We start from the raw sequence: 72,089 nt of genomic DNA on the forward strand, positions 1-72,089 counted from the left end.
GAATGACTGAAGGCAAACACACACATGTCCAGTTGCACCTCATCCAGATGTTTAATCCATGTCTCTTTATAAAACATCAGTGTGAATCCCTTATAGCGGCATTCACCTCGTAGATATCAGTTGATCCCTTTATTCAAATTCATTCAGATGTAATACAATTCTGCTTTTCAAGTTCATCTGTGAAACATCCCTCATAGATGTTCCATTAGCTTTGTGGTCACAAAGGGTAAAACAATGCAACGGAATCATTACAATAGAAATATGATCTTATCGTAACGAGTTGCTCCGTGATTCCAACTCAAACTGTAAACATGTTGAGTGTCCTGAGTGTGAAGTGAGACTTCTCTGGTGCTCAGGTGGCTTCCTGTTTAGAGTGGTCTGTACCTGCTGACAGTCTGTCAGTATAGTGCTCTATCAATGTGTCCTCCCTAGTGTATGAACCTTTACTGAAGCCGTAGCCCTTAGAGTCTTGGAATGTAGTCGCATCAAAAGAAAGTCACTAGCGTTGCAAAGAACTGTGTTCCAATGATCCCTGCTTATTGTGCAGTGTCTGTGAACGCAGCACACTCTGGATCTGGGTCCCTTTAGCGGCCTCGTCTTTAGCTCTGATGACCTTTTAGTGAAGCAGTGGTTCCTTGTTCCCTTGCTAAAGCATCCCAGCATGCCAGGCGTTCCTCTCAGGCTCCGTGTGTCCAACGCAACGAACGATATCTGAACTAAAAACCAGAGCCTGTTTTCTCATCCTTTGCCACATCCTGTTTAAAGCGTGTCCATGTGCTCACAGCCCCACAGTTCAAAAGTAATGCAACTGTTATGTGTTAGTTTGCTTCTGTGGAAATAAAGTCAGCTTTATACGGTTAGATGTGAGGGAAAAACAATGTGCACTAACGCAGTGGAAGAGTGAGGCAGCAGCTGCTTCCTGCTGGTTAGTGGCTCCGTCTGGGACTTCTATTACTCTGACTTTGCTGTATGCTGATTATATATAAACCTTTGATTTCACTTAGATTAGAAGATCATGTTTATGAATGTGGGTTGAGTGAGAAATCAGTTCCTTTGGTTTCCCTGCTCTCCTCTGACTTCATCAGGAAGAGCTGAATGTTCTGCAAGCTACAGAAGAGTCTCTCAAGTGAAGCGCCCCCTGCTGACTGCAGCGGTCCTGGTGTCTGGCAGGGTGAACGCTGTCCGTCAGAGAGGTGGGGGGGCTGCTGGTTTACAATGGCTGCATCCTCTGGCAGACTACACACACACACACACACACACACACACACACACACACACACACACACACACACACACACACACACACACACACACACACACACACACACACACACACACACACACACACACACACACACACACACACACACACACACACACACACACACACACACACACACACACACACACACACACACACACACACACACCACTTCAGGGGACATTACATTGACTTACATGCATTTCCTAGAGACTTATCCTAACCTTAACCAACACATGCCTAACCCTTACCCTTAACCTTACCCTAACCCTAATCATGACCAAGTCTTCACCCTAAAATTAATGATCCCCCTTATGGGGACCTCCAATTTGTCCCCATAAGGGAGACGAGTCCCCACACGTGACGATGTAAACAGATGTAGGTCCCCACAAGTATAGTAATACTAGTCCACACACACACACACACACACACACACACACACAGAGGGAAGGAGTAGTTAGGGCACAGCCTTATTGCACTCCATCAGTGAGGTGGAGAGACTCGCGGGGTCGGATCCTGATTGGCCAGATGAGGATGGAGCAGAGCGCCAGAGCGGCGACGACGGCCACGCCCCCCGTCACTATCACCATGACGTTATGATAGAACCACACACAGTCCGGGCAGCATATCACCGTCCTGAGAGAGAGAGAGAGAGAGAGAGAGAGAGAGAGAGAGAGAGAGAGAGAGAGAGAGAGAGAGAGAGAGAGAGAGAGAGAGAGAGATACACTAACTTTGTAAATGGCATTACTGCAGTGAGGTATTTAATATTGCACTTCCATACATGTGGGGGATTGAGAGAGGCTGATTAAAAAAATGTCTGATGTTGCTGATGACATCATTGTGACATCAGTGTGATTTCAATCAGTTTAATCCACACCGAAATATCTCTACAGCACGTTAAAACTCATGGTCAGAGGATGATCCCTGTGTGTGTGTGTGTGTGTGTGTGTGTGTGTGTGTGTGTGTGTGTGTGTGTGTGTGTGTGTGTGTGTGTGTGTGTGTGTGTGTGTGTGTGTGTGTGTGTGTGTGTGTGTGTGTGTGTGTGTGTGTGTGTGTGTGTGTGTGTGTGTGTGTGTGTGTGTGTGTGTGTGTGTGTACTTACTGGCAGGGATGCAGAGCCTGAATGATCATCACAGCGATCCCATTGGCCACCTTATCAGTGAAGCTCATGGCTCCGTACACAAACGCTCCACTTTGCTGCGGGTAGAAGAAGATAGTGGATCATGTAGAAGCTCTCTCTGGCATGAAAGTTAAATTAAACGATGTTGCCAAAGCATCACAATACAAAATAATTAACAACATTAACATACATTTCAAATGTTTACATATTATTGATGATATATATGCAGTGATATAATTACATTTCAACACGTGTGTGTGTGTATCTCTCTCTCTCTCTCTCTCTTTTCAAACCGTTGTTAACTATTCATTTTTCTCTGGGTGATAGTTTATGTCTCTGTGCATCACTTCACCGACTTTGGTGTTTTTTGGTGGTGTTGTTTGGTTGCACTGGTGAACTGTTTGTCTAATTGTTTGTCGAGCGGCTGCAGCTGCAGTCACGCCGCCCGGCATGGCGCTGCGTGCCAGCTGCGCTGTGTTAGAGAAGCTGACTCGCCAACACGCCATCAAGCTCTCTCCACCTGTCGGTGTGTCGGTGGAGGAGTGTGGTCTGGCTGTGGGGGCTGTGGTGGGATATGGCAGAGTTAAATCTGCCTCCCGCATGAACAGTGCAGTGGTTATTTTTTTAGACTGCACGGAGAAAGCTAACCAGCTGGTGGAGAGCGGGCTAGTGATTAAAGGGACGCTGTTACCCGTGCTACCCCTTGTAGCTGTTACCCGTGCTACCCCTTGTAGCTGTTACCCGTGCTACCCCTTGTAGCTGTTACCCGTGCTACCCCTTGTAGCTGTTACCCGTGCTACCCCTTGTAGCTGTTACCCGTGCTACCCCTTGGCACTCCAGCTAAAAAGGTCATCATCTCAAATGTACCCCCGTTTCTGAGAAACGATTTGTTGGAGAGAGAGCTGGCTCGACACGGGCAGCTTGTGTCTCCCATTAAGTTGATCCCCCTGGGCTGCAAATCCCCACACCTGAAGCACGTTGTGTCTTTTAGGAGACAGGTGCTTATGGTCCTGAAGAAGGATGAAGGGGAATTAAATCTGACTCTTAAGTTTAAAATTGATGATTTTGTGTATACTGTCCATGTTACGTCTGACAGTTTGAGATGCTATGGTTGTGGAGCGGCAGGACACCTGCGTGCCCGGAGAGTGCGGGTGACGCGCCCGTGGTGTCCGCGCTCGCAGCCGGCCCCACGGTGCCCGCGGCAGAGCCGCTACCGGTTGCCTTGTCCACGGCCCGGGCCGCCGGTGCTGGGGTCCGCGCCCGCGGCAGAGCCGCTGCAGGTCCCTTTGTCCATGGCCGGGCCGCCAGTGCTGGGGCCCGCGGCGGAGCCGCCGGTGGTGGAACCGCAGGTCAGTCGGTCAGGGGCAAAGCCAACGGTTTCACGCGTAGAAAGCACACAGGCAGCCGGTACACACAGTATCACACATAAGGACACTCAGGTCACACAGGAAGCAGATAGTGAGCACACTGCAGCCAGAGTGGCTGAGTCTGTTCTGGAGGATGTGGTAATGGATGAGGATTTATTAAGGTTACCTGTTAAAAGGAAAAACGAACAAGTGAGCAAAGGAAGTGTGACTCAAAAAGGGAAGCTGTCAAAGAAGGAGTTGCTGTGTTCCAGAGGAGTCCCAGAGGACGCAGAGGACAGTGACAGCGAGTCATTCTTTGACATCGTTGAGGTAGCAAAGGGAGAGGAGTACTCTTTCCAGAGGATCAGATCCTTTCTGAAGGACACTAAGGGGTGGAATTAGATGACTTTTTTGCAGATGTGCAGATCTTTCACAATGCTGCCAGGGTTCTCATGCGACGCAAAGAAGCCTGAGGGGAACCTTTCTTCAGCGGCCCAGAGAAGGTTAAAGAAGATACTTCAGAGGATTAGAGAGGAAACTGCAAAGAATGATGAATAAGTACATCTTGGTTTTATTTTTTATTTATCTTCAGCCAGGTTTTTGATTTTGTTAGGATGCAACTATAATTTCATTATGAGTGACATAAAGCTGGGCTCTTTAAACATTAACGGTGCTCGAGGGGATGCTAAGAGAGCGTCTTTATTTACTTTATTAGGAAACAAGAGTTTAAATGTGACGTTTCTCCAGGAAACTCACAGCACTGCTGAGAACGAGAGTGACTGGAGGAGGGGATGGGGGGGGGGCTTCTTCAGCCATAAGCGCAGCGATAGTGGAGGGGTTGCCATTCTCTTTGCGAGGGGCTTTACACCCTTCTCCTGTGCGGTCGATGAGGTCATCAGGACACTTGCTCAAAATAAATGCTGAATTTGAAAAAGTTAAAATATGTTTTATAAATATTTATGCTCCCAGTGTGGGCGCAGAGAGGCTTTTGTTCTTTGAGAAACTGAAACACACTCTTAGCACCTGTGATAGTGAGGAGTATCTGGTCCTGGGGGGTGACTTCAACTGCACAGAGAACCCTGTGCTGGATAGGAACCACCAGGAGCCGCATGCTGCCTCGAAGAGTGCCTTAATAAGGCTAACAGAAAGCTTTGAGCGGTGTGATGTCTGGAGGCACTCCCCCCCGGGCAGCGGCAGTACACGTGGTGCCCTCTAGGGATAACCTGTTGTCTCTAGCTGGATCGTGTCTATGTTTTTAACCATCACATGAATGTGAGCAGAAGCTGCTCCATCAGTCCAGTGGGAATCTTTGACCATTCCCTCGTACAAGTCTCACTTTTTATTAATCATGTTCAGTGTAATAGTGCGTATTGGCACTTTAATGCTTCTCTGTTGGCCGACAACCATTTTAAAAATGTTTTACATTTCTTTGGGAAGACTACCGTTTATCTAAGAGAGAGTACAGTTCTCTTCAGCGGTGGTGGGATGTAGGGAAAGTGAAGATCAAGCAGCTTTGCCTGCAGTACACTTTCAATGTCACAAAGGACATGGCTAGATCTCTGAGAGCTCTGGAGAGAGAAGTGGTGGAGCTGCAGGGAGGGCAGACTCCACAGGAGAGCGAGAACATGTTGAAGGTTTCAAAAGTAAAAGCTCAGCTCTGTCTGACCTGCTGGGGTTTCTGCTCAGGGTGCTCTGCTCAGGGTGCTCTGCTCAGGGTGCTCTGCTCAGATCCCGGTTTCAGAACATCGTGAAAATGGATGCTCCCTCTCACTTGTTCTTTGGTCTCGAGCGTAAGAACGGTCAGAGGAGGCTGATGCACTCGATCCAATGCTGGGCAGCTGCTTCAGGAGTCAGTGTGCTGTGGAGTTCTACAAAGAGCTCTACAGAACAGAGTTCCAGGCCGAGCCAGAGGTGGCCAGTCGTTCTACGAGGGCCTTCCTAACGTCCCTGAGGAGGACCATGCTGAGCTGGAGGCGGAGCTCTCTGCCCAGGAGCTGCAGGAAGCCCTGCAGAGCATGCAGAGTGGGAAGGCTCCTGGCATAGACGGCCTGCCTGCAGACTTCTATAAGGCTCTCTGGCCAGTTATAGGTGACGACCTGCTGAGTGTGCTCAGAGACAGTCTAAGTAACGGGAGGTTGCCTCTGAGTTGCAGGAGAGCTGTGCTCACTCTCCTCCCTAAGAAAGGAGACCTGCAGGAGATTAAGAACTGGCGTCCTGTGTCTCTACTCTGTACCGACTACAAGCTGCTTTCCAGAGTGTTAGCGACGAGGCTGAGGAAGTGATGGAGCATGTCGTTCACGTAGACCAGACATACTGTGTACCCAGCAGGTTGATCACTGACAACGTGACTGACTCCAGATGTTCTGGACCTCTCCGGTTCTTTGGGCTGTGAGCTTGGTCTGATTTCTCTAGACCAAGAAAAGGCTTTTGACCGAGTTGAACACCAGGACTTGTGGTAGACGCTGGAAGCTTCTGGGTTCAGCTCTGGTCTCATAGGATCCAGGTCTTGTACAGGGACCTTGAGAGTGTACTGAAGATAAACGGTCCTTTTGAAGCTCAGAGAGGAGTCCAGCAAGGCTGCTCTTTGTCCGGATGCTCTACTCCCTGGCCATAGAGCCTTTTCACACCGGGTCAAAGTTACAGGGTTTCTCTCTTCCTGGCTGGCGGGATGTTTTTAAATTGTCTGCGTATGCGGATGACATAATGGTCTTTGTTAAAAAACAAGATGACATCAATGTTTTAACTGAAACTGTGAGCAACTTTTGCAAAATCTCATCTGCTCGAGTCAACTGGGGGAAAAGTGAGGCCTTAGCAGGAGGAGAGGGTAGTATTGATCAACTGGGGGAAAGTGAGGCCTTAGCAGGAGGCGAGGGTAGCATTGATCAACTGGGGGAAAGTGAGGCCTTAGCAGGAGGCGAGGGCAGCATTGATCAACTGGGGGAAAAGTGAGGCCTTAGCAGGAGGCGAGGGCAGTATTGATCAACTGGGGGAAAAGTGAGGCCTTAGCAGGAGGCGAGGGCAGCATTGATCAACTGGGGGAAAGTGAGGCCTTAGCAGGAGGTGAGGGCAGCATTGATCAACTGGGGGAAAAGTGAGGCCTTAGCAGGAGGCGAGGGCAGTATTGATCAACTGGGGGAAAGTGAGGCCTTAGCAGTAGGAGAGGGCAGCATTGATCAACTGGGGGAAAAGTGAGGCCTTAGCAGGAGGCGAGGGCAGCATTGATCAACTGGGGGAAAGTGAGGCCTTAGCAGGAGGCGAGGGCAGTATTGATCAACTGGGGGAAAGTGAGGCCTTAGCAGGAGGCGAGGGCAGTATTGATCAACTGGGGGAAAGTGAGGCCTTAGCAGGAGGCGAGGGCAGTATTGATCAACTGGGGGAAAGTGAGGCCTTAGCAGGAGGCGAGGGCAGCATTGATCAACTGGGGGAAAAGTGAGGCCTTAGCAGGAGGCGAGGGCAGTATTGATCAACTGGGGGAAAAGTGAGGCCTTAGCAGGAGGCGAGGGCAGTATTGATCAACTGGGGGAAAAGTGAGGCCTTAGCAGGAGGAGAGGGCAGCATTGATCAACTGGGGGAAAAGTGAGGCCTTAGCAGGAGGCGAGGGCAGTATTGATCAACTGGGGGAAAGTGAGGCCTTAGCAGGAGGCGAGGGCAGTATTGATCAACTGGGGGAAAGTGAGGCCTTAGCAGGAGGCGAGGGCAGTATTGATCAACTGGGGGAAAGTGAGGCCTTAGCAGGAGGCGAGGGCAGCATTGACCAACTGGGGGAAAGTGAGGCTTTAGCAGGAGGAGAGGGCAGTATTGATCAACTGGGGGAAAGTGAGGCCTTAGCAGGAGGCGAGGGCAGTATTGATCAACTGGGGGAAAGTGAGGCCTTAGCAGGAGGCGAGGGCAGTATTGATCAACTGGGGGAAAGTGAGGCCTTAGCAGGAGGCGAGGGCAGCATTGATCAACTGGGGGAAAAGTGAGGCCTTAGCAGGAGGCGAGGGCAGCATTGATCAACTGGGGGAAAGTGAGGCCTTAGCAGGAGGCGAGGGCAGCATTGATCAACTGGGGGAAAGTGAGGCCTTAGCAGGAGGCGAGGGCAGTATTGATCAACTGGGGAAAAGTGAGGCCTTAGCAGGAGGCGAGGGCAGTATTGATCAACTGGGGGAAAGTGAGGCCTTAGCAGGAGGCGAGGGCAGTATTGATCAACTGGGGGAAAGTGAGGCCTTAGCAGGAGGCGAGGGCAGCATTGATCAACTGGGGGGAAAGTGAGGCCTTAGCAGGAGGCGAGGGCAGCATTGATCAACTGGGGGAAAGTGAGGCCTTAGCAGGAGGCGAGGGCAGCATTGATCAACTGGGGGAAAGTGAGGCCTTAGCAGGAGGCGAGGGCAGTATTGATCAACTGGGGAAAAGTGAGGCCTTAGCAGGAGGCGAGGGCAGCATTGATCAACTGGGGGGGAAAGTGAGGCCTTAGCAGGAGGCGAGGGCAGTATTGACAGCTTGTTGTTACCTGGGGGCCTTGGTTGGAAAAGGGCAGGGTTAAAGTACCTGGGTATTTATCTTGGTGAGGACACGTTTTGTTTGAAGAACTGGGACGGGATTATAGAGAAAGTGGAAGGCCGGTTAAAGAAGTGGAAGTGGATCCTTCCCAAACTTTCTTTTAAAGGGCGTATCCTTATTTTAAACAACCTTGTTTCCTCCATGCTGGCTCACTGGCTGGCATGCACCGACCCACCCGTAAACCTGCTGTCCAGGGTGCAGGCTCTCATGGTGGACTTCTTCTGGGACCGCATGCACTGGGTCCCTCAGAGCGTCCTGTTCCTGCCAAAGGAGGAGGGGGGACATGGCCTGGTTCACCTGGCAAGCAGAGGGGCGGCCTTCAGGCTCCGGTTCGTCCAGAGGTTCCTGACTGGACCTGCGGACCTGGTCTGGAGACCCATAGCTCGGGCCTTATTGGAGCGCTGCGGTGGGCTGGGTCTGGCTGAGTCGCTGTTCCTAATGGATCTGAAAGGATTACGCCTGAACAATCTCTCGGGGTTCTATGGAGGTCTCTTCAAGGTGTGGGGACTACTCAGAAGAGAGAGACCAGAGTGCTGTGGCTCACTGTTCTGGCTCCTCAGAGAGCCGGTGGTCCGTGGATCTCGGTTTGTGTGTGGAGTAGGGCCTTCTCTACAACAGAGACTCTGTGAGGAGAGGATCCTCACGCTGGGCCAGGTGGTGGAGGTGTGTGGGCCCCGTCTGGACAACGCTGCAGGCCTGGCCTCACGTCTGAGCCTCAGGTCAGTCCGGGTGGTCAGCCTCCTGCTGCAGAGCTGGAAGCAGCAGCTCAGCCAGTCAGAGCTGGAAGCAGCAGCTCAGCGAATCAGAGCTGGCGCTGATCGCTGCTCACTGTAATGGACTGAAGTCTCCAAATGACTCTTTTCCAGAGATGCGATGTTTTCCTGATCTCAGTTGTGAGGGTTTTTTGTTAAAGTTGGACAATGTTACTGATTTTAAGTTTAGCACCATGTCCAACAAAACATTTTATTATTTGGTGAAAAGGTGCTGAATCAGAGCAGACTCCAAGAGCGAGTGGACACGCGGTGGAGAGCCCATCTGGGCCTGACGGAGGCTCAGAGGCCTGAGTGGAGAGCGCTCTACAAGCCTCCGCTGACTAAGAGGGGTGGGGACCTCCAGTGGAGGATCCTCCACGCTGCGGTAGCTGTTAATGCTGTTAATGCTTTTGTTTCAGTGATCAACCCTACAGTGTCTGACGTATCTTTCATTGCTTTACAGAATGTGGTCGACTCCTTTGTCTTTTTCAGTTACTCACTCAGATGTTGATTTTGTTTAATGTGGTTTTTTCTAAGACAATGTTCATTTTGGGTTGTCGGTACAGCCAGAAGCAAAAGTGCAAAAGTCAGCTTTTGAATGTTTTGTTGGGGCAGGCTGAAACGGCCATCTACCTCAGCAGGAGGAATACAGTTGCGGAATCTTTGGATACCGATGCAGTTTCGATTTTCAAGCGGATGGTTAAAGCAAGACTGAAAGCTACGGTTACTTTTGCTTAACCAAAGATGTGGGAGAATTTGAGGCCATGTGGTGCTTTAACAATGCTTTGTGTTCTGTGGAGAATGAGGATCTTATTTTCAGTAGTTGTCTGAACTGACAATGTGTCTGTTTGGTTCTTTGCTTTGTGAATAAAAGTGGTTTAAAAACTCAATATCTCTCTCTCTCTCTCTCTCTCTCTCTCTCTCGCTCTCGCTCTCGCTCTCGCTCTCGCTCTCTCTCTCTCTCTCTCTCTCACTCACCGTCTGCCCTCCAATGAGCTCCGCGGTCATAGACAGTGATATGACCAGGATGGTGGCGGACCCCGCCCCCAGCAGCACCGCGGCCCCGTACACCTGCTGACCCATCTGGCCCTCCAGTAGCACCCAGTAGGAGAAGGCCATGATCAGCAGCAGGCCTAGGAAGTAGGTGAGCTGGACCAATCAGGAGAGAGATGAGATGGATCAGTGTACACAATCAGATGCTCTTTGTCTGGCTCTGTTTATCTGAAGCTGTGAACGCAGCGCATTGTCTGTACAGATATTTAGTGAGTGTTGTACACTATTCAATACTGAAGGAAGTCAATGGAGTGGACAACATATTTCTTTATAGTCCTGATTGTTGCAGTCATTCAGAAATTCTAGATTAAAGGTGAAAGTATATAATCATCAGTATAAAAAACATGTCTGTGTGAAAAAAGTAAATGATATTAAAAAAAAAGTATGTAGCCAGTCTTACTTACAGATTTTCCAATGAGTTTACTGACAGGCTTCATGATGAAGGAGGACAGGAAGCCACTCAGGAACATCACTAACGGGATGGTGGCGATGAACTTCTGTTGGTGGGAGGAGGAACAGTGAGGGGCTGCTCCACGGTAGCATCACAATGAACTGGAATATATTGATATACATTTATAAAAAGGATGATTGGGTGACTTTGTGTTTACCTTGGGCAGCCCCAGAGTGTTGATGAGATACATGGAGATGTATGTCTGAGACAGATTGACTATTAACCTGGTAGACATGTAGAGCAAGGCCACCTGCAGAGAGACGGGGACAGCTGTCACAGCCTGGGACTAAACAAAGCAACATGCTGCTGAACATCTTTCTGTCAGGCCAAACACAGAACAGCTGCTCCAGGGCCAGATGTTCCCACCTGGTAAAAAGAAGGCTGCTGCAGCCAACACTTCCACTGCAGCAGGAACGAGGGGGGAGCAGGGAGCAGGGGTCTGCGCTCCCCCTCCTCCTCTTCTTCCTCCTCTTCTTCCTCCTCCTCCTCTACCCTCTTCCTCCCTTCCTCTCCTTCCGCCTTGCCTGCTGCTCCAGAGCTCTTCTCTTTGATTCCCAGGTGGAAGAAGAGGGAGAAGAGCGCCCCGATGCCCAGCACTATCAGCGCCAGGTTCTGAAATCACACAGGACAGGAAGGTTTGTGATGACATCTGTCTGTTTCACTTCCTCTGTGGGAGAGGGATTCAAAACATGCTACCACTCTATTGCAAAGACCAGTGGGAGGACAACGACTGGCAGAGGGTGAATATAGCACCAGAGTTATAGCGGGGCTTTGGTTTCCAAAACCGTCTCATATTGTTTCTCATAATGGTGAGGGGAAGTAGAGATCCAACCAGAGGCCTGTACTACGAAGCCGGTTCAACAGACCCTGGATATGTTTGAGTTACGTATAAGTATAGTTCTTGAATAAATGAACTATCGCTCTGCAGCGAGAGAAACTGGGCCTTTTGTGTGTGTCATGGTATTTTAATGACTAGTGGGGATTTTCAGAACCCCCACCACACTCTGTAACTGTAAAGTCAGTATAATTAGAAGTGGTCCTCACCCTGAAGACGGGAATATCTACGGGTCCCAGAGCATCTTCATCCTCCCCCGCCTGCACGTGGAACAGCAGGTACGCCACTGCATACACTGTGATGTTGGCTATCACTGTGAACGCATACCTACACACACACACACACACACACACACACACACGCACACAAACCATGTATACATCACTTCAGGGGACATTACATTGACTTACATGCATTTCCTGGAGACTTATCCTAACCTTAACCATAACCAAGTCTTCACCCTAAAATGAATGATTCCCCTCATGGGGACCTCCATTTTGTCCCCATAAGCAGTGGCGGCGCCAGGGTATGGCTGGGGTAGGCTACAGCCATACCAAGAAATGGCTTAGCCCCAGCATGACAAATTATGTTAAAGTAAGCATGTTGAGAACACGGATTGCGAAAATCTACCGGTCGTGTCCACAACACACAAACTTTTCCTGCTGTAACAACAAGTGCACGTTACTGACGCAATATGGCTGAGACCATTCGGGCTTATGCTAGAGGGGTGCAAGGAATAGTCTAAGTAGTGGGGGAGTTTTATACACTAAAGGTGTGGACATTCTCTCGCGTTATAATATCAGCGCGGCCGCGGTCAGATCAAAATGCCTCCGAATGCAATTTGAACAGACCTTCAGCCAATCAGAGCAACGAAACGTTGGGACTGATTCGTCACGTTCACAGTGAAAAGTCCCCAAACTCGCGCCGAGTAAATTGCAGACAGACAGCAGAACTTCTAGGATTAATTGTATATTTCGGATGGATAGATTTGTTCTTAAACGCCCTAGCATTGAGGTACAAGTCGAACAGGTGCCAGAGTCACACGACCCACCTGAAGAGTGAATAGTGAGTTTTGAATATATTTTGTAATAATGGGTCATTTGAAAAAGTGTTTTGGATGACAATAGAGATACAGGCTACCTGTTGTGTGCTGTGTCTGTCTCTCTCTGTTTACCTGTGTCTCTGTCTCTCTCCCTCACTCTCCCTCTCTCTCTCTCTCCCCCTCTCTCTCCGTGTCAATTCTATATGCCAACTTTTCTTGTTTCTGCCGCTGCGTAGCATGTTGTAACAACGTGGAATTAGCAGAATAGGCTATTGTATTGTTTAACTCACACCTGTTGCTCTCGATGTAATTTAGCTGATAAAAGGAGACTAATAAAAGCCTCACGCGTGCGTTTCACTGTCAAGGGGTGCGATATAGCGTGTATGTAATTACATTACAAATACTGACTTGAGCCCCACCACTGTATGGGTTAGCCCTACCAGAGATTACCCAACAAAAATACTCTGGCGCCGCCACTGCCCATAAGGGAGGCAAGTCCCCACATGTGACTGTGTAAACAGATGTAGGTCATAGGTCCCCACAAGTATAGTAATGCTAGCACGCACACACACACACACACACACACACACACACACACACACACACACACACACACACACACACACACACACACACACACACACACACACACACACACACACACACACACACACACACACACACACACACACACACACACACACACACACACACACACACTTGATCTCAAGTGGGCCCAAACAGTAAAATCATAGCACAATAACCTACACTGAAAAAAAATACGCAACACTTTTGTTTTTGCTCCCATTTTTCATGAGATGAACTCAAAGATCTAAAACATTTTCTATATTACACAAAATAACCATTTCTCTCAAATATTGTTCAGAAATCTGAAAAAATCTGTGATAGTGAGCACTTCTCCTTTGCCGAGATAATCCATCCCACCTCACAGGTGTGGCATATCAAGATGCTGATTAGACAGCATGATTATTGCACAGGTGTGCCTTAGGCTGGCCACAATAAAAGGCCACTCTGAAACGTGCAGTTTTGCTTTATTGGGGGGGTCTGGGGGGGTCCGAAAACCAGGCAGTATCTGGTGTGAGGGATAGGGGTAGGGGTAGGGTTAGTGGTAGGGTTAGGGTAATGTTGTGAATTGAGTGGCCCATGGTGGTGGTGGTGGGGTTATGGTATGGGCAGGCGTATGTTATGGACGACGAACACAGGCCACTCGATTCACAACATTACCCTAACCCTAACCCTAACCCTCACACCAGATACTGACTGGTTTTCGGACCCCCCCAGACCCCCCCCAATAAAGCAAAACTGCACGTTTCAGAGTGGCCTTTTATTGTGGCCAGCCTAAGGCATACCTGTGCAATAATAATAATAATAATCATTATATTTATTATAGCGCTTTATCAAAGAGCTTTACAAATACACATTACACATACAGATCATACATGTAATGGTCATCTACTGTGGACAATACCCACAGGAGCAAATTCGGGTGAAGTGTCTTGCCCAAGGACACGACGGCCTGACGCAGTGGGGCGGGAGCGGGTTTCGAACTGGAGATCCCCAACGCCCCCTTGATCTGATGATCAAACGCACAGACCACTGCGCCACCCGTCCCAGCAATAATCATGCTGTCTAATCAGCATCTTGATATGCCACACATGTGAGGTGGGATGGATTATCTCGGCAAAGGAGAAGTGCTCACTATTACAGATTTTTTCAGATTTGTGAACAATATTTGAGAGAAATGGTTATTTTGTGTATATAGAAAATGTTTTAGATCTTTGAGTTCATCTCATGAAAAATTGGAGCAAAAACAAAAGTGTTGCGTTTATATTTTTGTTCAGTGTATAAATAACAACAACTCCTTCCCTTTGTTTTAGTGCAGAAAGTATATGGTATTAAATACATGTCGTGGAGTAAAAATACACAATTGACCTCTGAATTGTAGTGGGGTAGAAGAAATAAGTAGCAACAAATTGAAATAATAAATTGTACTTCAGTAAATGTATATACACCTCTGTGTGTGTGCGTGCGTGCGTGCCCACCTGTATGCCGTGAGCTCCACTTTAGCGTGCTCACAGCTGACCAGCTCTGGGATGAGTGACAGGTGAGAGATCTGGGTAGCGGCCCAGCCGAACTGAAAGACGATGATGAAGGGGAGGAAGAAGGTCAGACTGGCCCACTGGGGGGTCTGGGGGCCACAGCCCAGACACTGGTTGAAGATGAAGGCAAAGGACACCAACACACTCAGAGTACCTGACACACACACACACACACACACACACACACACACACACACACACACACACACACACACACACACACACACACACACACACACACACACACACACACACACACACACACACACACACACACACACACACACACACACACACACACACACACACACACACACACACAAAACAAGGACTTCACTAAAGAGTTCGGAAACATTGTGGTAAACGTAGAAATACTAGTGTAAAACAACTCTGTTAAAAGTAAAACTCCGGCATACTAAATCTTACTTAAGTAACAGCATTAAAATAAAGTACCAAAAGAATAAATTGTGCATAACGACCCATTTCAGAATCATATGAAATGGATTATTATTGCATTCATGTGTTCATCACAGCTGGTACAGGTGGAGCTCATTTTAATAACTTAATATAATATATGTTGGATATCTTAACCTATTATTATATATCTATATATTTTATGTATTTGTTAATGTATATTTCATATTAGGTTATAGTCTGAATCTGTAGTGTTACTGCTTTTGTTGAATACATGTATTTGAGTACAAAGTGCTTCTAGAATGTAGTGGAGTAAAAGTATGTAACATGGAAATACTCAAGTAAAGCACAAGTACCTCAAAATCAGTACTTGAGTAAATGTACTTTAATACATTACACCACTGGTCAAAATGTCCATTTCTTATTCACTCCAGTGAACCAGCAGCAGATGACCTCATCACATGCACACATGAGTGATTCATGAAGTCTCCAGAGCAAAAGTCACAAGTTTGTATGTTTTCCATATGATGCATGTGTGTGTCAGCTATCAGGAGATCCCCATGCCCCTCCGCTGACAGCTGTCTTCAGAAGCATCATGTGACCTGAGCTGGATGACTAAAACATGTGCTCAGTGTGCCGTGTGAGTGCAGAGTCCACACAGGAGTTTTATTCAAAGTGACATGAATGTTCTTTATGGATGGGAGCACGTTCAAACAGGGCAGTGTTTCTTCTCCAGATGTACCTTTTACCACCCAGGGCTGGGCTTTACAACACTTTGTTCAACACTCACTGTGAACTACTACTTAAAAAGGCACACAAATATGGCGGAAGAGAATACGAAGAATAAGAAAATAAATGTTTTCTCCTATTCTGGACTTAAATGTTTAGATCAGTGTGAGAGACAGTAAAAAGTATATTTACTGGAGGTACTACAAAATAGAAATAAAATGAATAAACATTAACATAGCTATAGGTTGGGATATTCTGCAGCAGTCATTTTATATAAATCCTTCTGAAATACAAAATAAATACTTTTACTTTTGGCACTTTAGGTATATTCTGATGTTTTTTTCATTTGATTTAAGATTAAACATTTTAAATTCGAAACTTCTACTTCTACAGTGCATCCGGAAAGTATTCATATCCCTTCACTTTTTCCACATTTTGTTATGTTACAGTCATATTTCAAAATGGATTAAATTAATTATTTTTCTCAACATTCTAGACACAATACCCCATAATGACAAAGTGAAAAAAGTGTTCAAATAATTTTTGCAAATGAATAAAAAAATAAAACACTCAAATATCACATGCACCATGCTGTGAATGGATCTGGCCCTTCCTACATCCAGGACATGGTTAAACTGTACACCCCAGCACGTGCACTCCGCTCTGCATCAGCCAAACAGCTCGCTGCACCCGCACTGCGAGAGGGACTCAAGTTCCCATCAGCAAAAACACGTGGGTTTGCTATCCTGGCTCCAAAATGGTGGAATGAGCTCCCCATTGACATCAGGACAGCAGAAAGCTTACACACCTTCCGGCGCAGACTGAAAACTCATCTCTTTCGACTCCACTTCGCGCGATAGAATTACTAACAAAGCACTCATATACTAACCAAGCACAGTTTTTTGGATTTTTAAGATGGAGGATGTACTAAGAGAGTTGGTGCGCATTTCTACTGAGCAGCAGACTCTGCAACGGGAGATGATACAGGAGCAGCGGAAACAGAATGCGCTTCTCCATGTGGAGGTCCAAAAATGCCTAACAGCAGCCTCTTCTATCCAGAGGGGAGCAACCGTGCAGCCTAACCCAGGTCGATTCATCCCCAAAATGACAGAGAGTGATGAGATGGAGGCCTACTTAACAGCCTTTGAGCGCACAGCTGAAAGAGAGGGCTGGCCAAGGGACTCCTGGGCTGATCTGGTTGGACCGTTCCTCCTGGGCCCGGCACAGCAAGCTTACTTCGACCTCCCTCCTGACCAGGCAAAGGATTACGTCATCTTGAAGAGGGAAATCCTGGCGAGGTATTACAGCTTAGCAACAAGAGCCCAGCGGTTCCATGACTGGAAATACAAGCCAGAGTTGCCTAGCTCGGGTAACCAGAGCCTGGCTGACATGCAACCCTGAAAAGTTAAGTGTTTTAGAGAGGATAATGATGGACAAATACATTCGGTCTCTGCCCTATGAGATCAAGAAAATGACAAGCCAGCAGAAGCCAGCAGAATCCAGCCAGTCTGGATGAGTTGGTTAACCTAGTGGAGAGCCACGTGGCCACAGCGGACCTGCTTAAGTCCACACGACCAGACACCGACTGGGGCTGGAAAGTCAGTGGGGAAACATCAAGGACTAGACGTGCACAAGAACCGCCACGGGAACCAGAAGAGGTAAGGCGACGACAGTCCTACCTGCCAGAGGGCCAACCGGGTTGCTACCAGTGTGGGGAGACAGGCCACATTTCCTGGGACTGCCCAGGGAAGGATGAGCTAATGCCGACCGCCCACTCATCTGGTGCAAGGCCCTGCCACCTTCTTGACTCTTGCTGGGTACAGGAAAGCTCCCTGGCTCAAATGATACCAGTCCAAGTAAATGTAAAAGATGCAGAGGCGCTAGTGGACTCAGGAAGTGTGGTGTCCCTCATTCAACCCCACCTCCTCGACCATTTGCCACCCGAAGAGACTGTGCCCGTCTCCTGTGTCCATGGGGACACTAAATTATACCCCACATGCTTCATCCACCTTACCATGGTTAAAGGCAGCTGTAAGCTGAAAGTGGGGGTGGTTCCTTCCCTACCAGTCCCAGTCTTGGTGGGGCGAGACTGCCCAATATACAAGCGCCTGTGGCACCAGAAGGAGGTGAGTCCCAAAAAGCCCAAGCGTGTCAAAGGAAAACGAGGGAAAGGACAAATTGCCACCCAGGGTACGTCTCCTCAGCAGTCCCCCAAAGTTGTGTGTGCTGTTCCGGAGGAGGAGAGAGGCAACCAATCTTCCAGTGCAGATGAGGCAAATGATAACCCTTTTGTTGCTTTCCCTGGAGACCTAAGCACAGGTGATGAGGAGGGTGAAGTCTCATTGTTTCCAAGTTTGAAGGGCCAGTTCGGGACCGCCCAGATGGAAGACCCCAATCTGTTGCATGCACGCAGCAATGTTACGGAAATAGAGGGAAAACCAGTTCCAGGAGTAGACAATGAGGTGGCCGAAGTTGAATACGGTCCAGGGCTGTCCAAAGCTCAGTTACAGCAAACCAAGGAACTGGTTCAGCAGAGTTTGGATGTGTTCTCACTACGACCTGGACGCACAACGATGGTGGAACATCAAATCCACACAGAGCCGGGCCAAACGGTAAAGATGTGGCCCTACCGGGTGCCGGAGGCAAGACGGGCGGCCATTGAGCAAGAAGTGCAGAAAATGCTGGCTATGGGGGTGATTGAAGAATCTCACAGTGAGTGGACCAGCCCTGTCGTTCTGGTTCCTAAGCCAGACAAAACCAACAGGTTCTGTAATGATTTCAGAAAATTGAATGAAATCTCCAAGTTTGATGCGTATCCTATGCCCAGGATAGATGAGCTGATTGATCGGCTTGGGGAAGCCAGGTATATCAGCACTCTGGACTTGACGAAAGGGTATTGGCAGGTCCCACTTGAAGCAGCCTCAAGAGAGAAGAAGGCCTTCGCCACCCCCACGGGGCTGTACCAGTATACTGTGCTTCCCTTCGGGCTTCATGGAGCACCATCCACGTCCAGACTGATGGGCAAGGTTCTGAGGCCACATCGTGAGTATGCAGCTGCCTATTTAGATGACGTTGTTATCCACAGTGACTCATGGGATAGCCATCTCATAAGGCTTGCAGCAGTGCTGGAATCTCTCCGCAGGGCGGGCTTGACAGCCAATCCAAGAAAATGCAAGCTTGGACTGGAGGAAGCAGAGTATCTGGGCTTCACCATTGGGCGGGGCAACGTTAGACCACAAAAAAGGAAGGTTCAGGCGATCCAGGACTGGCCACGGCCATCAACAAAGAAACAGGTGAAAACCTTCTTGGGTCTGACGTCCTACTATTGCCGTTTCATCCCAAACTTCTCCACAGTAGCCTCTCCCCTTACAGACCTGACCAGAGACTCACAGCCGCTAATGGTCAAGTGGACAGGAGAGGCTGAACACGCCTTTGAGGGCTCTCTGCGCACGGCCGGTGTTGGTGACCCCAGACTTCAGCCGGGGGATGATTGTGCAGACGGATGCGTCAGAGGTGGGCATAGGAGGAGTACTATCCCAAGAGGTTCACGGTGAGGAACATCCCGTCATATACATCAGCCGGAAGCTGAACACAAGGGAACAAGGGTAGATGTGGAGAAAGAAGGCCTAGCAATAAAATGGGCGCTTGAGCGCCTCCGGTATTACCTCTTGGGACGTCACTTCACTCTGGTAACTGATCATGCCCCACTGATCTGGATGGCAAATAAAAAATACACAAACGCTAAAGTAGGAAGGTGGTTTGTCTCACTACAGGAGTTTAACTTTTCTATCGTACACAGAGCCCGGAGCTAAGCATGGGAATGCAGATGCCCTGTCTCGTAGAGATGCCCTGTGGACCAAGTTCGCCTCTCCTCGGCCAGAACTGAAGGGGGGGGGTGTAATGGGCTGAGAGGCAGGGTAGTGGGAGGCACCTACATTCCCAATGTACGTTAACTAAAGGGAACAATCTATTTGACACAGCTGAAGCTCTGGCCTTCCTTAAAAACAAACTAATTTAATAAAATTAACAGTTGCATTACACACAATGCACGTTGTAGAAATGCGTGTGTGCACCACGACAAAGGAGCCTCATTCACTTTACATTGGGGTTGTTTGCGTGGTGCCGACACGCAAATGTAACAAAGTTCGTGACTCCACCACGCATTGTGGTGTTAAGGAGTCGTGGTGGAGTCACGCATTCTGGTGAGATCAGGTTGACCCCGGGCCAGCATAACGTACTTTCCACTTGCCCGCTTGGGCCACTAAAAATATTGCTTTAAAAAAAATTGTCCTGTGGTATTTTTTTGATTTTTTTTTTTGATTTTTGATTTTGATATACTTTATTAATCCCCGTGGGGAAATTGTTTCTCTGCATTTGACCCATCCTAGTGTTAGGAGCAGTGGGCAGCCATTTTTGAACAGCGCCCGGGGAGCAGTGTAGGGAACGGTGCCTTGCTCAGGGACACCTCGGTAGCACTTGGTCTTGCCGGGACTTGAACTGGTGACCTTCCAATTGCCAAGCCAAGTCCCTATCGACTACGCCACCACCGCCTTGGTATTTTGACTAGCAATTTAGTTAAATAGTTTTGTTTATCAACGCTACAACATAGCGTTCCGTGAGTCGGTTGTCGTTGTTGTTGGGTGAAAAGCAAACAGCTGTTTGCTGCTGTTTGCTGCTGTTTGCTGCGGAGCGCAGCGGGAGCGCAGCGGGAGCGCGCTCCTTCACTACAGACTATCGCGCCACCTAACCATTCGCCAAATGTTTTTAATACCAGCGGTAACCGGCCAAGCGCCAGGCAAAAAACAATCTTCAAATAAAAGAAAGTCACCGGAGGAGTTAAAGGAGAGTGACAGGGAGTATGAGAAGAAGAGGGAGAGGAAGTTTCAGCCAGCTTGATCGATGGAGTTGGCTGCAGTGACGCGTCCTAAAACCCTTTTATAATCTATCGATTAGATTTATGATTCGAAAATTATAAAAGTAGGGTAGACATGTGGAGATTATCCGGCTGAACAAAACGTGCATATCAAAACAGGTTTGTTTTCCACAAACGGCTAAAGCTACAACGGAGCCTCCCTCCCCCCACCACCCCACCGCTCCAAACACCACGGCAGGCCGCAAACCGGTTGCTGTAACGGACAAAGACAAATATCTGCAAGCTGACGACATTGTGCATTTAAGCAACACAAATGGACTACATATTTTTCATCTGAACACTAACAGCCTGAGACACAAACTGGCTGAATTCAGGCAGCTATTCATGAACGGTAAGGCAAGCATATTATACTTTTCTGAGACCAAATTGGACAATTCCATTACAGATTCAGAGATTGAAATTGAAGATTATCTTGTAGTGAGAAGGGACAGGAACGTGAATGGAGGTGGTGTCTGCATGTACATACATAAAGACACCAATTTCAAAAACCGTACTGACCTGCATCATGAAAATATTGAATCTGTGTGGGTTGAAATTCTTTTTGACAATGCTAAATCTGTAATAGTCGGGACAATCTATAGACCACCGGAACAGAGTGACTTTTATGATACATTAGATGGGTGTTTGGCTGACGTGGGGGATGTAGAGACAATTATTATTGGAGATTGGAACACGGATATGCAACGTAAAGACACGTCCGTCTTCAAGTCCTTCAGTAGGATTTGTGATCTGCACGGCTTCAGCCAGCTAATCACCCAACCCACCCGGGTATATAAAAAAAATCACGCTGAGCCGTGGATGCACTCCGGCATACTGACCGCCATGAAAACCAGAGACAAAAAATGCTCTGAGTTTCATAAAAGTCCGTCAATGCTTTCCAAAAGCACGCGCAGTGAACTCCAGGCCCACGTGACCGAACTAAACATGGAAAGAAACAGACTAAGAAATGACGTAAGCTCCATGATCAAAACTGCCAAAAAGAATTTCATCAATGTCAAAACTGAGGAAAACAAAAATAAACCCTGTGAACTTTGGAAATTACTCCATAACCAGCTTAGCTGCAGTAAAAAACTCAAAACGAGATGTTCGAACTTAAACATAAACACAGATAACAGGCTCATCACAGACAAACTGGATGTGGCCAAGTACTTGAATTTTTTTTTCACAAACATAGCAACAACTCTTGTAAATAAATTACCCTCCCACTCAGGGCTTTTTGGGGTAGATCACATCATGGCCTACTACAAAAATCTAGGGGTATGCAACGATTATTTCAGTCTAGCAAGGGTAACAACAGCAGAGGTACTCATTAAACTGAGCGCCCTCCAACCTAACAAGGCCACTGGCCACGCCAATATCCCCTCCAAATTCCTCAGAGACACAGCAACCGCCATCTCACCAGTCATAGCTCACATAATTAACCTCTCCATAAAACAGGGAAAAGTACCCAAAGACTTCAAAATTGCAAGAGTAACCCCCCTGCACAAAAAGGGCAGCAAATTGGACCCAGGCAACTACCGCCCTGTTTCTATACTACTTACCTCCATCTCGAAAGTCATGGAAAAAATAGTATATGAACAGGTCGAAAAGTACCTCGCGGAAAAGAAACTAATATATGAATTTCAATCTGGCTTTAGAACATCCCACTCCACTGACACATGCCTTCTTTATTTGAGCGACTACATCAAACAAGAGGTGGACGAGGGCAAGTACTGCGGCATGGTGATGCTGGACCTACAAAAGGCTTTCGACACTGTCAATCACCCCAATCTGATTGACAAACTAAAAGCAATCGGTTTTGATAAACTATCGGTGAGCTGGATGCGGTCCTACCTGGAGGGGAGAGAACAGATGGTGGAGGTAAACGGTACTCTGTCCCCCCCCCTCCCAGTGAGCTGTGGTGTTCCACAAGGAAGCATATTAGGTCCGTTACTGTTCCTAATTTATGCAAATGACATGTCATCAGCATGTGACTGCAACTTGTTCCTGTTTCGGTTCGAAACATAATCTCAGCAAATCCGACGACTTCTCAGTTGCAGTGGGTGACATTATTGTCACAAGTAAGAAGGAAATTACATACCTAGGATCTATTCTTGAGGCAAACCTCTCCTGTGACAAAATGGCATCCAATGTAATAAAAAAAGTCAATCAAAGAACTAGATTCCTATCCCGGATCTCCTCTCTGGTAAACAAAAACACCCTGAAAACTCTGGCAGGAGCACTCATTCAAGGGTACTATGACTATGCTTGCACGTCATGGTACCAAAGCACCTCCAAGGCGCTACAAATAAAACTTCAAACATCGCAAAATAAACTGGTCAGACTACTGCTTGACCTTTCATCTAGAACCCACCTCACCTCTGCCCACTTTGACAGCCTAGGATGGCTTAGAGTAGACGACAGAGTACAGCTACTTGCAATGGGCCTGGTCTACAAGATCCACTACACCTCTCTGGTATCCATGTACATGTCAAAGTTCTTCCCAAAGGTCAAGGAATACCATGATCATAACACCAGAGGGAGCTCTACAAATCATGTGAAACCCAGATTTGGCACAAAAAAGGGGGAATACACGTTTCGCAATTATGCCACATCAAGGTGGAACGCTCTTCCCACAGCTGTAAAGGAAAGTAAAACTTTACTTACCTTCAAAACCTCTCTTAAAGAGCGCCTTCGGGGAGAGCATTGCAAAACTGGCCCCGGTAATGGTACAAATCTCAACCTGTCGTACAATGGACAGCTTCCCCCCCCCCATCTATGTATATACTCGCATTTTAGACTCCGTTACTAACTGTATATCTGTAGACTTGGTATGTCTTAAATGTCCGGTTAGGATGTATTAGAACGAAATCTAAAATGAAAATTGTAAATAAGCAATCGGTATGTAAAAAACCACCTGTATGTAAATTGTAAATAAGCCATCTGTATGTCAAATATGTCTTATATGTCTTAAATGATATGATGAATTGGAAATGGGGGAACCTGATGTAAACTAGACGAAAGTCTTTCTCTGGTCTGCATCCCCTTAACAATTGTATGTTTTGAGCTGTACTGTACTGTACCCAATATACAAGCTGTTAATAAACTTTTCAATCAATCAAAGACCTTATTTCCAGCTATTTTCCAAAACCCTTGTCGAGGGAACCAGCAGCTTACTTCCTGGTTTCAGGACGCGTCACTGCACCTCTCAATATGATGCCAATATAAACAAGGTCTTCTGTCGGCTCTGGACATCAATGCCGACCTATGCTGACAAGTAAGTGAAGAGTAGACAATATAAAGGTATTGGCGAAATGTCCCAGCGGTTTAGGATAATGAAGGTTCAAATCAAATCAATTATATAGCCATTACATGTCTAACTCCTAATGACAGGAAGGCAGAAAGTGCATTATACAAATAATAATAATAGCAGAATTTTGTTAACAATGACCACAATATCATTATTTTAATAAACAAAATATGAACAATTGAGGAAAATGAGGAAGAACTGATGATTCAAATGTTGTAGTACAAGTAGTAATGTAGTTAGTGCATACATTACTATTGCAACAAATGTGTTCATTTTCTTCATTATTAGTCCATTTTTTTTTTGGACGAATGCTCCGGGCCAGTTACAATGGTGGGGCCAGTGATAATACAAGTCCACCGGCCCGGAGGTAGACATTATTTACCCTTAATGTCTACCGCTAGTAAATTGTCTACCCCCCCCCATCAAGGTAGATAAAAGAGGGTTTGAGGTATAAGGAGTAGACGGTAGGGATGTAACGATATACCGAATATCGCGGTAAATAAACGTCCCAATACCGTCGTGAGACTGACAAAATCTACCGCCATTTTTTATTTTAATTAATTTTTAAAAAACATATATTTTTTTTAAGACACTTTTTTTGGTTTTAAACCTTTATTTAACCAGGTGGTCCCATTGAGATCATCGATCTCTTTTTCAAGAGAGACCTGTGCAACATGGCAGCAAGTAGGTTACAACATGAACATAAAACAACAGATAACACAAAAGGACATCATATTTACAGGGCTACATGTACACACCTAGAGACATTGACAAGTACCAACAGTATATTTATATCTCTGTCAATAAGCCTCACCTTCTTGGCAAAAACTGTATTGTTTTTGAAGTGGTGGAGAGACGATGCACAGTTTGACCCACTGCTGCCACCCATGGCCAAAGCATATCTCTCCGTCCCACTGAGGGGGGAGGGGGGGGCGGTGTTATGCCGTGTGCATGCACCTCGCGGGAGCGCACACAGCGTAAAGCAAAACCTCCCAGACATGTGTTGATCTGTACACAAAGTACGGTTTGGAGACTATATCATTTCCTTTTGGAGGGCAGCATAACACGGCATAACACCAGAGCCTCGCTGCGGGGACACGCTGGCGCTGTTCCCAGTTTGTTCTAATCTGTCAAAATGACAGACTGCTTTCAGATTTTTCCACATCAACATCAGTACCAAGCGAGAGTTTCTTCCAGAGCAGGGGATATTGTAAACGCCCAAACATCCCAGCTTATAAATACTGGAAATGTGGACATTCTCATATTCCTAAAACCCTGTCTGATGATGCTGAGTGAGTGACTCGTGTGTTTGAGTTGAGTTACTTGAAAAACTAAAGTGAAACTTGATTTATTTTATTGCAGGGTCTGATTATTAAATGTCCTTGTTTATTTGTAAGATGCAGTGTCACTTTGTTTTTGACACTTTGAAATACTGCTATCCTACTAAAATGTTGTAGAAATCAGATTTATTATGTAATAAAGTAACAATTTTTTTATTGAAAAACAAAATATTGAATAATTTTTTTTCCCCTTTATTATTCAATATCGCGATAAATACCGTACCGTGGACTTGTTATCGCGATATTATCGTACCGTGAGTTTTTGGTATCGTTACATCCCTAGTAGACGGTGTATAGTGTTTTTGGTAATGTGTTTGACTCACCAACTAAATGCCATGTCTTCCTTTTGCCGTAGTTTCCACAGCCGGGGGTTCGGTCAGACTCGTACCCAATGAGAGGCGTGCAGATACCATCAGCTATCTGTCCAACCAGCAGCAGTACACCTACACCACAGGGACATATACAACACAATAATAATCAGTGTGTGCGTCAGACCGGGAGGAACACTGCAAGACAGGAAAAACACTCACTGTAGGATATTATTCTAAAAAAAAGATATGTATATATCAGGGTTTCCGTTAGCCGGTAATTACCGGTTTTTAGCTGGTAACATTTATAAAAAACCGGTAAATTCAAAACCTGACGGTCAAAATGTCTGGTAATAATTAGGGAGGCTCCGATCGATCGGCCGCCGGTCATTATCGGCCTATATTCACTCTTAATAGTTTGATCGGTGCTCTCTATAAAGGCCGATCAGGAGAGCTGGATCTGATCGATATGGACATAAACGCGAGTGAAGTATAACCGGAGCGAGAGAGAGATCAGATCAGCTGCTGAGTCTGACCGAGACACGCAGCTCTGCATGATCACCTGAAGCCCCGCCCTCTGTTTAGCGAGCTGCATGAGAAACTGACGTGCTGTCAGGAGAGAGAGGGAGGGGGAAAAGAGAGGATCCGTTTCTCCCGTGTTATTATTCAAAGTTGATGTAAACTTCTGAATAATGTACGTTATCTACTACAAGTAGTTTGTTTGAATGTAATAATTATGTTGTTTGTTGTTTGTGGAATCATTTATTGAAAAATGAATCTGAATTTTTCGATCTGTTACGATTATAAACTGAAGCAATATAAAAATGAGCCTGTGAACTGAGTTTTAAGCTGAAGCATATCTGCTCATAGTCCGGTAATTACCTGCTAACGGAAACTCTGCTACACAACTATTATTATTATTATTATTATTGAAATATGACCGGTAAGTTTCAAATTAGTCCGGTAAAATGAATTCTGCCCGGACATTTGACCGGCGAGAAAAAATCCTAGCGGAAACCCTGGTATATATATATAAAAAGGAATACAATCTTAATATCACGTATATGTGTATATGTGAATAGAACATGATAAAGAGCCCCTATTGTGCTTTTTTGGGTTTTCCTTTCCTGTGTAGCCTTTATTTAACCAGGTGAAAGCCCCTTGAGATCAAAAGATCTCTTTTTCAAGGGTGACCTGCAAAAAACATCATGAGTAATTCATATGATGTATATAAGTTTTTGTGCATGTAAATGGTCTGCAAAGGATAATAAATCCCTGTGTTCCCTCCAGAGGGAGTTTCTAACCCACACACAGTGACACCACTATGTAAAACGTACGCTTCTATTGGCTAGCGCTCCAACACATTGTAGGTGATAGGCTAAGGGGCTGGACATCTCTAAGCGCATTACAGGGGGGGACGGGGCGTGAGAGACCAGCAGGAAAAATGGTTATGAAAAAAATAAAATAATGTAAATCATAATTTGGAAAATTATTGATTCTAAAATAATATGATACAGTACGCCTGGGTCTCTGTTTCATTCAAGTTCGGCTCTGTGTGTGTGTGGAACGAGCCATTTTGTGTGTGAGCGAGAGAGAGGAAGGGAGGGAGCTCCATGGGACCTTATTTAGAAAAAATTATGTATTGAACTCAATGGAGAGAGAAAAATTATCTTTCGTTCCCGTTTGAATTGTGCCACGAATTACTCATATGATGTTTGTCAATTTAAAAGATAATTTTGCAAGTAAAATAAAATAAAAATGTGTCGTAAAACTGTGAAGTAACACCATTTTTTGTGTGAAACGCTTAATGAACTACATCTCTGGTCTCGCAGAACAACACACGTCACCAAGATGGCCGTCACTACTGTCTTGTCAAAAAATTGATTGACAACCCTCACTATCTACACGTCCAGAAGAATGTCATGCAAAGCTGCCTGCCTTCCTTTGATTCTCTCTGAACTGCCTGATCTTTTTAATGTTTAATGTCAACCATTTGTGCAGATACTATAGCATGAAGTAGAACAGATCGCCGATGCTAATGTGGCGTTACCGTTAGCATTTCTCCCCCGGGCTTAAATGGTGTATTATAGTCTAGAATGATCACACCGGTGTGACAGTACTTTGAAGCACACAGGCATCTTGTTAAAGTTATCTTATCTTAGCCATCTCTTATATTTAGCGGAGGAAAACAATTGTGACATCAGTTATGACATCACTTACGCGACTCTGGGATTTGTAGTCTTTCTAGTTGCGTATTTTTCATAGTCTTATAATTCAACAGTTTTACGACAAACTGTGACTTTTTTTACATGGAAATTATTTTTTTATGTTGATACATGTCGTCTTCTTCTGTTTGCTTTAATCGAGGCTGCATAGTTATGCAGCGCCCCCATCGTCAGTAAATGGAAGTACTACAAAGAATCCCTTTTAGTGCAGTTATTTCACAAGTTTAGTTATATACACAGCTCGGAAAGAATTACCGAGGTCTGGACCTCGGTGACCTCAATGGTGGATACGGCCCTGCACACACCACCTATAAAAATAGCACTTTACCCCTGCTTATGATTATCGAGCCTTCATTGTGACAGTCGCGGGTACACTGTGTATGTGCGTGGGGATTGTTACAGTAGAAAATTCCACTGTAGCGCCCGGTACATTAATGGGAAACCCTAAATGTTTGAGCACCCTCTATGAAACGTCAAGCTACCCCACAGGACCCCAAAAGAAATCTCTAGCGCCGCTACTGAGCCTGCAACCCTGTTTTGAAGAAATGTGCAGTGCCAAACAGGCTCATTGCAGCCACTAATGCTGTGATAAGAAGACACACTTTGCCAAATATCAACATTTTCTTTCTTTTCATTTTTTTCTTTCACTTTTCAAGTATTATAACTTATTGTTCTAGCAAAGGGATTGCACAATTGTATTATGTTTTTGTTCACCACACATAATTATGGAGCATTGTTTTATTAGCACTGTTCTAGCAAAGTGATTTTTTTATTTTTTTGAAAGGAATGCTCACGTTCATATTGATGTATTTTAATAAATGTTAACTTGGCCCATTACGTGACTTTTTGTGTTGGGGGGGCCCGACTTTTTTTTTCTCCAAAGGGGGGGCCTGACAGAAAAAGTTTGAGAACCACTGCAGTAGAGACACAAAATATACTAATATTAACCTGGAGATGAGCATGACAGGGCCTCTTTAAGCAGAAAGACAGACAAGACAGATGTGTAGATATACACACACATTACCTGCATATGTGTTCTGGAAGCCCAGCACTGAGTGGTAGAACACCAGCAGGTATGTGAACCACATGGAGGCGCAGAGGTCGTTCAGAACGTGTCCCACCGCATAGCTGAGCTTCAGGAGGGGGGGCAGAGACCTCTGAGCGTCCGACATTATGGCTCCAGATAAAACACTCAAAACAGAAGTCACGCGCCTTCATCAGCTACAGCGATGACAGAATATGCCCGACACACTGGCGGGTAAAACGGACCTCAACACATCTGAATAACGTCACACGGATTTTCGGTTCCCCTTTTCACATGTAAATGTTCCAAATATATACTTATCATTGTTGGTTTCCGTTCAGCAAGACATATGTTGCCCTGACACAATTATATTTCGTTCCATTCCTTTGGTTTCAATTTCCTTGTGATCAGGTGATGTTGGAGAGCTGAGCCAGAAGGAGCACCTCAGAGACCGGCTACTGGGAGGAAAAGGGCTTCCTTCGCCTCATTCGTACCCGTATTTTGACATGTCAACACCGAGCAAACTAGATACAAAAGTTAAACATGACTTCATGCGAGAGGTATCAGCCTTCTGTCGGGGCTATCCCATTAAAGGTAACCACAGTTCGACACAGCCCACTCCAGTGACTGTTCTTCATACAACGGCAGCAGCGGCGGGTAACGTTAACTCCTGCTCGGTACGGGAACACCGAGCCGTTGCACCGGTAACCTTTAGCTAACCGGCTACACACGTTTAGCAATTCAAATACAGATGTAAACAACAACGCTGACCGGTAATGATCATGTAAGCGCAAAAGGAGGGATGGACCAATAGGTAACTCTCCTTCTCCTCGTGGCCAATAGGGGAAGCCTCGCGGGCTCACTTCCTCACGTGAGCCAAAGATCGTATATTTAACAAAGCGTAGTAGTAGGAACAAACCCCCCAAAAAGGCTTTAGTTATCGAGATACCCCTACCCGAGGTAGAACAAAGCACAACCATGTTTTTTCATTACTTTAATATCTGTAATATATGAAACGGATTGTTGTATAAAAATATTTTACTGCAAAATAAAAAAATATGGTTGATGTATGGAACCTTCCCATAACCGAAAATAGTGAAAATGTAGGCTCCTCTGAAGGGGGCCATGTCAACCTTATCACGTGTATATCTGGAAATAAGGATCAGAATGTCACCAACTTAGGTTGATATGTTCAGGGTGAGGCAAAGCATACACTAAAGCACATTTTGTACCTGTGGGAATCTGACGTCATTGTCACCTGACAGTGTCACCTGATGCGGTCACATGACCGGTGACCAGGTAAACAGGAAGCCATAAAAAGTTTGCCGTCAGTTAAAAAAAAAAAAAGAGTCTCTCTTGGCTGCTTGTTACTGGTCTTCTCCCTCTCACAAAGGTAGGAATAACAGTTTTAAGGTGGTTTTATGGTCTTTTAAATTAACTTATGCAAGTGGCTCATTTAGTTTGGTTTTATTAGGGCGAGTGCAAGACGAGAGTTTACCATTGACGGAGGGAAACTCTCCCGACAGGCACAAGACCGTGTCTAATGTAATTTGCTTTTAAATGGCGTTTTTAAACCGACGTTTTTTATTGTGTTTTAAGCAACTTATTTATGTGTTTTACAGAGCTTAATGTACACAACCGGCCCAGCTACCCGGGATATTAAGCGACCATTTCCCCGGCAGGATTATGCTGAGTTGGAAATCTACTCTGTGGAAGTATGCCTTGTTTTTAACTCTTTCATTTTATATTGAGTTGGTGAATGTTATGTTGTTTCCTTTTCAAAAGGACCAGGCCAGCCACTGTCCTATAGTGTTTCTTGTGTATTTTCTTGTTCATTTTCTTCATGTGCAGTGTATGGCAGTATAATCATTTTATTATTTGTGTCGTAGGTTGCGCTCCTCTGCGGCGTAGGCCTGGGCCCGGGTGGAACGCTGCCTGCCTTCAGTGTAGGGACTGCACGGTGTGACTTTCTTTTCTGTATGCTAAATATCTCACTGTTATTATTTTATAGAGATTGTGGTTTAAATATTGCATGCTTATGTTGTTTTGGTGTGTTGCTTTTCTTGTTTTTGTCCCTCACGATTAGCAGGCACTGCAACCCAGCGGACCGGGCCTGCCCAACTGAGGAGGGTAACTTATATATGTATTGAATTATATTTGCCATATTTATACTTGACATGAATCGATATTTTAAACGGTTTCCAAACACTTGTTAAATAAAGCTGTGTTATGTTTTTGGAATTCATGCCTCTGTCATAATTGAACCGATTAAGGGAAGCTTTAAAATCAATCCACGACTTACATTTAGGGTCCACGGGTTCCTCCTGCCCCTTAGCAGGAGGTGGCGTTGTCAGTGACTAGCTTTACATATGGCAACTTCAGTCACGGTTACCACATACCAATACCTTTGTCCATCTTTGTAAAATATACAATCAAACACTGATACAATTTAGGCGGAAATGAAATTTGAAAGGAAAAATCCAAAAGGTATGTTTATACTTTTCTGTCATTATTAAAGTTAGCAGACCAATCCCCCAAAAACCTTATTTATATGTACCAAAGAGTGTTATCTTATGATAAAAGTTGGTTATTTGACTATTAGGGGCTGGTAACCTCTTCTGTCACCAGCCCCTAACAGGTTGCTAGTGCAGCAAGGTCTTCAAACTGACAAATAGAATGGGCCCTATAGGTGTAAATGGATGAACGAAAGGACACAGACCATAGATTAAGGCAAAATACAAGATTTAATATAATTATTTGTATATAATATATATAATAAACCCATCTTTATCATTCTTAATGCATTTATCTTTATATTTAGTTAATCTTTGAATTAACATGGCGATACTTGCATGACAGCATTTTCCAGCATTTTCATATGACATAAATGAATATTTTTGACTGAACAAATCAAACATTAGTTCAAATTAAACCATAAATTCAAAATACATACACAGCATTTAGTCAAATTTGCTTTATAAAGTCTATTATTGTTCTTACATTTAAACATATCAGGGAAAGACATTTAGCCTATAGGATTTAGACTACTTTTTATCATTCCTAAAATTTGCCTTAACATTAACATACATCAATGTTAAATATATACATAAACATAAATCCCACAGAAAAAGAGAGATTTCATAGAATGAGACAAATTACATTACACTAATGCAAGCACATTAAACAGCGTTTAACATTTAAAGTAGAGATTTCGGCACAATGAATGGAAAAATCAAAAATGAATCATACATTCAAACCTTAAAGAGCCTGTGACACCATCCCAACAACTGTTGTGCAATGAAATATTGGGCTCCTAGTAATCTCGAACCGTCAGTTTAAAAAAGAAAAAGCGATACCGTTTCGTTAAATATCAATAATTTCGAACATCGCGGGGAAATTCCTTCACTCATTTTGAAGTTTTGGGGGAAGCCGGAAGTGACGTCAATGCGGGAACGCTTCGAGAGCCAAACACGGACACAGTGTGTTGTCATGCGTAGAAATGGTGAATTACTGAGTTTAGGCACGTTAAGAACGTTTTAATGAAGTTGACTACAGTATATTCATATTTGTCAGTGCTTTCATGTCAATTCGGCGACATAAACATAAATGATCGTGGTGAACATGATGATTACATTAGGATTAAAAATCGGGAGTGAGAGCTGCTGAATTTCCTCCCGTCGGATGTGATATAAAAACAAATCGATTATTTTTGTGGTTATAAACTCAAGTGGATGAAACTACATTTGTTAGTGCTTTCATGTCAATTCGGCGAACATATGATACATTAAATGATGAGTGAGGATGATTTGTTTGAGCCGGTCTGCATTTACTGATGAGAAAACAAACCGATGCTTTTTGTAGTTGTAGTACACCAACAACGTGGATTAAACGTGTGGTTTTTTACCACAATGTTGGGGAAATTAATAGATAAAATGCACGGATTATTATTATTATTCCCACTCCGATCGGGACACTAGGTCCACCGTTTCCCCGCAGCGAGGCTCCCCCGTTGACAGTTTACGTGGGCTGGGTGCAGTGGCGGACTGGCCATCGGGACGAATCCCGATGGGCCGGTACCGAAGTGGGCCGGTCGGATAAGTAACTAGCACATCCCCCATAGGCGGTGCGTGAGGCTCAGGTTTGAGAAGGCTAAATAACTTATTTTACCTGACGCTGTCCGCCTCCGGCGTCTATAGAAAAGAGATCCACTCAGTGTGCGGAGTTTAAATCTCTCAAGTCATATTACAGGATAAATAAAATACAGTGTAAACTGCCGTATGCAGAGAAGACGCCGACGTGTCGCACTTATCATTCATATTACATCATCAATCAGATCATCGATCATATAATATCATAATATATCATATATTTCCTTATCTGAGTCAGCTTCTCCAGCCTCATCTGGCCGTGCAACACTCAGTGTCACAGACTGTATGCAGAAGTATTATTTAACACATTATGTTGACGAAACACTCGAGACAAATGTAATTAAAGTCAGATCCACTCGTGTCTTAGACGTGAACGCGCTCTCAGCTGGAGAGAGAAACCCTGGCTTGATTTACCGAGTTGATAACCAGCGTCGTAGGACCGCTTAGCGAGATCTCGTTTGTTAGTTTGTTGTTGTTAGTTTGTTACTCAAACATATCCAGGGTCTGTTGAACTGGCTTCGTAGTACAGGGCACAGGTGGCGAGCAGCGCTAATGTCAAAGACACAGACATTATATTTGTATTTTACATCCCCCACTCCCCCCGTTGACAGCTTACTAGCGGTACCGAAGTGGGCCGGTCGAGAGTCCCGGGATGATTTTTAGTCCCATTCCACCACTGGCTACATGACCATATGATCGCCCATATTGACGCACCTCATTCCTAAACTTCTACAGATACAACATAAACCGATCCTTCAGCCTCATATGAGCTCTCAGACACGTTCAACATTAACCTGTCATCGCTGTCTGAGCTGCTGTGTGCGCCGTCGTGCGTTTACATCTGACTGTATATATATAAAGGTTTACATGCAGATGCTGGGATCCTGGACGGTGCAGCTGGAGCGCTGTGCCCGCAATGACGTCACCCATCATTTGGCGGGACTTGAAGAATCCGCGAGAAGATCCAGAAAATGGTCAACATTGAAGGCAGATTAATGGTTATCAAAGTACAAATATCCAAAATCAGTTCAGTAACGGTTTTCAAGGGGACAATATGTACTCAAATTGATGGGTTTGGATGATGGGGGAAAACCGTGTCACAGGCTCTTTAATGAATCATCAATTATATCCAGTTACAAAATGACTCAACATTTTTTCTAGTGTGCAACTATGCTGTCATTCACACTTCCGTTAGCGCACTCCAGACAGTCACAGGAACAGAATTCAGTGCATGGCAATCCAGCTGCAAAACAAGGACATTTCTTCTGTTGACTGCATTTTTTGTCCTTGCAGTAGAGATTTGTTAAATGTCGCATTTTTTGCGGTGCTGCCGCTTTTTCATACATCACTGGTTGCATGACTCCCTCCATCAACCTCCAACCTTTCCCCACAGGACTCCAAAGCACTGTTTCTTTTTGGTGACTGTGGCACCAAACAGCAGTTTGGTACATGTTATACGTGTTGCCTAAATGAATCTTCAGTCGGGGGAAGTTGAGAGGCAGGCATGTCTGAGGTGGATGCCAGTACATACCTCAACTCATCCAGGCTTGTACACTGTTGCCCTTTCTGATTCTTCTTCTGGCCATACAAAATGAATGCATAATGTCGGGCCATAGGTAATGAGTCCGCCAGGTTTCCTGTCGAACCAAAGTGACTTAGACCGTTCAGCTCATCCACATGCTTCTGCATTTTTGTGAAAGCAGTTGATTTTCCAATTTTGAAAAAGCTGCTCGTTGTATCACACCCGGTCAGTGCATGGCAAGCTGGGAGGCACTGGCATAAGGCTTTCCCTAGCTTTGCACAGATCATTTTGATGGGCACAAACCTCTCTTTGCCTGTTTTGCCTTTGTGCATCAGGACTAAAGCTGAGCCAAACATGCTGCAACTTGCATAATACAACAGTAACACAAGGACATCGGTATCATCGTATTTGATGATAACTCTTTTGTATGTCTTTGCAAGGTGGATGGCATGTAGCACTATTCTGGTGTCTGCCTCTTCTTGGTCGCTCATCAAATCCACGAAGCTCTCCACCCTGTCCTTTAGGATGGTTTTGGTTTCTTCTGTATCTTCAAAACCTCCAGTCAAGATGATCGTCTGATCCTCTGTGAGTCTACATGGACCAGTACGGGTTATGTAATTGGAAACAAAAGCAGAAAGAAAAGCCTTGTTTCCACTGCGACTCAAGTACCTCCTGTAATTTGGCACTTTAGTGTGCCCTGAGATCACAAGTGTTGGTCCTGCATCTCCAACTGCTCCACGTCTTTGTCTCTCTTGTTGCTTAATGGAGTTTGGGTGGTCATATCGGTCAAAAACCATGGCAACACAACAGATTGTTCCCTCTCCTGATAGAAATGAAAATATTGACTAAATGCTGTGTATGTATTTTGAATTTATGGTTTAATTTTAACTAATGTTTGATTTGTTCAGTAAAAAATGTTCATTTATGTCATATGAAAATGCAGCCTGTCATGCAAGCCTGTTGGCTCACAGTAGGTCTATCGCCATGTTAATTCAAAGATTAACTAAATATAAATATAAATGCATTAAGAATGATAAAGATGGGTTTATTATTATATATATTATATAAAAATAATTATATTAAATCTTGTTTTTTGCCTTAAACTATGGTCTGTGTCCTTTCGTTCATCCATTTACACCTATAGGGCCCATTCTATTTGTCAGTTTGAAGACCTTGCTGCACTAGCAACCTGTTAGGGGCTGGTGACAGAAGAGGTTACCAGCCCCTAATAGTCAAATAACCAACTTTTATCATAAGATAACACTCTTTGGTACATATAAATAAGGTTTTTTGGGGATTGGTCTCCTAACTTTAATAATGACAGAAAAGTATAAACATACCTTTTGGATTTTTCCTTTCAAATTTCATTTCCGCCTAAATTGTATCAGTGTTTGATTGTATATTTTACAAAGATGGACAAAGGTATTGGTACAAAATGTGCTTTAGTGTATGCTTTGCCTCACCCTGAACATATCAACCAAAGTTGGTGACATTCTGATCCTTATTTCCAGATATACACGTGATAAGGTTGACATGGCCCCCTTCAGAGGAGCCTACATTTTCACTATTTTCGGTTATGGGAAGGTTCCATACATCAACCATATTTTTTTATTTTGCAGTAAAATATTTGTATACAACAATCCGTTTCATATATTACAGATATTAAAGTAATGAAAAAACATGGTTGTGCCATGTTCTACCTCGGGTAGGGGTATCTCGATAACTAAAGCCTTTTTTGGGCTTGTTTGTTCCTCTACTATAGGAGCTATCACTCACTTTCGCCGTTATGTGGTAAACTAAACATGTTAAACATTAAACGTTGTGTATCTACAATTTTCTCAATTTAGAAACTAAAAGGAATTATTAGACACATTGGAGTTATTGTTCTAAAATGTTTGCATTGCCGAAACATGTTCTGTTTATTTAAATACAACTGAGCAGAATTTAGTATATTTAATCACATAAAGGTATGATTATTATATAGATGTCAAAGCACACCCACAGTTCCAGTTCCCTCTGAGCAGGTTACATACATGTATAGAGTGCCACATTGACGCTGCCACTACCCGGGGCCCTTCTCACTTCGGCCATTATTTAAACTCCCCTGTGAGAGACACGAGGTGTGTTTTCAAATCCCTTTGTTCTTCAGGTTAAAGGTTGGAAAATCAATTGCCATCTTGTTTTGCCCTCATGCTGAAAATAGAATAGAATAGAATAGAATAGAATTCCTTTATTGTCATCGCACCAGGTACAACGAAATTTAAAAAAGCAATCCTCGCAGTGCATTTCCACATACAACGAATAAATATATTATCTATATAAACATATGCACATTAAACATGCTCACACATCCATACATGCCCGCACATTATTTAAATACAGTTTACAATATAAAAAAACAACACAGGGATGATATTTTGCATCTCTGATGTCGATCAGTTCATAAGTTAATACAACTATTAAAAAGTAGTGCAGTTGGAAGTTGTAACTGTTCAGTTCAGCGTTTGACGGTGTTCAGTTCTCGTATGGCTCTGGGGTAAAAACTGTTTTTCATTCGGTTTGTCCTTGATTGAATTGACCTGTAGCGTCTACCGGAGGGCAGAAGAGCAAACAGGAAGTGTCCAGGGTGTGAAGAGTCTGCAATTATTTTGCCTGCTCTGTTGAGGCAGGCAAAATAATTGCAGACTCTTCACACCCTGGACACTAATAAGCCACACGGCAGTCGCCATTTCGTGAAATGCTAATTGAGAGTACTCTGTTTGTTTTTATACACTCAGTCACACTCACATGAGGATAGGCACTCCATATTGAGAAGGACAAAGCATATCTCTTTGCAGAGTTGGAACTATAAAATAGACAGGTTATCTTACTGTGGGAAGTTTGGTATTTGTAGGAGTCTGGTTTTGGAAGTATTCTTGTTTGCAAGTGCGTATTGGCGGTTCATTTGAGATATTCTTGTTTGCAAATGTGTTTTGGCGGTTATGTGCTGTGTTGTTTAACCATATTCTAATTTTCTTCCCATTTTTAAGGAAATAAGCTTCTTCTTGTTGAAAGAGTTAGTTTTGCAACAGCTATCCCTAGTGGATTGAGCTGGAAATTACAACAGCGCACTCTGCTGGTAATACAGAATTATTACAAAGATACTATAACATTTTGAAGCTTGATTTTAAGTGTTATGAATGAACACATGCGCCAATCGCCAGGATAGAATTACAAAGTGGTTTCTAATTATAAGAAACTTTACATAATAGACTTTCAAACTACACTGTAGAATATTCAAAACACCAATTGATTGACTGTACACAAGATTTAGATTTTCATATCTCAAAGTCAAAACGATACACTGTACAATTTTTATTTTAACATTTCAGATTTTAAAATCTGCATAATTTTTTATCTTTTAATTTAATTTATTAAAATTTTACAAAAAACTTTCTCATAAAAAAAAAACTTTTAACAAAAAAAAAACAATCCCAGATTTAAAGTTAAGTTCGGATGACATAGGATATTATTTATCAGGAACGAAGGTGCTAGTCGGAGGATTAGTGTTTCAATCTTTGATAACTTACTAATATTCATTCGAATAGGAAGAGAGCATGTCACCGAAAGAAACTAAGTTGAGACCAGAAGCAGAGCCAGGCTCAGCTGCAGATATTAAGGAAAGGGTAAAAATCAGATCAGATGCTTTAACCTTTCCAATGAAAAGACAGAAGACATGGAACCAAATAGAGAAACTGTTGGAACAGTGACAAACAAGAGGCAATGCCTACAAAAGCTAACTATATGGAGGGAAGCTGAAGAAAGATTTATAAGAGTTACAAGTCTGATACTCCATCTGGAATATGCCAGCCTATTGGCACACAGCATAAATGAGGTCCGAGTAGCAGACCTGCCAGTGAGGGAAGACAGCAGAAAAAACAAAAGACACCGTAGCTTGTAGGAACAAGACAAGGAGAAGGGAGGGGAAACTTCCAGAGAAGGCAGGGCAGACACCTCCAACAATTCAAGCTCAGGAAGAACCAGAGAATGCAGGGCAGACACCTCAAAAGTTAAATCTCAGATAGTGCCAGAGAATCAGAAGCAGAACCAACGACCAGGAGGTTTCCAAGGAGGCACAGGCAGAAGACGTTTACGGTTTGAGGGATGTTACCATTGCAGCCAAATGGGCCATTGGGCTAGAGATTGTCCACAACAACAAATGTCCACAAGCACCAAACAACGGCCCTCCATGTAGATACCCCGGGGGAGGTTTCCATGATGACGACGGAGGCAGGGGGTCCCAGAGAAGTCAAAGACGAACAGGGGTGCCAAACATGACCCAAATGCCACTGACACCCTGGTATCAACCACAACAATGAGGAAGCTCAGAGGACCAGACCACCAGGTGATGCATCTTCAGCCCAAGGGTATTTTGAAATCCAGCTACATTGAGCCATATCTGTCACCACAGGAGGGAGAGGTTTAATGTAAAACAAAATCGAGAGTAGCATTTGCATTTACACATAAAGCATCCACAGAATAGAACATTTAGCAGACTATTTTTGTAATTATGAGAAGGATAGAGATTACGAGTGATGTTGTTCCCCTACACAGAAAACTATTGTGTCCACACAGCTAGTGAGGTCAAGACGACGGGTTTCCACCAAAAATATGAAGACGGAAACCTAGTACTCGCCCAAGACGGAGGATCCTTACCAAGTCCTCCTGTTTACACCGACTGCAGTTCAAGGGGCGGCGATACACCAGACGTGGAACTGTTGAGACCTAAAAACAGAAACTCGATTCTGCTCTGGTGAAGTCTGGCTACAAAGGGAGGTGTCCGATAGGGTCGCTTGTCTCAAACCAGTGAAGAAGTCAACAAGAACCCAGCAGAACTAGAGAGTGACTGTTGGCGGGAGAACAGTGACAGAGCGACAGAGACTGGCCCAACATTTTCCAGCCAGTACATAGATAGACCCCGTCAGAAGACCGGGGCTGTGTTTAAAGGGGAACTTCATTTATTGTTAGTGGAAGTGTAGTTTTTTAGTCAAACAATTATGTGATTTATGGAGTCAGATTACATTTTTCTCATAAACAACATTTTATAATCGGTCTGAAGTATCTGTTTTAAGGCAATGAGCTGCAGATTAAATAACATAACACTGATTGAGAGCTTGGATGAAGAAGTTGTAGGGTTTTTACAACAGTTTCAAGAATCAGTTTATTTATTTATTCTTGAGTAACTTTACTGATGTATAGTGTCGTGCGTAAGGCAATATCTCATTTTGAGTGAGGGGCACCAGCCCTTCATGCATGTCACCCTCTGTGAGAATAGTTCGTATTTTCCCTCTAGTTTGGAGAAATATTATTTTATCATATCTTTGTTCAGCAGTATCAACCAATCCTCTAATCCTAGAATTATTGAGACGCATTAGCGACAACAGGGGTATTGTTTTTCGCAGCAACAATGATGCATAATACCAGGACAAAAGCCATTCCTGAAACAAGTAAACCATTTTTTGTGCTAATTGCAGATTTTAGTGAATATGTTTTTATACCATCAGAAAGCCATACATCATACGATATATTTTGTACGCCTTATGGCTACACGGAGAAGTTATATTTATTTTGTGCAACGTTATGGGTTTTCCATGTCCTGTTCAGAATAGGGTAATCATTGCAATATTGATTGAGCATGTTATGCTCAAAGGAGGGAGTGTCATGATTATACAGACATGTTGATTTCAGTGACGTTGTAGTTAATGAATAATAACATGTATTTAATAATAGGTCACTTAACGACAAAAGGTATGCCGAAGCCTAGGCCTCCTCCAAGGAGGGAGTGGTTCAGTTTTAGATATTAGATGAATAGAAGTGATGAATATGTCAGAACTCTGAGTAATATTATCCAAGTTTTGTCTACACAGGCTGGGAAAGCTACAGAGATACCAGACGAGACTCCAGAAGAGACTCCTGTTCGGCCAGGTGATTGGGTGAGGGTGAAAGTTCACAAAAGACAGTGAGCTGATCCCGGTGGACGGAACAGTGAGAAGTTGTAATGAACTTCACACGCGCTCCGGTTTAAAGGTAAAGAAAAAGGAGCAAATTGACACCACCTCACACATTGTCACCCTTCACCGGCAACTTCCAGAACATTATTGGGAGTTAGGACTGATTTGGCAGAGCTGGAACAAAACAATAAATAGAAATAAGATAAAGATAGAAACAGCTCAAAAGACGAATTGTCTATAGATTTGTATAGATTGTACACTAAAGTGAAAACCTATTTTTTTTGTTTTACATCTGAAAAAGAGTCCAATTTTCGTATACGTTATTATAGTAAGGGGAGTACAATATCAAGTAAGACATGGATCCATTAGTTCACTCATAGATAATGCTCACATCACTAACAGAACTCCAGCTGTGTTTCAGAGACTTTCACTTATCCCCAGAGCCAAAAGATCAGCTGAGCAACAAGAGGAGGAGTTAGAAATACTCTGTCCCAAAGGTGAGGTGGTTACAATCAAGATGATTCACCCCCCACATATGCAGTTCTTGTATCAAATGATGAGATGGGTTTAAGTGATTGGGATCTGCAAGTGATGGGGATTTACAGATTAGGGGAATCTCCAAATACACTGGATCCATGTTTTAGTCTGTACCAGAAACATCCCCTGTTAAGTTTATGGACAACCGACCGGTGACCTGAGCACAATTATTGAAAATGATTACAGTAGAAACAGGCTACTAACCCACAACTACAGCTTTGTACGTACAAACTCTATGAACAAAATTCCCCAGCAGATTGTGGCGACATTGCAGATATGTCCAGTCACAAAAGTTACTTATGTTCTAAATAACAGTGAGATTTAAAGTGATGGAGAACATATTTTATAGTGTGTGAAATATGTGGTGCTTGAAACATGTAGGTATTTTTAATTTATAGAAGAAAATGGTTTCCTGAAAGAGTTATTTGGAGTAGCCATGTTACAGTGGGTGGGAACAATGTTTAGGGATAGACATTCATTGGGTTTAGATGGCATTTAACATCTAAGACAGATAGTAAGATTAGGAAAATAGAGTGGAAAGGATTGGATATGTTTTACCTCAGTGTGTTAGAATTAGCTATAGGTAATGCGTCCCGAGATCTCTCTCTCTCTCTCTCTGCCTGTCAGACTGCTACGACCCCATCTTCAGACAAATGACCTCACCACAGGAGACTCCTCCTCCTCCATCGAACAGACAGAGAACCCGAGCTGAACCAACAACGACCTGAGGCATCCAGAACCAGCTCCACCTGAGGTATCCAGAACCAAACCAGCATGCTGACAAAGAGGCAAACTCATCGGTCCCTCAATCAGGACATGAAGTTCCAAACTGAGCCACGAGATTTGGCACAAGAGCAGAGTGTGGGACATGAGAGCGGAATACGCCCTCCATGCAACAGCGTAAGGAGGAGATGAAATGCAAAGCAGTTGGGCCACTGAAAAGAGTTACAGCGGGTGGATCCAAGAGCGGATGGACTGAGGAGAAGACAGGACGGAGGAGAAGACAGGACGGAGGAGAGGACAGAACCAGAGGAGTTGGCACGGGCCAGCAGAACCTGAGGGGGTTGTGGCTAGACGACCAGAGGGGGAGAGAAGGAACACGGAGTGAGTGAGTTTACACATAAACACACTTATTAGAAAATAATCCTAAAAACACACTGAGGGTAGAACATATTATTCAATCTTTTCATCATATAAACAAATTATTCTTATAGAGATTCTTATTCATGTGAGAATTTGGGGAAGATTTAATTTGTTACAATATAGAAAGCAGACAAATCTTTATTTGAATGGAAGATGTTAAAGGTCGAGCTAGAACCAAGCCAAAGAAAGTATTCCAATCTAGAGTATTGATGTCTCCATTGTAGCATGGATATTACCTCAGGAGAACTGTTAAGGTGGAAACAACATTTGTTTGTCGTCCAAGATGTAGAGTTTTAAAAAGACACTAGGCAAAGAGCGATTGAAGATTTTAATTTTGAAAAACTAGTATAATTGGGAGTAATGCATGTGGGGCCTTGGATCACTCATTTTAATGGTGCATATTTTCGACAACAAATATCGTTCAGGGAGAAGGGGTTGCTCAACCCACCCTGCAGATGTTTTAAATCTTACTTGCAGCTTCAGAGGGAGCGCACGGCACCAGAGTATGAGTTTTAAAAGACAAGTGCCACCACCTCCTAATGCTCATCCATTAATCAGTGATGACCTGACATTTAGAGACGTTATTTAAAGGAGAAACATATCTGCCATAAGTGAAAATTCCTGAATTGAAAGTCCTTGTTAAAGGAGGGAGTTATTATCACATGCTCGGGCACCCAAGGTTCCACACACTGTTAAAGGGGTTAGCATGGTTCTTCAAGTAGACCAGAATTGAAGATAAATTAGTATAATGAGTTGGTGATATTCCACAGGTTTTCACACCATTTTAGGGACTTTATCACTGCATTAGAACAGACCACCCAAAGCTACTGAAGTGGGAACTTTCAAGTGATGAAATGACTGTCTAGAATGCCGTACCCCAGAGTAGATGTTTGGTGGTATCATGGAACTAAAACCTTGTACTCAGTCTTGCCACAGGATTGGACTGGGACCTGTGCACTAGCACAGCCAGTTATGTTTTTCATGTAGTTAATCAACATGGCGAAACCCCCCAAAGCCAGTAGGGCTAAGAGACCAGTCCCAGGGGGAGTTTAGGCTCCAGTGTACAAGGATAACATAGGGGCGCCCAGGGGAGGCCCAGATGTTGCATTCCATGTACTAACGTACCGATTGATCACGACGGCCTCTTCTAGAGAACATATTACTGTCATACCTTAAATGGTATGAAAGGAGGGAGGGTACATTTCTCATGAGGAGACAGTTACAAATGCTAGTAGAACAGGACGACCCACCCCCCATATACAGATGTTGATGAAAATGATGAGATTGTTCAATGAAATCAGGGATGGGCAACTTTTGATGATGGTGGGGGCCAAATAATGTATGTACTTTTTTATTTAAAAATATATAATTATTTTTTTTTTAATTATGTTTTCTAAATTGATCCGAGGGCCGCAAATGGCGACCCACCAAATGGGCCACCATTTGCCCATCCCTGCTTTAAATGATGAAATCATGTGAAGAAGTGAGCAAACTAAAATGGAGTGAATCCATTTCAATTTACTTTACACTATTCCTATTTCTATTATATAGTTTATTTTATTCTTTATTATTTTTACACTATTCTAATATGGTTGATCTCATGTTTTATAAATCATTGCTATTTTAAAATGGTTGTTTCTTTTCACTTTGTAAAAACAAGTGCCTTAACACTGAGCGTGGTATGGGAAGGTTTCTGTGAAAGGAGGGAGGAAGAAATGTTCTGATACCAAGCCATTGCTGCTATTTTGAAGAATGATATTGAATGTTAACACTAGAAGTTATGCACAAGGGAACACTTTTATGTTTAAGCACAGTCAAAGTATTTTTTGTATTTTTGTAAAGTTGAGGCTATTTGAACCATTCCATTTTGATTGTATTTTTTTTATATATTAGTTATGTACTATGCAAAGTTCAGATGAAGAACTTATTGATTTCAGTATTATACACACCTTTTAGGTGTGTAAGGAGGGACTGTTAGAAATTAAAATCAATGTTTTGGCATAATGTACCTTAAACATACCGTCAGTTTAAATGCTATTTTATTCTGTAAAAACCCGGAAGTTCTCAATACCAAGCTTTTATTCTGAAAATCCTTCATGACGACATCCGGGACTACCGTCCATTAGTATCATTAAAGTGGCTATTGACGCCGTTAACATGTATTACATATAAAGTTATGAAAGAGATAAGGAGGAGAAAAGGCATGTGGAAGTAAGCAAAGAATGTCGAAATCCTCTGTTTAACGCGATATTGGACCAACGTCACTACAGCTCACAGAGAGGAGGAGCTAACAGCCAGCAAGCGGGAAGGACGAATGCTTGTAAGCTCTCTTCTGCACGGCCAGCACAGGGAGAGGAAGCTGCAGACTTTTCTCTCCGAACTGAACAATATCCTGCTTTGTAACATTACCTCACTTTTTATTAATTAAAGTACCAATTTTGAACCTTCTCAGAGACTCCATTTAGTCTCCTTTTTTAAGCTTCTTACCTGGACGCGAGAATAACGAACACAGCATAACAATTCCTTGCGTCCCTCACTTGCGTCGTTTCCCTGCTTCTAGTCCCTCCCACAAGGGAAGCATGGAGAGATGCAAGGAAACCACGAGAAGCAGGGAAATGAGTTTAAGAGCAATGGGACGTCCTTTCCTCCGGAGCGTCACGTGAAGCGACGACCGTTTGTGATGACGCTGCACAGCTGATCGTCTGACAGCAGCTCTGTCCCCGTTATTTCCACACACACCCCTGCCTCTGTTAGTACACATTTACTGACACAAACATGTGTATCATCTGTTGTAGACCCCAATACATTAAATAAAATAAGAACTCATTCTCAAAATTGAAAAGAGCGATCATGAAAATGTTTCCAATAAATGAAGAAAATGATTTTTGACCCACTTTGTTGTTCAGATATATCAACATATTTTGTAACTAAATGATACATTCATTGAAACAAAACACGGTATAAACTGAGGAGTGACTCTCGTGAGGTTCATGTATTTTCTTCACTCCGCTGGGAAACAGCTCTCATGTCAAGAAGCATGAGATCAGTGCATGCGCTGCCTCGTCCAATCAGTGAGCGATACACAGTAACGGGGGCGGGGCGAGTGTCGAGGATTTCATCGAAGGAATGTGTCTGGTGTTCCTCGCGTTTATAGGCTCCTCCATTATCGCTTCCTCCGGCCAAATATAAGGCCATTGGGACGCTACTCAAGATGGCGCAGACAAATCAACTTCCGGTTGAGACCGAAGAGCTATGAGAAATGAAAAATAAGAGAAGTGATGAGAAGGGCCCCCGATCTGCAGCTCTTTGCCCGATCTGCAGTGCGCCATGTGCCGAGATGGTCCTCCATATTGGGACAACTCAGACGGCAACCCCAAGTAGGAACAACCTTGACACAGTGGTTTGGCAAAGCATCAAAGAAAGACGATGAGAGAGAGAGAGGAGGAGATGTATCGAGACGGGAGAGGAGAGATCGGAGCGATGAGAGAGAGAGAGAGAAGAGAGACATAGAGCGAGAGAGAGAGAGAGAGAGAAGAGCGAGATGAGAGGATGACGGAGAGAGAGAGATGAGAGAGAGGCGAGAGAGAGAGAGAGAGAGAGAGAGAGATAGAGAGAGCGAGAGAGGAACGAGAGAGAGAGAGAGATGAAGGAGATGAGAGAGAGAGAGAGAGAGAGGAGAGAGAGAGAGAGATGAGTTATTGTTATTACAACTGTCATAGTATTGTTAACTGACTACAAGGGGAGTTGTCATATACGTTAGGGCATGTTTACGACAGTTTACAGTAAGTGGGGGTGGGGGGAGAGACCACCGGACGGAGCAATAAAGGGTCCTATTAAATAACCAACTGTTCCGTTGTCTGTTAATATCCAAGATATTACATGGTGTCAGAAGTGGTCGAGGATGGCAAAGTTTCAACCACCAGAGAGTTTTTTGTTTCGAGAAACCCGCCGAATGGTCAGACTGGAAGAAACGGTTTACACGGTACAGGACAGCTACTAAGTTGGACAAAGAAGAAGGTCCAGTTCAAGTAAGCACGCTGGTGTATGCGCTCGGAAGGAAGCAGAGAACATTCTCAGCTCTTTTACCTACGGGGAAGAGGACACTGAGTCGCAGTATGATGTTTGTACTGGCGAAATTTGACGCATATTTCATCCCGAGACGCAACGTTATACATGAATGGGCATGTTTCAACCAGAGAGTGCAGCGTGCGGGAGATGCGCGCAGAGACATTCATCCGCGCACTATATGAGCTGTCGGAACATTGCCAACTTCGGAACGGCTCGTGAGGAAAACATAAGAGACAGAATCGTGGTGGGAATTCTAGACAAGGATCTGTCTCAGAGGCTACAGCTGATCTGTAACCTCACTCTGAGGATGACTGCCCAGCAAGGAGGTCTACTTGCAATACTTGTGGGAAAAGTGGACACTGGGAAAGGGTGTGCAAGAGCAAGCAGGTGAGAGAAGGGACTGAGGGTGAGGGATCAGAAGATGGACAGTATTATTATCTGGGCTCAGTTAATAGCATGCCTCACAATGATAATGAATGGACAGTCACATTAGAGATTGGCAGCTCACCTGTAGAATTTAAAATAGATACTGGAGCCGATTTGTAGTATATAAGCGAAACTGTGTACAAAACACTGGAGCCAAAAGGGTTCTACAGAGGCCAAAGAAGGTGCTGAGTGGTCCCGGGGTGGATTGAACTGTTTAGGGCAGTTTATAACTCAGGACCAGCTACAAGGAGGAAAACATACACATGCAGGCTCTATGTCATTAGAGGGCAGAGTGTGAATAACCTACTCAGCAGGCCAGTAGCTGTAGCTATGGGGTTAGTAAAGCGATGTGGGCGAGGTCAACACCAGTGAACAGCAGTTGGCTTACTGAAAACACAGCCTGTGAAGATAGCTCTAAAGGACAATAACCAGCCCTATGCAGTATGCACAGCACGCCGGGGTCCCATACCGCTCCTGGGTTGCAGTGAAAGAGGAGTTGGAGAGGATGGAAGCCCAACGACATCATTGAAGCCGTGACTGACCCCAACAGAGTGGTGGAAAACAACGCATCTGTGTGGACTCAAAGAAGCTTAATAAGGCTGTCAAAAGGGAGAGATTCATCTTGCCGACATCAGAGGGGATGATAATGATAGCCTCAGCTCAGCGGCCTCCACCGTCTTCTCGTCACTTGACGCAGCGTCAGGGTTCTGGCAGATCCCACTGGACAGAGACAGCCAGAGGTTGACCACCTTCATCACGCCGTACGGAGGGTACTGTTTTAAACGTCTTCCCTTTGGGATAAGCAGCGCACCTGAGATATTTCAGAGGAAGATGGTAGAGACGCTGGAAGGGCTGGATGGCGTTGCCGTCTACATGGACGACATCATCATCCATGGCAGCAACACCAGCGAACATGATGAGCGGCTGCAGAAGGTTCTGGATCGGCTGGAGTCTGCAGGCCTGAAGCTGAACAATGAGACGTGTGTGCTGAGAAAGGAGGAGCTGCACTTCCTGGGTCAGGTGATCAACAAAGATGGTGTACGACCCCGACCCGGCCAAAGTGTCTGCAGTCAGAAAACTTGAACCACCAGAAACGTGCAGGAACTAAAGAGAGCACTCGGCATGATCAACTACATGGGAAATATATTCCAGACCTCGCCACGTGGGCCAGCCACTATATGCACTGTTTAAAAGCAGACTCAGTGTGGATGTGGGGTCCGGCGCAACAAGCAGCCTTTGAGCGAGGTTAAAGAGCTCCTCACAACGTCACCTACCCTGGGGTACTATGATGTTACCAGGAGCACAGTGGTCTCAGCAGACGCAAGCAGTTATGGGATAGGCGGTTGTCCTGCTGCAGCTCCATGGCGACGACTGGAGACCGGTAGCATACTGCTCAAGGCGACTGAGCGACGCTGTGAACCCAGGTACGCTCAGACAGAGAAGGAGTGCCTGGCGAGCGTGTGGGCGTGTGAGAGGTTTCAGATGTATCTCTACGGCCTACCAGCATTCAAACTGATTACGGATCACAAACCCCTCATCCCACTGATGAACTCCAGGGATCTCGACAATGTGCCACTCCGCTGCCAGCGACTCCTCATGCGGTTGATGAGGTTCAACCGGAGGCTGAGTATGCGCCGGGGAAAACCCTGGTGGTGGCAGACACACTGTCCAGGAGCCCACAGGAAGACAAGGAGCTCAGTAGAGACACAGACGTGGAGTGTTACGTAGCAGCTGTGATGAGCAGCATTCCAGCATCGCCGAAAAAGATAGGCAGCATCCGCGCGGAGATGGCAGCGGACGAGCAGCTCCAAGAAGTGATCAGGTACATACACATACACCTAGCACACAAACACCTGTGTTAGGGAGTACTTTCCCGTTAGGAAGGAACTGGCTATGCATGATGGGGTGGTGACCAGAGGAGTAGATAGAATAGTGATACCAGGGAGATTGAGGTCAGAGATACTAGAACGCATACATAAGGGCCATCAAGGTTCTTAACAAGTGCAGAGACAGGGCCAACACTCGGTTGTGGTGGCCTGGCATAGCCACACAGATCACACACAAAGTCGAGAACTGCATGTACTGTCGTGAGCAGAGGAGAGCACAGCACAGAGAGCCTCTCCTGTCAACACCTCTCCCAGACGGGCCGTGGAAGAGAGTTGGCATAGATTTATGTGAACATGAGAGAGAGCGTTACCTAGTCATAGCTGACTACTACTCTAGATACCTGGAGATACTCCACATGCCTACCACGACTAGTGCACATGTGATCTTGAAGCTGAGAGCCACGTTTGCCCGGCACGGAATACCGGAGGCGGTTGTCAGTGACAACGGACCGCAGTTCAGCAGCGATGTCTTCAGAGGCTTTGCCTGTGACATGGACTTTACGCACACAAACCTCTAGTCCCCACAACCCACAAGGAAACGGTTATGCTGAACGTGCAGTCCAAACGGCAAAGGGGATTCTGAGACAAAAGGACCCCCCTACTTGCCTTTAATGGTTTACCGTTCTTCTCCACACAGCAGTACGGGTTGTCAGTCCGGCAGAGCTCCTTATGGGCAGGAAAATCAGGACGACGCTGCCCACTCTGGCCAAGAACCTGCAACCAAAGTGGCCGAGCAGACATCACATCAGAGCTCGAGATGCTGCGGAGAAGAGCAAACAGGCCTTCTACTATAACAAGCGCCATGGCGTGAGAGAGCTCACACCACTGCCAGCGAGGAGACCATGTTCTCACCAGACTGGACGATCCAAAGACCTGGTCCACACCTGCAGTCGTGGCAGGTGAGAGTGTTACACAGAGGTCTTATCTCTGTCGAGACGGAGCAGGGTGCTCTGTACAGACGTAACCGTCGACATCTCCAAGCGGTGCCCGTCGCGGGGCCTCCAGCGAACGAAGACACAAATCCCAGGAATAACACACCAGACATTCAGATGAGCCCAGAACATGGCTCGCCTGGTCCAACAAGGAACACTGATGGACTGATCCAAACCAGGTCTGTAGACCTGTTAGACCTGTCCAGAGACTTGACCTGTGAGGGGACAGTTCAATAATAATAAAAAAGGGTTGTTGATATTGTAAAAAAAAAAAAGGGGAAATGTCATAGTTATTGATGTTTGTTTGTTTGTAGCCTTTATGTAACCAGGTGAAGCCCCTTGAGATCAAGGGTGACCTGCAGGACATTAGTTACACATGTAACATAAAACAACAGCAACAACATGTGTTGATATTGTTAAAGAAAGATATCTAAGTTATTGATATGTGTTGAATTGTTAAAGAAAAGATATCTAAGTTATTGATATGTGTTGATATTGTTAAAAGGGAAAAAGGGAGATGTCATAGTATTGTTAACTGACTACAAGGGGAGTTGTCATATACGTCCTAGGGCATGTTACGACAGTTACAGTAAGTGGGGGTGGGGGGAGAACCACCGGAGGCAGCAATAAAGGGTCCTGTTAAATATCCAACTGTTCCGTTGTCTGTTAATATCCAAGATATTACAACAACGTGACTTCACTATTATTTAACAACTCTTTTATTGGGTTCTTTTATTTGGGGTTAAGTACATTGTCAGAATAACTCATCTCTCTCTCGTTTTATTTTTGAGCTTTGCCAAAAGCCACTGTGTCAATGTTGTCCTACTTGGGTTTGTCGTCCGGAGTTGTCCAATATGGCGGACCATCTCGCACATGAGCACTGCAGATCGGGCAGAGCTGCAGATCGGGTAGTGACTATGGGCCCTTCTCACTTCTCTTATTGTTCATTTCCTCGCTCCTCGGTCTCACCGGAAAGTTGATTGTCTGTGCCATCTTGAGTAGCGTCCCAATGGCCTTATTTTTGCGGGAGGACCGAGGAGCGAGAAGCGATAATGGAGGACCTATAACCAAGCGGCTAACAGCCGGGAAGCCAATACGGAAGTGCCACACACTGCAGTTCATACATGGGCCGCTAGGGACTGGCTGCAGAAAGGAGCAATTTCCATAGACCCCCATGTTAAAATGCCCAACTTTACAGCAGAAAAAACATGTTTCTACCCATGGATGCAATACATATTATTATCGATATAGTTAGATTCCACCTTCATGATTATGAATCTGTGAGTGAATTGTTTTCTAACACGACCCTTTTATTTATATTAGGTCTTAAAGTTTTTGCATAAATTAGGGCGTGGTCACGTTGATGGACACGTACATGCCTCACTGTCAGCTAACAGCAACTTGTCCACTCTGCTAGGCTACAACCATAGAGGCCTACAACGTTAGTTAGTCGTAGTACTGTACTTGACCCTTTAGCCGTGTTCGTGGTGATTGTGCCTTTTAGGGAATATTGTTACAATACCAGACAATTAAAATGTCGTGCTGTGCGCTTGAATGTACTAACAGAACTTCCAAGAAGTCCTAAAATGATAATATTATACATGTTAACCCCGTTCGCAGGGTTCTGCTTGGTAGCTTAGCTTGTTACTTATTAGCCAGCTAAGGACTTAACCCTTTATGCATACATATACATTTTAGTTTATGATTCAGCCTTGGGTAAGACTTTTATAGTCTATGGCTATTTCATTTCATTTCGTTTCAAACCTTTATTTATTCAGATTGGTCCCATTGAGATCATAGATCTCTTTTTCAAGGGAGACCTGCAGCATATAGGTTCCACATGAAACATAAAACAATAAAGGACATTATACATTATATTTACAGGATACATAGTTATAGACATTTACAAGTGCCCATAGTATCAGCAAGCATTTCATTTAGCCTAGCTTTAAAAACATGCAGAGGAATGAGATTGCTCAGTTTCAATTCTTGCCTGAAGATTGTTCCAAGCAAGTGGAGCTGCGCACATAAAAGCTGTCTTACCTGAGACAGTCCTTGCTCTTGGCACATCTAACAAGACCACATCATGTGACCTCAGACAATAGCTGCTTGCAACTCTCTGTGTTATCAGCAAGCAGATATAATACGGGAGTTTACCCAACAAAGCTTTATAGATAAACGTGTACCAGTGACTGAGCCTCCGTACAGAGAGTGATGGTAAACCTGCCTTGGTATACAGTGTACAGTGATGAGTCAGCGCTTTACAATTTGTGACAAATCTCAGAGCACTGTGATACGCAGCATCCAATTTGCTCAGGCAATTGGCAGGTGCATTCATATAGACCAGATCCCCAGAGTCCAGCACAGGTCAAAGGTCACAGAGCCTTTTCCTGGCCTCAAGCGAGAAACAGGACTTGTTTCTGAAAAAGAACCCTAGCCTAACCCTCAGTTTTTTAAGCAGGTTATTGACATGAAGTTTAAAAGAGAGACAATCATCAAGCCAGATACCAAGGTATTTGTAACAGGCAACAACTTCAAGTTTTGTTCCTTGCGTAGTTACAATATCTAAAACAGGCTCTGGTGTCTTTTTAGCTTTAGAAAAGAGCATTATCTTGGTTTTATCCACATTTAAAAGAAGCTTTAATTCAGAGAGCTGAGTCTGAATAGTGTTAAAAACAGCTTGTAATTTAACAACAGCCTCTTTAATGGAGGGACCTGCACAATACATCACAGTATCATCCGCATAAAAATGTAAAGTAGCTTCATCCACATTATCACCTACGCTGTTAATATATATGGAGAATAAAAGTGGTCCTAAAACAGAACCTTGTGGTACACCATTAGAAATGTTTAACCATTCAGAAGACAGTCCATCAAATGAACACATTGGGACCTTTCAGAGAGGTAGTTCACAAACCACCCACTGCAAGGCTGGATATGCCAATACTGAGTAGCCTCTGCATGTCGTACATTATGGGCTATGACGCCCATAATGCTAAACGGGAGCAAATGTTAATAGGGGACCCAATTATCCCAGTGGTAGCCGCCGGAGCTAACGGAGCCGCAGGGGGCTAGCTCCAGCCGGCGTCCCGGAGCTAGCCCACTGCGGCTCCGTTAGGTCCGGGCGGTGGAGTCCGTCTTTTCTCAACGTGTGAATGACAAGCATTAAGAATAACAAAATATAGCTAATTCTCTTGCAGATTGTCTCATTTGATGAATGTAACGTTTATATAGGGGAACTACACTGTTAGCAGTAACTTGGTATGCATGTATTTCATGTTAGCTTAGCTTCTTAACCTGAGCTAGCTCTGTTTACTTCCAGTTCGGAGGCAGCAGGTCCCGCCTCGGCTCCGCCTCTTTGCCCTTATTTGGAGCAGGCGGGGTTAGACTCTGACGTCACAGTCGAGCCGTTAGTGGCCGACTCCGCCTACTAAGGGCTTCACGGCAACTCTGCAGATTCCTATGGGTGACGTCATGGACACCACGTCCATTTATATATACAGTCTATGGCTATAACCCATGGATGTATAATAAGAACTGGATACAGCGTGGGAGGCGGGGCCTCATTAATTCCTATGAGAGTTGCTCATTAGCGCATGATAATAAAATGGCCCAACTTTTGAGAGAGTGAAACGTCACAGATTACCCAGCATGCCTGAGAAGTACCCGTATGTGCGCTCATAGAGCATGCGCAACTTTAACCAAAATGCTCGTTCATATCAAGGACGTCAATTTGCGTACACGTAACAGCACTGCGCGTTCATGACAGCATCGCAATGGATTGTTGTTATCATGGATTTGATATTAACGAGGCGGCAGTTAGCGGCTAGCTAGTAATGATGCTAATGTACACATCAATCGTTATGTACTTATATTACGTTGTAATAGGATCTAGTGATATCCAACAGAGCTTCATTTAGCATGAAATAATTATTGCACTGTATATATACACACACAGTGCAATAAGCTTCTTAGTGCAATAATAAGCTACAGGGACATTAATCTAACGTCGGTAATATTAACTTTATTCAATACAACATTTACGGTACAAGATTTAATCATACAGCCCATCATGTAGTATACTATTTTACAAATGATGAATTACAGCAAACATGTGCAATATATCCATTATTACAGCTCCGTGGGATGGCAGTAACTAAGGCGATATGGGTCCGTTGTTAGTGTGCATCCATGGGTAAAGATAAACGCATGTAGTGCTGAACACGTAACTTGAACGTGCCGGGCGGCGCGGTCCCGTGGGTGAGATGCGCGTTCATAATGCAGAGGGAAATAACTCTCAGAATAACGTTATTAGCACATTTTTACAACTTGAGGACCGAATGTTTTTAATAAGGGCTATACAAACGTTCATATTGGGTAGTTTATTTAGTTTAAAAAAAATTATCCAACGATACAAATCTAAGTCATGTAAAGTTGAGTCTGGATTTAGAATGATCTAATGAATGATTTAGATATTTGAGAGAGGGGGCCACATTTGACAACATCTTGGTTTTCTATGAGCTCTCAACCACTAACGGCTGTCAAACCTCTCTTCATTCTTATCCCAGTGTTTCAGTCACAGCATATCCAAGTCAATGACGGGGACGGGTGGCGTAGTGGTCTGTGCATCCGATCATCAGATCAAGGGGGAACTCCAGTTCGAAACCCGCTCCCGCCGCCACTGCGTCAGGCCGTTGTGTCCTTGGGCAAGACACTTCACCCGGATTTTCTCCTGTGGGTATTGTCCACAGTACATAATACCAATGTATTTGTAAAAGCCTCGATGACCTCGAGGCGTGAAGATGGACGGTGTGGCGCTGTGCAATGATCATCAGATCAAGGGGTGAAACCCGCCGCTGCTTTACAGCAAGACCCTTCACCTGAACTTGCTTCTGTGGGTATTGTCCACAGTACCATTGCATGTATGATGTGCAATGTGTGTATATGTAAGCGCTTTGAGTCATTGATAATGCGCTATAATAAATGTAAGGAATTATTATTATTATTAATGAGGCATCAAATGAAAAGCATAATAATTAGTTTACTGACTAATAATCATGCTTGTTTATCATTCCTCTCAATTGGTTTGTGATATTTTTTTCCCCATGACTCATAGTTCACTTTAACATCCGGTTGTTGCACAAGTTGGCTTAAAGGAAAAGAAAATTCACAGAAAGAAACACTTCCCTTCTGCTTTACCCTTTTTGGATGATGAACTAGTCATTTTGCAATGTTTTTCTAAGAATTACCAACTCTAATCTCGAAGTGGTCCAGAGCAGAGTGAGCCTTACACAATGTAAAACCTCTGCCTGTTGACATGAGGCCAGCATATCACATCTCTTAAAGGAATATGGAACCAAAATAGTGCAAATTAGATGTACATGTTTACATTTTAAGCCACAGAAAAACAATATTGGTGCTTAGGTTTCATTATGTATTTGGTTTAAAACACTCAGTGTTTCCATTTGACGAGGTTCTCTCTTTCGGCCTAGCTCTTCTACTGTATGTACTTTTATATTATTTTTTACTTAATACCGGTTTATTAATTCATAAATGTAATTTGAATTATTATATAATTGTCCTTTTGTCATTGTCTTTCTCCCTCGGGTATGGAATGGTAAAGGGGTGGGGGGGGGATTGTTGTCCACTGTTTTACCTACTCACCTTGTCATGTCATGACTAAGCGGTTTTGTTCTGTTGGAAAAAAAGAAAGAAAAAAACCCCACTTAAACATAGCATACTAAATGTTTTATGGCTGTGGACAGAAGGCTATGCTCTCATTTATGGAATGATACAAAGAGATTAACACAATACTCTCTGTAAAACCCATTTACTTTTATATGTCAACAAATAAATGTTAAACCTGGCTTGAGATTTGTTCTGAGGCCTGTACTACGAAGCCGGATTTTGCGTAGCGAGCTAACTTCAGGGAAAACTCTGGGTTTCCAGTCCTACGACGCTGGTTCTCTTCTTATCGGGGTAGATCTCCATGGTAACTTATGCTGAGCGGCTAACCTGCTACGGAGCAGGTTAGGTTCCAGGATAAGAGATCAACTCAGTGAAAGCACCGCCTGCTGACCAATCAGAGCTCAGTGTGCGGAGTTTAAAAGGAAATACAGAATAACTGACGTTGCAGGAAAGACGGCCGGCAAAAATCAACTGACTGAAGTTGTAATTTCACTGATGAACTGGGGTAGTCTCATGTCAATAATATATTTAGTCACATTGTCTCCCCTTCAAAAGTGAAGTTGTTTAACATGACATAAGCTTCTGCCTTCGCACACTTTGAGCGTGGTGCTGACCCTGTACCAGTTATGTCTAGATTGGCAAGTTGTAAATAAACCACATTCAATGTTCCTATATTTTTGTACAGTTTCTCTATCACAGCTAATTGTGCGCTTAGCATTGAATTGTGTTTGCGATTGAGATATTTTTGAATGTCTCATAAATTGAGTTTTCATAATGTGAATAGCCGTTTGAGGCTTTTCTACAGCAGCTATAGAATGACGCTGCAGTCCAGATTCTCCAGACTGGATCTGCAGTGAGGGTTTAGTGAAATGATACACTCTAAAAATATCCCTCAAACTTAAAAAAAATATATTGATCATGATTCCCTTAAATAAAGATCAGCTTTTATTTTTTTGGTTGTTTTTAATGGAGTTATCCAACTTTCCATCCTCCAACCCAGAGAGAAAGTGGAAAAAAAAAACAGAAAATTAAAAATACAAGTTATTAAAAAAAAACATTTTGAGGAACACTCTCCAAGCTACAAAACATAAACGTGTTGAACTCAGAAAGACAGAAAAGAACAGAGGTTTCAAATCTTAGACAGTCTTTTTAGTTACAAATTAAAACAGCAAAAAGCATAGTTTTCACATAAACATCTTTTTAAACTTTTGTTTCTGGTGGTTGTGAGGTTTCCTCTGAGGGTGTACGTGTCCGAGAAGAACACCGAGCCCAGTCCGTTGCAGGATATAGACCGAGCCACTCTACTTCCTTAGACCCTAGAGAATAAAAACTTTATAGACTATGTGCGAGAGCTACATCGTATTGTCCAAGAAGTCTCTTTATGATGAGCTCGAGAAAGTGTGCAGCTTGTGTGTGTCTGTGTGTGTGTGTGTGGTCTGACAGTCTCATTGCTTCCCATCCTTTTATTGTCCTCTCATCTGTATCTCCTCAGAAATACATTCTCTCTCCTCTGAACCAGTCAGTAAGGAAGAAAAGAAAAAAAAAAAAAGAAGAAGAAGAGCCAGTCTGCCGGTACACCCGCTGATCCAGCCTGTCAGCCAATCAGCTCACCTCTTGCAGTCCACCAACTGTCTGAGGTCACCTGTACACCTGTGGTGTGTGTGTTGATCCAGTTTCAGTTCAGTCTGTGACCATAAATACATGAAGGCTCCAGCCGGTCCACGATTAAAGCTCCGAGGAAAACTCTGCCCGTCTGCTCCCTCCAGAGGAGCCGAGCAGACGGGATCTGCTGCCGGTGGTCCAGCCGACCCAGAGTAAACTACAGGACCTCCCACAGCTGAGGGGGAAGGGCAGAGAGAGGGGGGTTATATGAAGAGGGCTAGAGAAAGAGAGAGAGAGAAAGAGAGAACAGAGAGCAGGTCTTCTCTCTCGTCTTTATTTGTGTCTCTGGAGAGCTTTCCTCTTCCTCCTCTTGAAGAAACAGCAGCACCTGCAACACAAACATGTATTCTTCAACTAATCCATTTACAATGTGACGATGTTCAATATGTCCTATTATCGCAGAGTGGGGAGATCTAAGGGTTATGATGGAGAACGAGGAGGGACCGCTGACTTCTGGAACTCATAATGTTCTCTTGTTTTCCGCTATGAGGATAATACCGTCAGAGCAGATTATTAAGCCACCCAAAAATAGCACATTAAATAACAAACGATGAGTGAAACGTTTAAATAATAATAAAAAGAAAATAGAAAGTGAGAACAAAAGTATATAGCAAACAGGGGTTGTTTGAAATGAAAACAATGACATGTTCTCATTGAGCAGGTTATTGCAAAGTTAGTTTGATGAAGGGCCGAAAGGCACTTTATGTTTTATATCAAATAAAGATCTATTTGTTTGTCTGACAAAAGGGTAACATCGGCTGAGAGATGAATAGATCAGTGCGTCCTTGTTCGTCAACACAAGTATTTTCCTTTATGAAATCTAACCATTCTAAGATCTGAATCCACATTTTCACGGCTTTAATAATTCTAACATTCCTTTTGAGTCTATGTTGAAACACACAAACCCTCATCAGCGTACTTCAAACAGGTGTTCAGTTTCATACAGAATATCCAGTTCAGATCATTTTCACAGATGATACCATTTGGATGTGATTTCTGATATCGGAAAGAATTATCATTTTTGCATCAATATGACGAGTGTGTGACAGAAGAGTGTGTGACGGACAGAAGAGTGTGTGACAGACAGAAGAGTGTGTGACAGACAGAAGAGTGTGTGACAGTAACCTGGGTGCTGCCTGTAACCTGGGTGCTGCTTGTAACCTGGGTGCTGCTTGTAACCTGGGTGCTGCCTGTAACCTGGGTGCTGCCTGTAACCTGGGTGCTGCCTGTAACCTGGGTGCTGCCTGTAACCTGGGTGCTGCCTGTAACCTGGGTGCTGCCTGTAACCTGGGTGCTGCCTGTAACCTGGGTGCTGCCTGTAACCTGGGTGCTGCCTGTAACCTGGGTGCTGCCTGTAACCTGGGTGCTGCTTGTAACCTGGGTGCTGCTTGTAACCTGGGTGCTGCCTGTAACCTGGGTGCTGCTTGTAACCTGGGTGCTGCCTGTAACCTGGGTGCTGCCTGTAACCTGGGTGCTGCTTGTAACCTGGGTGCTGCCTGTAACCTGGGTGCTGCTTGTAACCTGGGTGCTGCTTGTAACCTGGGTGCTGCCTGTAACCTGGGTGCTGCCTGTAACCTGGGTGCTGCCTGTAACCTGGGTGCTGCCTGTAACCTGGGTGCTGCTTGTAACCTGGGTGCTGCCTGTAACCTGGGTGCTGCTTGTAACCTGGGTGCTGCCTGTAACCTGGGTGCTGCTTGTAACCTGGGTGCTGCTTGTAACCTGGGTGCTGCCTGTAACCTGGGTGCTGCCTGTAACCTGGGTGCTGCCTGTAACCTGGGTGCTGCCTGTAACCTGGGTGCTGCTTGTAACCTGGGTGCTGCTTGTAACCTGGGTGCTGCCTGTAACCTGGGTGCTGCTTGTAACCTGGGTGCTGCTTGTAACCTGGGTGCTGCCTGTAACCTGGGTGCTGCTTGTAACCTGGGTGCTGCCTGTAACCTGGGTGCTGCTTGTAACCTGGGTGCTGCTTGTAACCTGGGTGCTGCTTGTAACCTGGTGTTGTGGTTCAAAGGTGTTGAAATGCTCGACACATATTCCGCTTCAACGTGTGTGCCCTTACTTGGTGTCATCAGCCACTTCCACCTCTGCGTTGGCTGTGATTGGTGCGTTGGAGTGTCCTGCAGTGGGGTCGTCTGTATTCAGCTCCCCATTGGTTGAACTCATCACCTGGAGTAGAGAAGTAAAAGAGAGTATTGAGTACAGGTGGCCGAAAGTCCCAGAACAGAGGGGTCAAATAAACGCCGTTTGTTCTCTGTACGCTGACGAAACAAAGCTTTAGCAACTCAAAGCCATCTTCTTATTTCTTTGCACAACTTCCAGCCCCGATCCTCTCAGTCCACCAGCGTCCTGCTGTCCATCCTCACAGAGGGAAATGTGTTCAGATGGAGCCGGTCTAACGTGGACGTTGTGTGAATAGTCCATGAGGGCGTGACCTCCAGGAAGGCATCACAACATTGATATTGCTGCCATGCAAAAAGCTGCAGGTTCACTTAATGCCCTCTAACAAAAAGCAATGGCTACTCTTGGGACTGACATGATTGGTTCTCACAGCTCTGACATCACATCCATGCTCATACAGCGGGTCACTGTTCATTTCAATGTTTCACCCATCTCCATCTCTGTTACTTCCCATGCACCTGAGATGAACACTTGAATACAGGATGTGAGGACCGCCCACTTCACGCCAGCAGAGCAGGAATGAGCTTAGCCTGGAAATGAGTTAGCATTTCAGCACTTTGGGAGCGTTCCAACGTCACGCCAAAAGAAAAAAAGCAAACGCAAATCAAAGCAGATTTAGAACAATGTTTACTTAACTTTGCCTTTAAAACCAGGCAAAGTTGATGATAAAAGAATGATCAACATATAAGACGATATGTAGCCTCATATCACAACCAATCAAATATCCATAATATCGCCAAGCCCTAGTTCTGACACGCTGAGCCTTATTATAGGCGGTCAGTGTCGTGTTCTGTCGTCCTGGTGAGAGGTATCCGGTATGCTTGTGTTGCACACCGCCTTCTACTGATTCATTACATTCCCCCCCACTCTTCTTCTTCATGCATTCATTTGACACAACACTGTACAGTAGAAATACATTTTGAAATGTTGCCACTTTTTAATGATTTGTAATAGTTTCTTTTACTTCGCATATTGACTGGATAACGTGCCATCTGATTTGTGTTTTACAGCTGCATTGTCTGTGTTTGATCCGTTGTCACTTTGTTCATGCTGCCCTTCTTGGCCAGGTCACTCTTGGACAAGAGATTGGAATCTCAATGAGTCTTTACCTGGTTAAATATAAATAAAACCTTTTAGAAAAATAAACACGTTTCCACATTGCCACAGAATGAGATTGCTTTGTTTGTGGGAATGTTGCAGAAGGTGGCAGATTTGACGTGGCTCCAGCTGCTCTCCATCCTCAGGCCGGAGCTACCCTGCTCGATCAATCAAACAACACGTACACCTTTTCTTGCCTAGTCTGCTGAACACAAACAAAGGCTTCGTTTACAAACCTGACGCTGCTTCTGGAAAGTACACATTCCTCCAAGACAACAGCTGTGTGCTTCTACCTTGATCATTTCAGCTAACATAAGAAAACTACATTGCCTCAGTGCATTGAGTGGTGCAGGAAAGAGTCATAGTTAGCATTTAAGCACTTCCAGTTCACCCGTCTGCACGTCTTTAGTAAGATGACAGGAAAATACAGTAGGGAGTGCCTCACTGATGAATGTCTGAAGCTTCAATGTGTCCTAAAGAAGTGAGGCTACTAAACGTCGACCAGCAGAACATTAGCCACCTTTAGCTTAGCGCTGGTGAAGGGCAGCAGTGTGAAGGTGATGTACTTTGTACAGAGCCTACTGTTAGCTTTTAAATTCTATTTAGATTATATTTACGCTTAAGAAATTGGGGAGACCAACCCTGCTGAACAAAATGTGTAAGTATCATCAGTGTTGGCCAAAGATCATATGTTACACTTCCATCACTTTTTTTTAGGGAGCCCTAGGGATGTTAACGTCTTGGTTTTTCTACACAAAAACGTCCTCACGGCACCACCGCTATTCAAGCAGAACATCAAGTCAGTAAGCATTGAGATAGATCTGGCAGCATAGAAGCCAGACCTGCGGTCCTCTTGCAGAAGGTCTCCAGTATCTAATGTGGAAACAGGACTGATAGGTTGGAAATAATTGTGACATTCCCTAATTGATGCTTTGCTATGAGAGGATTAGGGACACGTGAGAAACAGTTTTTGGGACGTGACCAAAAGTTAAAACAATTATTTCAGTGTTGACTTTAAATCTAAGATTTCTGAAAAACAAAGTCAGAATATTATGAACATTCATCATTTCTTTCCAGGATTTATTTTTGAATCTCAGATTCTGAGAATTGTTCTCATAAATCTGAGATCAAAATCAGAACTCAACTTTTTTTTTTTCTTTTGGTCACGTCCCCAAAAGAAAGGTTCTCATGTGGCCCTAATGATTCCATGATGTGCAAACCTTACATGGACACATGAAGGGTTCTTGATTCTACAACAATAGTCCCATGTCGGGGTGAGCCCTGCTCTGTCTCAGAAGGTCATGCAGGCGGACAGATACAGGTAGGCAGACAGACAAGAAGCCAGCAGAGCTAACCCTTCCTCTCAGTACCTGGACGGACCCGCCCAGCCTATCAGCAGTGAGATGGGAGCCCAGCAGCTCTCGATTGGTCACTGGAGTGGGCTGCGACTCACTGCCTTTCCCCTCTGGAGACTAGAGGAGACAGGAAGCCCAATCGCAGGAGAAACCACACAGGAGAGGGAGGGAAAAGGTGAAGAGTACAAATAAAATGGAAGAGGAGGCTCGCCGTGGAAAAGAGGAACAGTCATGATGGAAGGAAGGCGAGGGAGAAGTGGGAAGCCGAGCAGACGGAAAAGAGGAGTGGGCGGTGTGAGGAAAGAGAAAAGAAATGGTGAGTTCATAGTCAGTATTTGGTGGAGGGGGTGCAGTACAGTGAGAGTACACAGGAGGCTATAGAGCCCCACGCAGAAGGGCTATTTCCTTGCTGCCTCGCCTCACCTGCCCCAAAGGCCTGCAGTGGGACTACAGGTGCCTTGTGAAACGTTGACCGTGTGTGTGAATGCAAAAGAAGGAGGCATGCAAAGATAACGATAAGGAGACACCATTTGTTCTGCTTCAAATGGATTGGTGTCGTCAGCCACACAGGTTATTTGAAAACAGACACATTGGAATGCTAAGTGTTGTATTATATCTTATCTATTGTAGATGTTTAGAAACATAAAACATTTGTAATTTATGTCATTCTTCAATACACCTCACCTGATAGGAGAAATACATTATTCACTCGTCATCAGACAGACCACAATTAACTTCTACATCTGCCTGCATTCTTACCCATAAGACCCACCATTTAGTGCATTTGCTCATCATTTGAGCTTTGCACCTTCTCGGAGCACAACAGACTGTAGTTTGAGTATGAACTCGTATAGTTCCGTTCTGCTGTGAGCTGAACACAGGAGTCTTTAGGAGAGTTCACTGACAGTCTGCTCCCAAGCTGAGAGCGTCGTTCCAGTCAACTGACACGGGTCGGGCTTCTCCCCATTCCCCCTCTCTACTTCCATGGCAGTCAGTGTTGTGGTGAAGTCATTTAAGAACCTGTTTATGTTCCAACAAGCCCTGCTGCTGCGTCCCTAGGGGCCGGACATATATATAATATACACTACATGTTCTTTTTAGATTTTACTGGCCAAAGTGTATTTGGGTCAAAAGTATGAATATTTATATGGACTAGTTTTGTCGCGATTCTGCATTATTCTTTGATGAAATACTACAAGAACTAACATTTCATACTGTTTGTCATAACATATGCAGAAACTGGATTTCTTTCAACACAAAGAGGGTCCCACGAGTTGTTCTCTTTAGTGGAACAGAGCAACAACCTGTCTGCATTCTTCAAAAGTAAAACACCTTCCACAAATGCAAAAAAACAGAATTGGAAACTCAAGAAAATATTTGAGACGAATGTACCTCCCTAAACAACACTAAATCATAGGGATGTAACGATACCAAAAACTCACGGTACGATAATATCGCGATAACAAGTCCACGGTACGGTATTTATGGCGATATTGAATAATAAAGAAGAAAACAAAAAATTAAAAATATTTTTTTTCAATAAAATTTTTTTTACTCAGAAAATGTTTCTTTATTACATAATACATCTGTTTTGTACAGCATGTTAGTAGGATAGCAGTATTTTAAAGTGTCAAAAACAACGTGACAGGAACAGACTGGAACAAGAAAACCAGTGTTTTTGTACCTATAGTACTACCAAACAAAGTAGGCCTTTTCTTTGTGCCACTGCATCTCACAAATAAACAAGGACATTTAATAATCAGACCCCGCAATAAAATAAATCAAGTTTCACTTTAGTTTTTCAAGTAACTCAACTCAAACTCACGAGTCACTCACTCAGCATCATCAGACAGGGTTTTAGGAATATGAGAATGTCCACATTTCCAGTATTTATAAGCTGGGATGTTTGGGCGTTTACAATATCCCCTGCTCTGGAAGAAACTCTCGCTTGGTACTGATGTTGCTGGGACAGCAGTGGTCGCGTTAACCGAATATTTTATTTAACAATGACAGAAAATCTGAAAGCAGTCTGTCATTTTGACGGATTAGAACAAACTGGGAACAGCGCCAGCGTGTCCCCGCAGCGAGGCTCTGGTGTTATGCCGTGTTATGCTGCCCTCCAAAAGGAAATGATATAGTCTCCAAACCGTACTTTGTGTACAGATCAACACATGTCTGGGAGGTTTTGCTTTACGCTGTGTGCGCTCCCGCGAGGTGCATGCACACGGCATAACACCGCCCCCCCCCCCCCGTTGAGAGTTCACGAGCGTGCTCTCTCTCTCTGTTCAGACCCGACGGGTAATAAGTAGGGCTGTCAAACGATTACAATTTTTAATCAGATTAATCACAGCTTAAAAATTAATTAATCATGATTAATCGAACTATGTCCAAAATATGCCATTTCTTTATGTATATTGTTGGGAATGGAAAGATAAATGAAAGAAGGCGGATATATCCATTTAACACCCAGTATCTATGTTTATTATAAAAATGTTCTGCGTGTCAAAATGAAAGACAACCCACACACCTATCAATCATCAAACCGTGGGGTCTTAATTCATTACGTGTTGATTTCTATCAACGGGGGAGTACTTCAGGAAAGTCGACAAAGGGGGGGGCGGCGGCTAGTGGAGTACTTCGTGACCACAGAGTGTGCACGTTGTGATCAGCTGTTTTAGCGCAGTTCTCCAGTGATGGGGGGAGTCTCCCTCCGCAGCCGGTTGGCGTAGTTTTGGCACAGTTCCGTTGTACAGACCGACGTTAACAGCAGCCCTGTCTGTGCACACGGAGACCGACTCTGTCGTCCGGTGATCTAACCGCCTTCTGGAAAAGCTTCACAAGTACGTCGGTACGCAAATGCGCTTTGTGACACAAGTGACGGTACGCATTTCAGATTACGCACATAACCTGCGTACCAGTTATGTGCACCCCTGTACTACAGCAAAAGTATTCTCCGTCGGGACTTCCTGCAACAACACGACGCCGTTATCTTGATTCTGATTGGCCAGAAGACATTATCAAAGATTTTCTATTGAGAAGTCGATCACTACGTGACAAAAGTTTTCAAAACCGTGGCGACTGAAATCAATCTTACTAACTGCTGTCTGTGCAATTTACTCCTTTTATCCAGTTGGCGGACTTTATTTTGTTTACTTTAACATCATTTTTCTTGGTATGGGTGTAGCCTACCCCAGCCATACCCTGGCGCTGCCACTGGTGGCACGTATGGGGCGGGCCATTCTGCACATGCGTAAAATGCATTAAATATTTTAACGCAATTAATTAAAAAAATTAATTACCGCCGTTAACGCGATAATTTTGACAGCACTAGTAATAAGGGATTATGACGGATATTTTACGATCCCGTCTGTCAAAATGACGGACAGCGAAAAAGTCTAACGCCACCTCAGCGGGACGGAGAGATATGCTTTGGCCATGGGTGACAGCAGTGGGTCAAACTGTGCATCGTCTCTCCACCACTTCAAAAACAACACAGTGTTTGCCAAGAAGGTGAGGCTTATTGACAGAGACATAAATATACTGTTGGTACTTGTCAATGTCTCTAGGTGTGTACATGTAGCCCTGTAAATACCATGTCCTTTTGTGTTCTGTTGTTTTATGTTCATGTTGTAACCTACTTGCTGCCATGTTGCACAGGTCTCTCTTGAAAAAGAGATCGATGATCTCAATGGGACCACCTGGTTAAATAAAGGTTTAAAACCAAATAAAGTGTTTAAAAAATAAATAAAAATCGAGGTAGATTTTGTCAGTCTCACGACGGTATTGGGACGTTTATTTACCGCGATACTGCGATATTCGGTATATCGTTACATCCCTACTAAATCACCAAAGCAATAAGAAGCTATCCTGAACGTAACATCAGGCACAACATATGTTCTATGCTGCTGATCCAGTCTGACTACAGCTGGTGGCTGAAGAAGAAAGCAAGAATCTCTACCATCACTTGACCTCAGTGTGTTCAAGCCCTTCTGTTAAACACTATCCACACACATCTACTGTCCACTTTTCATTGGACCAAACAAGAAGAATGTCCAACCAATGTTTAATAATGGCAATTTATCTTTACTCATGTTTAGGCAGGACGGCAGAAAGCTGCCAGCAGTGCGGCTGGTTCAGAGATGGGAAGCCAGTCCAGAGACAAACTCATGGATTTGCTCTTGCTATCTGCGGCTGAAAAGTCAAAGAAGAACTCAGAGGTCCCACTACACTTAGGCTATATCATTATGACATTCTTAATGTGTGTCTGCTATCGTTATAAAGGAGTTGTGGGGTGGCATTATCTCGATTCCATTGCACCATGTATCAAGAGAAGTATTTTCATACTTCTGTACTCACGTGCTATTTTCAGTGCGTGCCAATTAAAAGAACAGCAACATGCACTAGGCTGCCCCTCAGATCCTCTGTGTCACTCAGTTAGCAACCTCACTGAGTTGCGTGTGTGTTCAGAGTGTGTACCTGGTTTTTGGTCTGCGGTGCTTTCTCTCGGCTACTCGTTTGAAGTGGAGTCTCACTGGCCACTGGACCAATAGGAGTGGGCTAAACACAGGAGGTGGGGGTTAACATCAGATCAAGAAAAAACATACACATTCAGTGACATGACATTTCATTTTTTGGACTTTATATTCTATTACTGATTTTGTGCAGTTATTTCCAACCTTCTTTGCTCCGAGGTGGCCACTTCGACCAAGGAGGGACTTTTGCTTTTACATTGTTTCATCCTACTCAGTAATTCATGACAAATTCATTGATAAAGACAAACTCAAAAACAATCATTTTGTGAACATCTGAGGAATATCTAAAGAAAGGTGAACGTGTCTGTTGACCCCTCAGGTTCACTAAGGCTGGGAACCCTGGATCTCATGGATAATACTGTTAAATCAACTATTCTGCCATTCAAAACTAATTAACACTCACATTTAAACATCACCACTAAGCTCATATCACATTATTTGAAATACAGAAATGTAAACATTGTTTCTGCTGACCTCCGTCAAGTCAGTCTATTCAGATTAAAAATAATTGTATACATGCAATGGAACATTTGCATATGCTTCCAGCTGATCTTAAAACCAACCATTAAACATTTTACAGTAACTTGAGATGTACATTTGAATGAAGAGTACATGTATAGTTATATTGACAAATGTACTAGTATTTATATTGTATACATCTGTACTTTGACCTGTTTGAATTGTTAGTGTGATTGGCATTACGTTTTTAGTGTTTGTTGATTGTTATCCGTGTACCTGCCCAGGGACCGCAGATACAAGTGAGCTTTTAGTAGCTTTGACTGGAAGTAAGGTCGTGTCATTACTAGCATGACTACTTTCTCAGTTCTTCTTTATGCAGTAGTTGATCAGTGTTGAAGCTATATGTTGGGGGGGGGGGGGCACGTAGTAATCAGCAGTGAACCGCTTCAACACGTGTATTTCGGTTTATTCACGGCATTCATTTTGTTATTCTGCAGTAGGGGTGCAACAACTAATCGACTTAATCGATTAAAATCGATTACCAAATTAGTTGGCAACTAATTCAGTCGCCGATTCGTTGGTGACGTCATCACATGTGTTCTACACCCCGTTAAGCTCCGACGTTATCGCTCTTTTTTATCGGTACAGGAGACATTTAAAACATATGTCATATGTATTATTGCTACATAAACATTATATCGCAGTCTTAGTGTCGCCAACTCCGTTTCTAATATGCAATATGACTACAAAATGCGTCTATAATGTATTTTGATCTTCCCAATTCAGACGAGATCTCTCCCCTGCCTGCTTGCGAGGGGGCGGGGCAGTTTACACACACACACGCAGCTGCTACATGCAGCAACACACACACACGGAGGAGATGGCGGAGAGAACGCGCTCCGAGGTGTGGTTAAACTTTACCCGTCTCGATGTGGACAATGCTCGTTACCAAAAGTGCAATAAGAGTTTAGCATGTAAGGGCGCTAACACGAGCAATTTGTCTAAACATTTATCAAAAGTGCTCCACATCCAGACGGAGGAATGCACCGGGTTCCACTGTCTTTCTAGCAGTAACTCAGTTATAAAAACATGGGTTAATGATTAGAGGTAACTGAGTTATTTATTTTGTTAAAGTTTCAGCTATTCTGTTTACAGTTCTGTCATCACATTATTTAATATGATTTGTTAAAACATTGTTGTTTCTTTTGATGTGAAATATTATGCATTTAATTAAAAATAAAAAGCAATGTTAGTTTTGTTCACAATTTGTTTAGTTAGTTTACCTTATTTCTTGTCAAAAGAACCGTTAATACTATCGTTAAAAGGACCGGATCGATAAGCAGTATCGATATAAGTAGTAGTACAGTTAAAACCTTAACGATCCGAATAATCGATTCATTAATCGATAGATTAATCGATTATCAAATTAGTCGTTTGTTGCAGCCCTATTCTGCAGTATTGTTGTTTTATAGTTATGTGTTAATGTATATAACCCCATTTGTGTTCTTTGAAATTGAAAAGGATATTGCATTGTGTGTGTTACTTTCGTTGCAGTTGTATATGTCTTAAAGTGGACCTATCATGCTATATTTGAAACATATATTGTAGGGCCATACCTATATAAAGTATATAAATATTGTTTTTTTTTTTCAAAATACCAAACAGCATTTTAGCCATGCATCATTTTGCTCTATTTGCTCTTTCCAGCCCTGTTTTGCAGGGGGCTGATTCTGTGAGCTGCAACTGACCACGCCCCCCTGCAGGAGAGGGGAGTTGGCAGTTCCTTTGGCATTAGGGCAGGGATATCTCGATACTTTCCAAGGTTTAACATAATGAATTGTGCTACTTTTAAAGCAAGCAACGATGTTTTCAAATCTGTAATCAAAAAGCTCCTCAAAAACGCTATTGAAGCAGTTCCTGCCGTTGCTACGTTAGTTCAAACGGTAACAACGGACTATTTTTCTTAGCGGATGCACATGTCAATTTAAATCAATACAACTATTTTTTAAATCAATAAAATCATTTTCTAAATCCATAAAAGCATTTCAATTAATATTGGGAGTCATGTCGTTACTTGTTGAGAATGTGGCCATGTAATAAGCGGGATAATGTGCACATTGCATAATGTGCCTTCATGCCGATCTAGATCCCTCCGCTTCGCGTCGGGCTCCTGATCAGCCTGTCGGTGTTCTTTTCCCCATAATGACCGCGTCGCTCCACATTATCCCTTACATGATTATATAGAGTCATTATTCATTTGTTTTAAAGCAGGAGGCGCAAACGCTTGCCTCGGGGAGGGAGAAAAAGAGCCACAGCGGAGAATAAACAGAAGGGCAACCATGGCAACCATGCAAGGGAAGTCTTCCTCGCTGCTTTACCACTTACAGGCCTGGCATATGTACTACAGCGTCTCCAGCGCTTTCGAGTAGCAATGGCCGGCCGTGGCCCAACCTCTCATTCCCCTGATAGGTGGAGAATTGAACCAAAGCCGTAGCGCCACCGTCCTGACGTCAGGACGGTGTTCAAATCTGAATCAGTCTGTATCAGATCCGTTGCAGCCCCTTTTTTAGAGATTTGGGTATGGAGGAAAAATAGAGAGGGTTGTATTTTCCGACACTTGGTGAGTTCCCTGAACACCGGGGACACATATTCATGTATAAAAGACGTACAAAAGTGCATTTTGCATGATAGGTCCCCTTTAAGTGGCTTCCTATTTTGTATGGTCATGCTTTTATTTTGAAGGAGAGTTAGCTCCGTTGCGTTGACAGGAAGTTGTTGTTGCTATGGAAACAACGTGACGGAGATTAACGGAGAAAAAAAAAAAATAACGAAATTGAAACCCGAATAGTACTCCAACGAACAAATATTCGGATATAGCCCTATTAAAATAGTTAAACATTTATTGTCATTTTTGTTTATTGTAAATGTACCATTTTATATTAGTCTAATTTAAGTGAATTGAAGTAGTTGTTTAAGCTCTATTCTGAAGGCAGCTTTGGTCTCCTGGTGATTATGTACATATTGGAAACAGGTGATGAAAAAGCATGCCACAGGGCTATTATACATTATACAGCTTTTAGATGCGCAGCTCCTCTGTCTTGGAATAGTCTGCAAATTAAAGGGAAACTGAACAATCTGGTGCCACTAAATGTTTTTTAAAGCTCGGTTGGATGCTAGTCAATCGGAAGCTGTTGGTACCTGTTTATGTGGATAATTATGTAAATGATGCTGTATGATGTCCTTTTGTTGTTCTATTTATGCTTTTATGTTTCATGTGGAACTACTTGAGCAGGTCTCCCTTGGAAAAGAGATCAATGATCTCAATGGGATTTATATGTATAATAAAGGTTTGAAATTAAATGAAATGAATACATTGGAAACCTGTTCATTGTATTTTGTTCGCATTGGTTAATGGAAATAAATGTACAAACAGAATTCTGGCCTGGACTTGGATCTTTCCCTGCCTGAGTTTGCTATCTGGTGCGTCAGCGGCTGTTTTACTTTTGAGTTGATTTTCAGTTTGAGTTCTTCGTGATATTGGCCGCTTAAATTAGTATAATGAATAATGATACAATGGGCTATCAGCTGACAGTGAGCAGAAACTAACCAGAGGCTTCCCAGTCCAGTCGTACTGGTAGTCAAAGATGTATCAGTTCCTGTCGAAGAGGTCTGTGAAGAGTTTCCTCAGGTAGTCGTAATCTGGCTTCTCGAAGAAGTCCAGTCGACGCACGTACCGCAGGTAGGTGGCCATCTCTTCTGTTACAATCACACAGGTAACCCAACCCACACACACCACACATTCAAACACAGAGACACAAGATTTGATCAACATATGCTAACTTGACCATATTTGCAACAGCTGCAAAACCATATTTTGTATTAATTTGTAGAGCTGTGTATATACACACCTGGGAAGTTTTCACAGAGGACCTCTATGGGTGTGTCTCTCTTTTTGTCCCTATCTTCTGATAACGTTCTTTCAGGTGTCAGCCTTGTGAAGACGGAGACTATGAAGGAATGTATTCACTGTTGTGATGGAAGGCAGCTTAGGAGAGGTGATGCAGAGGGGACAACAACTGTGACAGGACTGATAAACACTCACCTTGAGGCCCTGCCAGGGTAGGCTGCCTCGCAGGAAGTACATGAACATGTGACCTAGAGCTTCCAAATCATCCCGCCGGCTTTGCTCTGAAACAGGAAACCAAAGGCTTTAATTACTCCTGATCACGACAGATGGGGTTGTTTGTCCCAGATTGAGTACGCCTTCAAACTCAATCAGAATGAAACAGTGACAAAATCATTATTACAAGAATAAATAGCTTACAATTGTGATGACCCACTAATATTTCACACTAGCAATTACGCAAATATACTTATTTCTATATCTTTTTCAGTTGACTGACTGACAAAAACGATTTGAAATATGTGACCTCGGGAGCACGTTTTCCACGACTATGTGATATTTAAAAACCTAATATCAGAACTCACTACACTCAACAAAACAACATCATTCATTCAGTCCCAATTGTTTCACCCACATTTAACCGTGTCCATTTGCCCCTTTTTTCATCTTCAACACTTTGCGTCCTTAGCTCGGGGGCAACTGGCCGCGGAGAAAAGGCCCTTTCCCGGGGAGGCAACGTGCTAAAAAGGCACTTTCCTGTAGAGTTACTTGCATTGAGCTGAGCCAACAATGGAACAAGTTCACTTGATGGACAAGTGAGCACTGCTGTTGCTCAATTAGCTAGAACTTTGCAAGTATAAAATAATACAATTATTTGGTATTATAAAAGTGAGGTCTACAGGATAAGCAGAATGTGATTTTTGAGAGCATTAATATGTGTAAGAGAATCTCTGAGAATGAGGGCCAGTGTTCACATCACAAACAGAGCTGATCTCCCGAGCTCCCTGCCAGTGTCTTTCTGCCGAGACCAAGGCGCCATGTGGTCACAGGCCTACAAAGTGCTGACTCCTTCCATTGTTTGCATTTCTTAAACGCTAATTATCTTATTTTTATTAATAGTACAATTTCAAATCTTATGTACACGTTATACTCCTTATATGAAATTGCTCCACAGATGTTCTCAGGTAGAAGACACTTCTAACACAATTGTGTGATTTTGTGTGTTCTGCAGAATCCTCGCCTAATTATTGAACTTATTAATAATTATCGAAACGCAAATTAAACGTATTTTGCTTACACACATGCCTAGACATCTATGTCTACATAGGTACCATTAGCGTGCTGCTAATGATCGCATGCTTGGTCGAATGCAATGTAATGTAATGCGTACCTTTCCCCAGATGTGTATTGATGCTCATGTATCGAGCCGTTCCAGTCAGACTCTTGTGCTCTCTGTATGGGATGTGCTTCTTCGTCTGGGTCTATGTATTCCTTGGCCAGGCCGAAGTCTATGATGTGGATGGTGTGTTGCCGTTTGGAGCCCGGTCGGCCCACCAGGAAGTTCTCAGGCTTTACGTCCCGATAGATCAAGCTTCTGGTGTGGACGAACTCCATGCGGGTGATCTAAAGGAAAAAGAACAGAGGCTGAGATAAGTAATCCAAGAATAAACTAAAAGAACAAAGACTGTGCCACCACTGTTGAGCAGTTACTGGAGAAACCTCACTGCTGTCATCGACCTGCCACCACACTTCAGGCTACATTGTTACATTTTATTTTATA

The 72,089-nt window shown here is 43.9% G+C and overlaps 1 protein-coding gene, 1 long non-coding RNA gene and 1 pseudogene across 2 annotated transcripts; 1 reads left to right on the forward strand and 2 right to left on the reverse strand.

Annotated features, from left to right (window-relative positions):
• Positions 1-1,371: 1,371 nt before the first annotated feature.
• On the reverse strand, positions 1,372-29,594 carry LOC117462906 (major facilitator superfamily domain-containing protein 12-like). Its single transcript, XM_034105274.2, has 10 exons — positions 28,785-29,594; positions 25,551-25,670; positions 14,466-14,676; positions 11,570-11,687; positions 10,892-11,137; positions 10,683-10,775; positions 10,479-10,571; positions 10,000-10,170; positions 2,364-2,458; positions 1,372-1,897 (listed from the first exon to the last, which is right to left on the reverse strand). The coding sequence occupies exons 1-10, from the start codon at positions 28,930-28,932 to the stop codon at positions 1,732-1,734; spliced, it is 1,461 nt and encodes a 486-aa protein (XP_033961165.1). The 5' UTR covers positions 28,933-29,594; the 3' UTR covers positions 1,372-1,731.
• A 254-nt stretch (positions 29,595-29,848) lies between these two features.
• LOC117462907 (uncharacterized) lies at positions 29,849-31,025 on the forward strand. Its single transcript, XR_004553859.2, has 3 exons — positions 29,849-30,177; positions 30,407-30,499; positions 30,674-31,025. It is a non-coding gene; the product is annotated as an uncharacterized lncRNA (long non-coding RNA).
• A 25,031-nt stretch (positions 31,026-56,056) lies between these two features.
• LOC117462351 (casein kinase I-like) overlaps positions 56,057-72,089 on the reverse strand; it is a 16,375-nt pseudogene continuing 342 nt past the window's right edge.

Source organism: Pseudochaenichthys georgianus, chromosome 17 (genome assembly GCF_902827115.2).
Source record: "Pseudochaenichthys georgianus chromosome 17, fPseGeo1.2, whole genome shotgun sequence".
NCBI classification, from domain to species: Eukaryota; Metazoa; Chordata; class Actinopteri; order Perciformes; family Channichthyidae; genus Pseudochaenichthys; species Pseudochaenichthys georgianus.

Coding starts and splice junctions, on each gene's coding strand:
- LOC117462906 (XM_034105274.2), bottom strand. CDS start 28,932: ATGTCGGACGCTCAGAGGTCTCTGCCCCCCCTCCTGAAGCTCAGCTAT. Junction 11,138..11,569: donor TAGATATTCCCGTCTTCAGG/GTGAGGACCACT, acceptor GTGTGATTTCAG/AACCTGGCGCTGATAGTGCT. Junction 10,171..10,478: donor GTAAACTCATTGGAAAATCT/GTAAGTAAGACT, acceptor TGATTGGTCCAG/CTCACCTACTTCCTAGGCCT.